This window comes from Ascaphus truei, chromosome 13 (genome assembly GCF_040206685.1).
Source record: "Ascaphus truei isolate aAscTru1 chromosome 13, aAscTru1.hap1, whole genome shotgun sequence".
In the NCBI taxonomy this organism is placed as follows: Eukaryota; Metazoa; Chordata; class Amphibia; order Anura; family Ascaphidae; genus Ascaphus; species Ascaphus truei.
Genome location: NC_134495.1, coordinates 11,153,495 through 11,225,373, shown reverse-complemented (window position 1 = coordinate 11,225,373; position 71,879 = coordinate 11,153,495). Strand labels below are relative to the sequence as shown.

The following is a 71,879-nucleotide window of genomic DNA, read 5'->3' as shown; positions in this document are numbered from 1 at the left end:
AGGCATTTAAATTAAATGCCGGGGGATCGCGTGAGGCCCCTGCAACTGTTGACTTACCGGGATTCAGCCATCTGTGTTGTGTCGCCATGGCAACGCGGCATCAATAGACGCCGGGGCACCATGTGACCTGACGTCACACGCTCACACAGCGTCATCTGACGCGGCTGAAGGAAGGCAGGGGGCGCAAGAGCCGGGGGCAGAGAGACAGGGGGGCGCAGCACAAAAGGTTTGCGCTCCCCTGAGTTAGAGAACTGATTAACTGACCATAACTGATTAATTAATTGTAACCTTTAACCAACAACTGCTTGAGCCTAACTAACCGGTTAGCCGCTAAGGTAATGAAGAGGCCTGTAAATGCATTTTTATTGCATGGGATTCATGCCGGGGGTCTCCGGTGCTGGTATTAATGGATATCGGCACCGGAGTCCCCCGGCATCAATCCCATGCAGGAAACATGCATTTTATTTTCTAAGTGCCGTCTCGCAGCTTCTCCCCACCTTCTTGCCAACTTTTTGTGGCGAGCCGATTTGGAGAGGAAATCTCCATGCTAGAGCGGCGGTCAGCCTCGATAAGCTGATCGGGGCTACTAGAATTGAGCGAGTTTGAAAAACTGGCGATAAGTGGCTTTTCGCCGCGCGTTTGGCGTTTTTTTTCTCTTCCAAAAAAAAACGGTGATTTTTGCTCTTATCGCCAGTTTATCGGGGCTTACTGAGTTGCTGTAGGCTTTTTTGGCGATAAGGGGCTTATCGCTGCTTATAGTTTGAGGCCCACAGTGTGTGGTGTCTGAACGTGCCCCTCGGTGACACAATGATGACAGATTTGTAACTTTTTATTATGCACAGGATCTGACATCACAGGATATTCTCATCTTTAATAAAGTCACTCTCATGTTCAATACTTTCGCAGCCGCGCCCCCTGAGCCTTGCAAAACCCTCCAGAGAATGCCTTTGAAATCCCTTTTGTAAACAAAACAAAAAAATGATTATATATATATATATATATATATATAAAATGTGGTTGGTGTTGGAGTTAGAGCTAGCTGGGAATGTGTGTGTCCCTTTTGATTATGTCCGAATCTCTGTCTGGCAGAACATGTGTTATTATCTGAGGAAAATATCAGTTTTTATCACTAGGACTGCAAAAGGTGATCTAATACCATAAAAACCTCTCTTTGTACTTTTCGCATTCCAACTTCAATCAAGCCCCTTTGAGGCTCCCACAGATTCCTGACAAGCCAGACCCCAAATGTTGTATTTTCAAACTGTAGCTCATTAACCCCTTGAACACCAGAGGGATTAAAATACCTAATATCTCATGATATTATCATGACAACGGGGATCCCAGTGAAGTATATAGTGTGTAAGAAGGGGATCCCTGTGAGGTATATAGTATGTAAGAAGGGGGTCCCAGTGAGGTGTATGGTGTGTAAGTCGGGGGTCACAGTGAGGTGTATGGTGTGTAAGGCGGGGGTCACAGTGAGGTGTATGGTGTGTAAGTCGGGGGTCACAGTGAGGTGTATGTTGTGTAAGACGGGGGTCCCAGTGAGGTGTATGGTGTGTAAGACGGGGGTCCCAGTGAGGTGTATGGTGTGTAAGACAGGGTCCCAGTGAGGTGTATGGTGTGTAAGACGGCGTCACAGTGAGGTGTATGGTGTGTAAGACGGGGGTCACAGTGAGGGATATGGTGTGTAAGAAGGGGTCACAGTGAGGGATATGGTGTGTAAGACGGGGGTCCCAGTGAGGTGTATGGTGTGTAAGACGGGGGTCACAGTGAGGTGTATGGTGTGTAAGACGGGGGTCCCAGTGAGGTGTATGGTGTGTAAGACGGGGGTCACAGTGAGGTGTATGGTGTGTAAGACGGGGGTCCCAGTGAGGTGTATGGTGTGTAAGACGGGGGTCACAGTGAGGTGTATGGTGTGTAAGACGGGGGTCCCAGTGAGGTGTATGGTGTGTAAGAAGGGGTCACAGTGAGGTGTATGGTGTGTAAGAAGGGGTCACAGTGAGGTGTATGGTGTGTAAGACGGGGGTCACAGTGAGGTGTATGGTGTGTAAGACGGGGGTCACAGTGAGGTGTATGGTGTGTAAGACGGCGTCACAGTGAGGTGTATGGTGTGTAAGAAAGGGTCACAGTAAGGTGTATGGTGTGTAAGACGGGGGTCACAGTGAGGTGTATGGTGTGTAAGAAGGGGTCACAGTGAGGTGTATGGTGTGTAAGACGGGGGTCACAGTGAGGTGTATGGTGTGTAAGACGGGGGTCACAGTGAGGGTGTGTGTAAGACGGGGGTCACTGTGTGGTGTATGGTGTGTAAGACGGGGGTCACAGTGAGGTGTATGGTGTGTAAGACGGGGTCACAGTGTGGTGTATGTTGTGTAAGACGGGGGTCCCAGTGAGGTGTATGTTGTGTTAGACGGGGGTCACAGTATGGTGTATGTTGTGTTAGACGGGGGTCCCAGTGAGGTGTATGGTGTGTAAGATGGGGATCCCAGTGAGGTGTATGGTGTGTAAGACGGGGGTCACAGTGTGGTGTATGTTGTGTTAGACGGGGGTCCCAGTGAGGTGTATGGTGTGTAAGACGGGAGTCACAGTGAGGTGTATGGTGTGTAAGACGGGGGTCACAGTGAGGTGTATGGTGTGTAAGACGGGATCCCAGTGAGGTGTATGGTGTGTAAGACAGGGGTCACAGTGAGGTGTATGGTGTGTAAGACGGGGGTCACAGTGAGGTGTATGGTGTGTAAGACGGGGGTCACAGTGAGGTGTATGGTGTGTAAGACGGGGGTCACAGTGAGGTGTATGGTGTGTAAGACAGGGTCACAGTGAGGTGTATGGTGTTTAAGACAGGAGTCACAGTGAGGTGTATGGTGTGTAAGAAGGGGTTACAGTGAGGTGTATGTTGTGTAAGACGGGGGTCACAGTGAGGTGTATGGTGTGTAAGACGGGGATCCCAGTGAGGTGTATGGTGTGTAAGACGGGGGTCACAGTGAGGTGTATGGTGTGTAAGACGGGGGTCCCAGTGAGGTGTATGGTGTGTAAGACGGGGGTCACAGTGAGGTGTATGGTGTGTAAGACGGGGGTCACAGTGAGGTGTATGGTGTGTAAGACGGGGGTCACAGTGAGGTGTATGGTGTGTAAGACGGGGTCACAGTGAGGTGTATGGTGTGTAAGACGGGGGTCACAGTGAGGTGTATGGTGTGTAAGACAGGGGTCACAGTGAGGAGTATGGTGTGTAAGAAGGGGTCACAGTGAGGTGTATGGTGTGTAAGACGGGGGTCACAGTGAGGTGTATGGTGTGTAAGACGGGGTCCCAGTGAGGGATATGGTGTGTAAGACGGGAGTCACAGTGAGGTGTATGGTGTGTAAGAAGGGGTCACAGTGAGGTGTGTGGTGTGTAAGACGGGGTCACAGTGAGGTGTATGGTGTGTAAGACGGGGGTCCCAGTGAGGTGTATGGTGTGTAAGACGGGGGTTACAGTGAGGTGTATGGTGTGTAAGAAGGGGTCACAGTGAGGTGTATGGTGTGTAAGACGGGGGTCACAGTGAGGTGTATGATGTGTAAGACGGGAGTCACAGTGAGGTGTATGGTGTGTAAGAAGGGGTCACAGTGAGGTGTATGGTGTGTAAGACGGGAGTCACAGTGAGGTGTATGGTGTGTAAGAAGGGGTCACAGTGAGGTGTATGGTGTGTAAGATGGGGGTCACAGTGAGGTGTATGGTGTGTAAGACGGGAGTCACAGTGAGGTGTATGGTGTGTAAGAAGGGGTCACAGTGAGGTGTATGGTGTGTAAGACGAAAGTCACAGTGAGGTGTATGGTGTGTAAGACGGGAGTCACAGTGAGGTGTATGGTGTGTAAGAAGGGGTCACAGTGAGGTGTATGGTGTGTAAGACGGGAGTCACAGTGAGGTGTATGGTGTGTAAGACGGGGGTCACAGTGAGGTGTATGGTGTGTAAGACGGGAGTCACAGTGAGGTGTATGGTGTGTAAGACGGGAGTCACAGTGAGGTGTATGGTGTGTAAGAAGGGGTCACAGTGAGGTGTATGGTGTGTAAGACGGGAGTCACAGTGAGGTGTATGGTGTGTAAGACGGGGGTCACAGTGAGGTGTATGGTGTGTAAGACGGGGGTCCCAGTGAGGTGTATGGTGTGTAAGACGGGGGTCACAGTGAGGTGTATGGTGTGTAAGACGGGGGTCCCAGTGAGGGATATGGTGTGTAAGACGGCGTCACAGTGAGGTGTATGGTGTGTAAGAAGGGGTCACAGTGAGGTGTATGGTGTGTAAGACGGGGGTCACAGTGAGGTGTATGGTGTGTAAGACGGGGGTCACAGTGAGGTGTATGGTGTGTAAGACGGCGTCACAGTGAGGTGTATGGTGTGTAAGAAAGGGTCACAGTAAGGTGTATGGTGTGTAAGACGGGGGTCACAGTGAGGTGTATGGTGTGTAAGAAGGGGTCACAGTGAGGTGTATGGTGTGTAAGACGGGGGTCACAGTGAGGTGTATGGTGTGTAAGACGGGGGTCACAGTGAGGGTGTGTGTAAGACGGGGGTCACAGTGTGGTGTATGGTGTGTAAGACGGGGGTCACAGTGAGGTGTATGGTGTGTAAGACGGGGTCACAGTGTGGTGTATGTTGTGTAAGACGGGGGTCCCAGTGAGGTGTATGTTGTGTTAGACGGGGGTCACAGTATGGTGTATGTTGTGTTAGACGGGGGTCCCAGTGAGGTGTATGGTGTGTAAGATGGGGATCCCAGTGAGGTGTATGGTGTGTAAGACGGGGGTCACAGTGTGGTGTATGTTGTGTTAGACGGGGGTCCCAGTGAGGTGTATGGTGTGTAAGACGGGAGTCACAGTGAGGTGTATGGTGTGTAAGACGGGGGTCACAGTGAGGTGTATGGTGTGTAAGACGGGATCCCAGTGAGGTGTATGGTGTGTAAGACAGGGGTCACAGTGAGGTGTATGGTGTGTAAGACGGGGGTCCCAGTGAGGTGTATGGTGTGTAAGACGGGGGTTACAGTGAGGTGTATGGTGTGTAAGAAGGGGTCACAGTGAGGTGTATGGTGTGTAAGACGGGGGTCACAGTGAGGTGTATGATGTGTAAGACGGGGGTCACAGTGAGGGGTATGGTGTGTAAGACGGGGGTCACAGTGAGGTGTATGGTGTGTAAGATGGGGGTCACAGTGAGGTGTATGGTGTGTAAGACGGGAGTCACAGTGAGGTGTATGGTGTGTAAGAAGGGGTCACAGTGAGGTGTATGGTGTGTAAGACGGGAGTCACAGTGAGGTGTATGGTGTGTAAGACGGGAGTCACAGTGAGGTGTATGGTGTGTAAGAAGGGGTCACAGTGAGGTGTATGGTGTGTAAGACGGGAGTCACAGTGAGGGGTATGGTGTGTAAGACGGGGGTCACAGTGAGGTGTATGGTGTGTAAGACGGGAGTCACAGTGAGGTGTATGGTGTGTAAGACGGGGGTCACAGTGAGGTGTATGGTGTGTAAGACGGGAGTCACAGTGAGGTGTATGGTGTGTAAGAAGGGGTCACAGTGAGGTGTATGGTGTGTAAGACGGGAGTCACAGTGAGGTGTATGGTGTGTAAGAAGGGGTCACAGTGAGGTGTATGGTGTGTAAGACGGGAGTCACAGTGAGGTGTATGGTGTGTAAGACGGGGGTCACAGTGAGGTGTATGGTGTGTAAGAAGGGGTCACAGTGAGGTGTATGGTGTGTAAGACGGGAGTCACAGTGAGGTGTATGGTGTGTAAGAAGGGGTCACAGTGAGGTGTATGGTGTGTAAGACGGGGGTCACAGTGAGGTGTATGGTGTGTAAGACGGGGATCCCAGTGAGGTGTATGGTGTGTAAGACGGGGGTCACAGTGAGGTGTATGGTGTGTAAGACGGGGGTCCCAGTGAGGTGTATGGTGTGTAAGACGGGGGTCACAGTGAGGTGTATGGTGTGTAAGACGGGGGTCACAGTGAGGTGTATGGTGTGTAAGACGGGGGTCACAGTGAGGTGTATGGTGTGTAAGACGGGGGTCACAGTGAGGTGTATGGTGTGTAAGACGGGGGTCACAGTGAGGTGTATGGTGTGTAAGACGGGGGTCACAGTGAGGTGTATGGTGTGTAAGACGGGGGTCACAGTGAGGTGTATGGCGTGTAAGACGGGGGTCACAGTGAGGTGTATGGTGTGTAAGACGGGGGTCACAGTGAGGAGTATGGTGTGTAAGAAGGGGTCACAGTGAGGTGTATGGTGTGTAAGACGGGGGTCACAGTGAGGTGTATGGTGTGTAAGACGGGGTCCCAGTGAGGGATATGGTGTGTAAGACGGGAGTCACAGTGAGGTGTATGGTGTGTAAGAAGGGGTCACAGTGAGGTGTGTGGTGTGTAAGACGGGGTCACAGTGAGGTGTATGGTGTGTAAGACGGGAGTCACAGTGAGATGTATGGTGTGTAAGACGGGGGTCACAGTGAGGTGTATGGTGTGTAAGACAGGGGTCCCAGTGAGGTGTATGGTGTGTAAGACGGGGGTTACAGTGAGGTGTATGGTGTGTAAGAAGGGGTCACAGTGAGGTGTATGGTGTGTAAGACGGGGGTCACAGTGAGGTGTATGATGTGTAAGACGGGGGTCACAGTGAGGGGTATGGTGTGTAAGACGGGGGTCACAGTGAGGTGTATGGTGTGTAAGACGGGGGTCACAGTGAGGTGTATGGTGTGTAAGAAGGGGTCACAGTGAGGTGTATGGTGTGTAAGACGGGAGTCACAGTGAGGTGTATGGTGTGTAAGAAGGGGTCACAGTGAGGTGTATGGTGTGTAAGATGGGGGTCACAGTGAGGTGTATGGTGTGTAAGACGGGAGTCACAGTGAGGTGTATGGTGTGTAAGAAGGGGTCACAGTGAGGTGTATGGTGTGTAAGACGGGAGTCACAGTGAGGTGTATAGTGTGTAAGACGGGAGTCACAGTGAGGTGTATGGTGTGTAAGAAGGGGTCACAGTGAGGTGTATGGTGTGTAAGACGGGAGTCACAGTGAGGTGTATGGTGTGTAAGACGGGGGTCACAGTGAGGTGTATGGTGTGTAAGACGGGAGTCACAGTGAGGTGTATGGTGTGTAAGAAGGGGTCACAGTGAGGTGTATGGTGTGTTAGACGGGAGTCACAGTGAGGTGTATGGTGTGTAAGAAGGGGTCACAGTGAGGTGTATGGTGTGTAAGACGGGAGTCACAGTGAGGTGTATGGTGTGTAAGACGGGGGTCACAGTGAGGTGTATGGTGTGTAAGAAGGGGTCACAGTGAGGTGTATGGTGTGTAAGACGGGAGTCACAGTGAGGTGTATGGTGTGTAAGAAGGGGTCACAGTGAGGTGTATGGTGTGTAAGACGGGGGTCACAGTGAGGTGTATGGTGTGTAAGAAGGGGTCACAGTGAGGTGTATGGTGTGTAAGACGGGGGTCACAGTGAGGTGTATGGTGTGTAAGACGGGGGTCAAAGTGAGGTATATGGTGTGTAAGACGGGGTCACAGTGAGGTGTATGGTGTGTAAGACGGGGGTCACAGTGAGGTGTATGGTGTGTAAGACGGGGTCACAGTGAGGTGTATGGTGTGTAAGACGGGGGTCACAGTGAGGTGTATGGTGTGTAAGACGGGGTCACAGTGAGGTGTATGATGTGTAAGACGGGGGTCACAGTGAGGTGTATGGTGTGTAAGAAGGGGTCACAGTGAGGTGTATGGTGTGTAAGACGGGAGTCACAGTGAGGTGTATGGTGTGTAAGACGGGGGTCACAGTGAGGTGTATGGTGTGTAAGACGGGGGTCACAGTGAGGTGTATGGTGTGTAAGAAGGGGGTCACAGTGAGGTGTATGGTGTGTAAGACGGGGGTCACAGTGAGGTGTATGGTGTGTAAGACGGGGGTCACAGTGAGGTGTATGGTGTGTAAGACGGGAGTCACAGTGAGGTGTATGGTGTGTAAGAAGGGGTCACAGTGAGGTGTATGGTGTGTAAGACGGGAGTCACAGTGAGGTGTATGGTGTGTAAGACGGGGGTCACAGTGAGGTGTATGGTGTGTAAGAAGGGGTCACAGTGAGGTGTATGGTGTGTAAGACGGGAGTCACAGTGAGGTGTATGGTGTGTAAGAAGGGGTCACAGTGAGGTGTATGATGTGTAAGACGGGGGTCCCAGTGAGGTGTATGGTGTGTAAGACGGGAGTCACAGTGAGGTGTATGGTGTGTAAGACGGGGGTCACAGTGAGGTGTATGGTGTGTAAGACGGGGGTCACAGTGAGGTGTATGGTGTGTAAGAATGGGATCACAGTGAGGTGTATGGTGTGTAAGACGGGGGCCACAGTGAGGTGTATGGTGTGTAAGTCGGATGTCACAGTGAGGTGTATGGTGTGTAAGACGGGGGCCACAGTGAGGTGTATTGTGTGTAAGACGGGGGTCCCAGTGAGGTGTATGGTGTGTAAGACGGGGGTCACAGTGAGGTGTATGGTGTGTAAGATGGGGGTCACAGTGAGGTGTATGGTGTCTAAGACGGGGGTCACAGTGAGGTGTATGGTGTGTAAGACGGGGGTCACAGTGAGGTGTATGGTGTGTAAGACGGGGGTCACAGTGAGGTGTATGGTGTGTAAGACGGGGGTCCCAGTGAGGTGTGTAGTGTGTAAGAGGTGGGTTACAGTGAGGTGTATGGTGTGTAAGACGGGGGTCACAGTGAGGAGTATGGTGTGTAAGACGGGGGTCCCAGTGAGGTGTATGGTGTGTAAGACGGGGGTCCCAGTGAGGTGTGTGGTGTGTAAGACAGGGTCCCAGTGAGGTGTATGTTGTGTTAGAGGTCTGCTTAGTCATGTTGATGTGGTGGAAATTGGAAGTTACTCATTAGGAATCCTGGCTGCTTCCTCACACCTTTCCCCTAGTCCCTCCTCATAGAATCAGGGATCTTTCAAGTATTAACAAGGAGTCCGGGGCAGGGGGACATCTCTTGCACTGGCAATCTTTCTCCGAAATGCTCTAAAGGGGACACGAGGGCTGTCAGTGACAGCCCCAACGTTCTTGTGCAGCTGGGCGTTTTCTTATAACGAATGAGCAGAGCCTGCGCTAAGCAGCACTCGCGTGCAAAACAGGCCCAAGAATGAGTGGAGGAAAGTAATCAGTGCCCTAAAATGTGCATAATTTGTGGGATTTTCAGCACTGACATATATGCCCAGGTGTGTGCCCAGGTGTGTGCCCAGGTGTGTGTATGTAAATTTGTGTGTGTGGGCAGATGTATATATATTTTTTGAGTGCCCACCAGTTACTCGGCACTTAACAACTACTTTTGACAAACATTACAATACAGAGAGTATTGTAATACCGACGGGATACATGCATCAATACTTCAATGTTACTTTGGGAGCCGAAGAGCTCACAATCTAATCGACATGTGGGGCGAATGTGTATACGCGCATACTGCAGTCAGTAAGCAATGGTCATCCAGGACTAATTAAACACTTCGCTGAACTGATTGTAAGCTCTTCAGGCCAGGGCCTTCCTTGGCCTTATATTGTCATTCACTTGCTGCTCTTACCCCCTGTACGCCTACTTTATTTCCCCTGTATTGTAATTTTGTAGAGCGCCGAGTTCCACTGTTGGCGCTATATAAATAAAATGATTTGTCCGGCTGGGTTTTTGACATTAGAGAGTGACGGTGCTCGCGGGACATAGAGAGGGAGGGAGATCCCAGCGGTACAGTAGGGCGCCGCATGTGAGAAGGGTTGTAGGTGTGAGAGAGCCGTAGCGGGGTAGAGAGAAGGCAGGCATGGGCAGTTTGGGTGGAGTTTCTGTAGCAGTGTTACGTTGCTAAGGGTGGAGTTTCTGTAGCAGTGTTACGTTGCTTACGTCCACGCATGCACGGAGGAACAGGGGAGCTTGAGCGGTGACATCATCGGTGTGAGACGAGGCGCTCCGAATCGAGGCCACGAAGCGGGGACGCACGCTGAATCTTACCCCTACCTGCAGCAACCCAGCATCCTGCCACGCAAGCGGACGGCACATTGTACCACGTATATAGGGACTATAAGCATGTGAGTGCACTGATTTATAGTCTTGTTTTTATTGTATTAAAATTGTGACGGTATCATACCATTGGCCCTATCCCCTTATTTTCCGGTATCACGCTGGAGAGAGGCCTCCCTCTTATCAGAGGAGTCATCCCACCTGGCAACACAGCAGAATTAAGGTGACGGGGAAGAAGTGAAAGATACCTTTTGAGGCCCTTTTATAATCATTTTTATGTAAGTAGCTGGCAACGGTGGGGGAGTAGAAGTTTGACCAGAAGTACTGCGCAATGGTTGTTCTGTCTTTTATATTAATACAGATTTGATTCAACTACCTCCAAGGGCCTCCAGGAAAGATTGGATTCCGGATTTAATATCCCTATCATCAAGGACCAATTGGACTTCATTAACTGTCAGGTTATTCACCAGACAATGCGCCAAGGACATTTATGTTTATTGTATGTTTTGTAGTGTTTGTTCGGTACAGTAGGGCGCCGCATGTGAGAAGGGTTGTAGGTGTGAGAGAGCCGTAGCGGGGTAGAGAGAAGGCAGGCATGGGCAGAGCGAAGAGAGCGAGCAAGGGTACAACAAGAGATTGAATCCGGGAAATAAGGAGGGGCAGAGGAGAGCCGTGAATAAGAGAAGAGTTTTCAGGAAGAGAGAACCGAGACCGATTGAGAGGAGAATCAGGTTACCCCCTGCGGTAGCATTTTGAATAAATTGCAGGGTAGGAAGCTGGGAGGCCAGGCAGGACATGGTTGCAGTAGTCCAGGTGGGAGAGAAGAAGGGCCGGCATTAACATTTTAGTAGCAAACGGTTGTATTTGAGAAATGTTCCGGAGGAAATAAAAGCAGCAACATTTATCATGAAGGTGAGGGGAGAAAGAAAAGTCAAATAAGACACCTAAACACTGGGCTTGGGGAACTGGAGGGGTTGTAGCGTTACTGGCTGTGCTGGTAAAAGGCACGCGGGGCGCTGGATTTAGGTGGGATTATGAGGAGCTCAGTCTGTGACATGTTGAGTTTGAGGTGTCCGGTTGCTATGCAGGATGAGATTGCTGTGAGACGGAGACTTGGGACCGGGCTGCAGGTGGGAGGTTCGGTGAGACGGATGCAGTTGGGTCAGATTCAGCATACAGGGGATACACGAGGCCAAAGACATTAATAAGGTCACCAAGGGAGAGTGTATGGAGAGAAAAGAGGAGAGGTCCCAGATCCGGACTTTGAGGTACACCAACATATAGATCAACAGAAGTGTATGTATGTACAGTATATCTGTCTATATGTATATACTGTATATATGTATGAATATATGTCTATATGTATGTACAAATGTCTATATGTATGTTGAAATGTCTATATGTATGTATGTATGTCTATATGTATGTTCGAATGTCTATATGTATGTATGTATGTCTATATGTATGTATGTCTATATGTATGTTCGAATGTCTATATGTTTGTATATACTGTATGTATGTATGTCTATATGTATGTTCGAATGTCTATATGTATGTACTGTATGTATATATATATATATGTAGCAACTGTAAATATTCCTGTATATTCATTTGCATGTCTTAGACAGGTCTGCAACCCTGTCTTTCACCATTATCACCCAGCAAACAGCATTTCCACTGCAGCAAGGGATTCTATATATGTATGTATGTATTTGTCTATATGTATATTCGAATGTCTATATGTATGAATTTGTCTATATGTATGTACTGTATGTATATATATATATATATATATGTATGTTCGAATGCCTATATGTATGTATTTGTCTATATGTATGTACTGTATGTAGCACCAGTTGTGTATGCCGAGTTTTCCAGAACCCGTAAATAAGTCACAATATAATATGATATGCAGGAAAGTGAATGTGACGTCCTTAATTCTGACCCATTCTCTTTATAAACAGCCGGGGTAAAATCTCGCTCATTTCTGTGGCCATCTGCGGACATTCTGTAAAAGATCACGTCCACCTCAATAACCTTTCCCCTATCTCGGCTATTTATCCTATTTATTCGCGCTGCGTCACTGGCCGTAACAAGGCGAAATAACCCGAACGAGTCCCTGGACAGTGGTGACGCCCACACAGTGACCTGCGGTTGGGCCCTGGGGGTGGCTGCACACACTGTATCCTGGCATCGCTGCTTGTGCTTTGCAGAGTTCTGCTTGACCGGTCACCTGACCCTTCCTGTATTGTGACCGTTAATATTTTTCGTGCGTCCAGCCTCTCCTCCCCTCGCCAGCCGGAGGCCAGCACTTACATAAAACACGGGCACCCGCCTGACCTCGGCTCTCAGGGGCAGATGCTGCAGGGAGCGGGGCCCCGTAGTCCAGGTGGTCACTGGGTCCCTCGGGGTGTCATTGCCACGGAGCGGTGACCCTCAGGAAAGGAGAGAAGCAGCATGTTCACTAACCTGGTGAGTTTATAGGCATTAATATTATTATGGACACCTGCGGTTCTTATTCGTTGTGTGGTGAAGGTGTCTTCTCCGTGCCAAGGAAGGTTTTAGACCCATTCATTTGAATAGAGCTGAACTGTTCTCCAGCACGGGGAACCGACTTCACTGCATATTAAATATGAGATAGAGAGGGAGGTACCATGTTTTAGTTTCACCTGATAAAAGATGTGATTGTGTTTACTGTTTGATTGCTGTGTGCGATCATTGTGTTGTTCTGAATCTGTGAAGTTAGGTTGTATCATTGTGTTGCACTGTGTAATTTGTGTCGCACTGTATTGTTGTGCTGTATCATTTTGTCCCACTATGCAGTTGTCTCATACTGTGTGGTTGTGCTGTATCATTGTGTCACACTGTGTAGTTGTGTTGTATCATTATATTACACGCTGTAGTTGTATAATTCTGTTGCAGTATGTAATTATATGCTGTGCAATTATTTCACACTGTGTGGTTGTGCTGTATCATTGTGTCACACTGTTTAATTGTGTTGTATCATTATATTGCACGCTGTAGTTGTATAATTCTGTTGCAGTGTGTAATTGTGGGCTGTGTGATTATTTCACTGTGTTGTTGTTTTGTATCATTGTGTCACACTGTGTAGTTGTGCTGCATCATTGTCACACTGTAGTTGTGCTGCGTCATTGTGTCACACTGTGTAGTTGTGTTGCATCATTGTGTCACACTGTGTAGTTGTGTTTCATCATTGTGTCACACTGTGTAGTTGTGTTTCATCATTGTGTCACACTGTGTAGTTGTGTTGCATCATTGTGTCACACTGTGTAATTGTGTTTCATCATTGTGTCACACTGTGTAGTTGTGTTTCATCATTGTGTCACACTGTGTAGTTGTGTTTCATCATTGTGTCACACTGTGTAATTGTGTTTCATCATTGTGTCACACTGTGTAATTGTGTTGTATCATTGTGTTGCTCAGGCGCAGTACCGCGGCCTGTTCCTGATGACCTTTGTGTTGGGTATCGGGGGTACCTTTCAGCATGGGTTCCACATCTCCGTCCTGAACTCGCCCTCCCCGGTGAGTGTCACCTCCATCAGCGCACACACACACTGCTCCATTCTGCTGCTGCCTGCTCCTGACAACTCATGTCACCTTTTGTGTCAGACAGGGTCAAAGTTAGGCGCGGGCCACATAAAGGCGTAATACTCCACCCTTCCATTGTAACGCTAACCAATAATGGAGACCACACATAACCCGTCTCTCCCGGTAGCCACGGAGATCGCGGGGGAGGTGAGTAGTGGCAGCGGGGAGCCATGCAGGAGAGCGCCATTGCCTGCGCGCGTGGGGACCAGCTCTCCCCGTAATCGTAGTGATCCGGGGGGGGGGGGGGGAGTGCGGTCTGGCGGTGGGGGGCCTTGAGGGACACTCACCGGGCCGTAGCGGAGGAGGCAGGGAGCTGGCGTGCGGGAGAGCGCGGCGTGATTTGGTGGGGGGCTCGTGCAGGGATGTGGCCAGACGGAGGTAGGCATGAGGCTGCGAGCAGGGGACAAGCGGAGGCACCGCGTTGGGCTGCCGTGACGCACTTGCGCTTAGCGGGGGAGCTGTCTTGGCTGGAGGAAGGGGCATGGGGGTTCCTACCTGCACTTCGGCGCTGGGATCTGCGTGGGGCAGGGACACTACCGGATCCTCCGGTGCGGTAGCAGCGTCAGGATGATGAGCTTCATTACACCGCACCTTTCACCATTGTGTCCAGTATTTTTGGAGAAGCCCCCTGGTAACCCTACTAGCAACGTAGTCAGTGGCCAGTGAAGTATTTCCCTCTTGCCCCCCTCTCCTCGTGAGGCGCCTGTCCCTTCCCAGACTGTTATTAGGGTCAGTGACCAGCGCAGAAGGCACGCGGGACGGCCACAGACACCGCCGCTCATCACTTCGCTTCCTTTGCAGTTCATCAAAAGATTCATCAACCAGACCTGGAGCGAGAGGCACGGATCCCCGATCACAGAGGACTCCCTCACCCTGATCTGGTCCTTATTGGTGTCTGTGTTCAGCATCGGGGGGATTCTTGGGTCCGTAGCCTCAGGATACCTGGCGGGGAGATTTGGGAAGTGAGTATAACGGACGGTAGAGGCGACTGAAAGCTGCAGTCACTGGTATTCCTGTATATACTCAGTACCCATCTACGCCCTGTGCCAGTTCTAACCCTGCCACTGCCAAAAAGGAAACGCAGTGCAGAGCAACCCATACATATTATAGTGAATTAATATGGTTATTAATACGCTGAGCACTTTGCTGCAGCCTCCTCTGACAGGGATTAAGTCAAAGCGCAGAATCCATTTGGGAATTTAAAGAACGCTTTTTTTCCCTGGGAGCCACAATTAAATTGGCTGCTTACATGAAATGCTCCATTCTCTCTGTCCTAAATAATCAATTTAAAATGATGAATTTATGTAAAGATTGGCGTTGTTGACACTGAAAGCCCTACATGCCCGGGTCCCAGCTATCTGTGAGAGCTTCCAGCTTCCTACACCCCCCTTCGCTCACTCCCATCTGCAGGTGAAGGACTCCCGACAGTTCCCAGAATCCCCTTGACTTTGGCGCCCGAGCTTTTAGCCGCGCTGCTCCCACTCTCTGGAACAGTCTGCCCCGTACAGCCCGAGAGGCCCCTCTCTGGGAATCTGTAACCGGCTCAGGACCTCCCTGCTAACCCAGGCATTTAATTACTGACCCACAGCCGGTCCGGTATTTAATAGCGACAGCCCCGACCCGTCCTGTTCTGTATCTTTCCCTGTGTTCCGTCTCTTATAACCTTAAATGTTTTCTTCTTTTTCCCTTTCTGTAACTGTGAGGCGCTTTGTGTCCCACTGGGAGAAAAGCGCTATATAAATATCCCTTAATCCCCACCAACCCACCACTGCTAGACCGTGTCTATGCGTCAGTGAGTCCCCAGGCCGCACACCCTCCACTGCGCTCATAACGTTCCCTTGTGTGCGTTGCAGGAAGAAGTGTCAGCTCTGCAGCTGCTTCCTGCCGATGACCAGCGCTCTGCTCATGGGCCTGAGCCGGGCAACGGGCCTCTTGGAGATGATTCTGATTGGACGTTTCCTCGCCGGGTTTCATTCAGGTGACTCTGGGTCAAAAACCTTCTCCCCTATCCCGACATCCAGACAAAAACTGGGGGAGCGGGGAGGGTGACCGTGTACGAATTACACGAAACAACAATAAAAAAGGGTGGGAGTTCCCCTCACCAGCTTGTGGGCTCACCGCATCAACAGGTGCTCTGATCCTGCGTCCGTACCGCCGGGTGCGTGTAATGACGCGGTACCTCGCCGGGTCAGCTCTCAGTAACAAAAAATAGAATAGAGAGAACAATACTCGCACGTGTTCCTGAACAATACCCGCGCGTGTTCCTGAACAATACCCTCACGTGTTCCTTTGGCATCAACCAGATTTCTTCTTTAATGTGCAGAAAAGTAGAAACACCAGGAGGGGTTAGACTGTTACCCCGGCATCATGGGCAACGTTACCCCGGCACCATGAGCAACGTTACCCCGGCATCATGGGCAACGTTACCCCGGCACCATGAGCAACGTTACCCCGGCACCATGAACAACGTTACCCCGGCATCATGGGCAACGTTACCCCGGCACCATGAGCAACGTTACCCCGGCACCATGAACAACGTTACCCCGGCATCATGGGCAACGTTACCCCGGCACCATGAGCAACGTTACCCCGGCACCATGAGCAACGTTACCCCGGCACCATGAGCAACGTTACCCCGGCACCATGAGCAACGTTACCCCGGCACCATGAGCAACGTTACCCCGGCACCATGAACAACGTTACCCCGGCACCATGAGCAACGTTACCCCGGCACCAGGAGCAACGTTACCCCGGCACCATGAGCAATGTTACCCCGGCACCATGAGCAACGTTACCCCGGCACCATGAACAACGTTACCCCGGCACCATGAGCAACGTTACCCCGGCACCATGAGCAACGTTACCCCGGCACCATGAGCAACGTTACCCCGGCACCATGAGCAACGTTACCCCGGCACCATGAGCAACGTTACCCCGGCACCATGAGCAACGTTACCCCGGCACCATGAGCAACGTTACCCCGGCACCATGAGCAACGTTACCCCGGCACCATGAGCAACGTTACCCCGGCACCATGAGCAACGTTACCCCGGCACCATGAGCAACGTTACCCCGGCACCATGAACAACGTTACCCCGGCACCATGAGCAACGTTACCCCGGCACCATGAGCAACGTTACCCCGGCACCATGAGCAACGTTACCCCGGCACCATGAGCAACGTTACCCCGGCACCATGAGCAACGTTACCCCGGCACCATGAGCAATGTTACCCTGGCACCATGGGCAACGTTACCCCGGCACCATGAGCAACGTTACCCCGGCACCATGAGCAACGTTACTCCGGCACCATGAGCAATGTTACTCCGGCACCATGAGCTACGTTACCCCGGCACCATGAGCAACGTTACCCCGGCACCATGAGCAACGTTACCCCGGCACCATGAGCAACGTTACCCCGGCACCATGGGCAATGTTACCCAGGCACCATGAGCAACGTTACCCCAACACCATGAGCAACGTTACCCCGGCACCATGAGCAACGTTACCCCGGCACCATGAGCAACGTTACTCCGGCACCATGAGCAACGTTACCCCGGCACCATGAGCAACGTTACCCCGGCACCATGAGCAACGTTACCCCGGCACTATGAGCAACGTTACCCCGGCACCATGAGCAACGTTACCCCGGCACCATGAGCAACGTTACTCCGGCACCATGAGCAATGTTACTCCGGCACCATGAGCTACGTTACCCCGGCACCATGAGCAACGTTACTCCGGCACCATGAGCAACGTTACCCCGGCACCATGAGCAACGTTACCCCGGCACCATGAGCAACGTTACCCCGGCACCATGAGCAACGTTACCCCGGCACCATGAGCAATGTTACCCTGGCACCATGGGCAACGTTACCCCGGCACCATGAGCAACGTTACCCCGGCACCATGAGCAACGTTACTCCGGCACCATGAGCAATGTTACTCCGGCACCATGAGCTACGTTACCCCGGCACCATGAGCAACGTTACCCCGGCACCATGAGCAACGTTACCCCGGCACCATGAGCAACGTTACCCCGGCACCATGGGCAATGTTACCCAGGCACCATGAGCAACGTTACCCCAACACCATGAGCAACGTTACCCCGGCACCATGAGCAACGTTACCCCGGCACCATGAGCAACGTTACTCCGGCACCATGAGCAACGTTACCCCGGCACCATGAGCAACGTTACCCCGGCACCATGAGCAACGTTACCCCGGCACCATGAGCAACGTTACCCCGGCACCATGAGCAACGTTACCCCGGCACCATGAGCAACGTTACTCCGGCACCATGAGCAATGTTACTCCGGCACCATGAGCTACGTTACCCCGGCACCATGAGCAACGTTACTCCGGCACCATGAGCAACATTACTCCGGCACCATGAGCAACGTTACCCCGGCACCATGAGCAACGTTACCCCGGCACCATGAGCAACGTTACCTCGGCACCATGAGCAACGTTACCCCGGCACCATGAGCAACGTTACCCCGGCACCATGAGCAACGTTACCCCGGCACCATGGGCAACGTTACCCCGGCACCATGAGCAACGTTACCCCGGCACCATGAGCAACGTTACCCCGGCACCATGAGCAAAATTACCCCGGCACCATGAGCAACGTTACCCCGGCACCATGAGAAATGTTACCCCGGCACCATGAGCAACGTTACCCCGGCACCATGAGAAATGTTACCCCGGCACCATGAGCAAAATTACCCCGGCACCATGAGCAACGTTACCCCGGCACCATGAGAAATGTTACCTCGGCACCATGAGCAACGTTACCCCGGCACCATGAGCAACGTTACCCCGGCACCATGAGAAATGTTACTCCGGCACCATGAGCAACGTTACCCCGGCACCATGAGAAATGTTACTCCGGCACCATGAGCAACGTTACCCCGGCACCATGAGCAACGTTACCCCGGCACCATGAACAACGTTACCCCGGCACCATGAGCAACGTTACCCCGGCACCATGAGCAACGTTACCCCGGCACCATGAGCAACGTTACCCCGGCACCATGAGCAAAATTACCCTGGTACAATCGGCAACGTTACTCCGGCACCATGAGCAACGTTACCCCGGCACCATGAGCAAAATTACCCCGGCACCATGAGCAACGTTACCCCGGCACCATGGGCAACATTACCCCGGCACCATGAGCAAAATTACCCCGGCACCATGAGCAACGTTACCCCGGCACCATGAGCAACGTTACCCCGGCACCATGAGCAACGTTACCCCGGCACCATGAGCAACGTTACCCCGGCACCATGAGCAAAATTACCTTGGTACAATCGGCAACGTTACCCCGGCACCATGAGCAAAATTACCCTGGTACAATCGGCAACGTTACCCGTCACAACGCGCAACGTTTCAAGGCCCCTCCCCTGTACTTTGTACTTTTCTGTACATTAAAGAAAAAATCTAGTTGGTACCAAAAGGAACACGTGAGTATTTCTCTCTATTCTTTATTTCTGTTACCGAGAGCTGATCCAACCAGGTATCAACACTAACCAGCAGACAATCCCCCACACTATTCCGGCATCTTCCTCGTCTCCACCCACGCCCCCTCTCACCCCGACTCTGCACCCCTTACTCCTATCCCTCTGTATAGTAATCCTCTTGTGTTATAGCCTCTCATTTATGGGGGATAAACATTTTCTGACCGTTTGTACAATTCCACCCCGGATTTCTCCTTCGTCCCAGAAATGACCCCCCCCCCGGTCAGTTTCTCTTCCCCGCTGGTTGCCCTCGTGGCTTGTGAAGTTGATGGTTTTTACTGTGTTTCAGGTCTGGGGTTAAACATCCACGCTCAGTATGTGGGAGAGAGCGCGCCCCGGAAACTGCGCGGCTTCATCAACTCCACTGGCCCGCTCTTCGTAACCCTGGGCAAGCTGTGTGGGCAGGTGGTCGGGCTCAGGTACCCACCGGGGATAATCTCCCCCTTCCCCTCCAGGGGGCAGCTATGTGCCCCATTCGGGGAGAAAGAATAACCTTGAAAATTAGACACTGACCTCTGAAGTGGGAAACTGTTTCAAATCTATTGCCGGCCCCATGCAACCTTGGGCAAGTCAAATTATTTCCTCGTGCCTTAAATATAAAGCAAGTAAGCTTTATAGGCAATTCATTGCATTGTGTGTGTGGCATGTTACTTTGTACAGCGCTGCAGACAGTGTCAGCACTATTCTTGCGAAATGTTCCTGCTGGTAATAAAACGCTTATTAAAATTGCTGTTCAGAGACTTGTTTAAAGTGCTCTTCAATCAGGCACAGTAACACTACTTATTAATGGCAGTGTGAGCACCCTCTGACCCTGCGTCCCTGCATTTCCCTGACCCCCTGTGGTTCCATAACCCTCTGACCCTGCATCCCTGTATTTACCTGACCCCACGCCCCTGTGTTTCCCTGACCCCACGTCCCTGTGTTTCCCTGACCCCACATCCCTGTGTTTCCCTGACCCCACGTCCCTGTGTTTCCCTGACCCCACGTCCCTGTTTCCCTGACCCCACGTCCCTGTTTTTCCCTGACCCCACGTCCCTGTTTCCCTGACCCCACGTCCCTGTGCTTCCCTGACCTCATGTCCCTGACTCTGTGCCTGCTCCCCAGGGAATTATTCGGGACCGAGTCCCTGTGGCCTCAGCTTCTGCTGTTCAGTGGGATCGTGTCCTTCGTCCAGCTGGTCACCTTGCCCTTCTTCCCAGAGTCCCCCAGCTACCTCCTCCTGGTTAAAGCTGACAAGGACGGCTGTGTGAGAGGTAACCTGCTGCCTGCCCTTTTTCTGTCTTATTCTGACATTTCTAAGGATTTATTCTATACTAACTGAAAAAACCCGCTGTGGCTCGGAAATTCTAAGAAACCAATCTCATCCCTTCCCTACTCCTCTCACCCCCCTACCCTCTTCTCTCCCTCCCCCCCTTCTCTTCCCCCTCCCTCATCTCTCTCCCCCATCACTTTCCCCCCTCATCTCTCTCCCCCATCACTTCCCCGCCCCCCATCACTTTCCTTTAATACCTTATGATGTCCCCAATTCTCTCCACCTCTCGCCCCTTCTCCAGCATTCTTACTTTCTCCTCACGGCGTCGACTGAATTCCTCTCTTTCTTTGTCTGCTTTCTGTGTAACCTTTGTAGCTATCTGACTCTCCTTATCTGCCACCAGGCTATGTGCATTATGATGTTACCAGCATGATGTCACGTACGAGATATATAGCCTTCCAGGCACCACACCCAGTGGCTGACTTGTTTAGAGAAATTTTAATAACTCGTAGAATTAGACAAAAACCCTGATCTCAGGAACCATCGTGCACAATGTGGTTACGATATCTTAAGACAGTGATTCCCAACCTTTTTTGTTTGGAGGAACCCTTTAAGTATTTCGTAACATTTCGGGGGACCCCTATCTGGATGACACATGTTCGACAGGGGTAAATCGCAAAATAGACGTGTAAAGCAGTAGGGGTAATAAATAATAATTAACTCATACTTTTGAATACACAATGTATATATTTTGTAATGATTTTGGTTTAAACATCACCCCCCCCCCCCCACCTGCATCTCCCATCACACCCCCCACCTGCATCTCCCATCACACACCCCCCCCCCTGCATCTCACATCACCTCCCCCCCCTTGCATCTGACATCACCCCCCACGGATCGATGGATCTCTCTCCCCCTCCTCTCCCTCCTCTCTCCCCACCCTCCTTCTCTCTCCCCTCCCTCCTTCTGTCCTCCCTCTCCCCTCACCCCTCTCCTCTGCCTCTCCCTCCTTCTCTCTCTTCCTCTCTCCCACACACAGTGTCACACACACACACACACACACACACACACACACACACACACACACACACACACACACACACACACACACACACACACACACACACACACACACACACACACACACACACACTGTCACAGTCACACACACTGTCACAGTCACACACACACACACACAAAGTTTGCAGCAAAAAAAGCCTCACTCGTCAGCTCACATGTAAGCAGAAGCAGCAGCCTCCTTCCCCCCCCCCCCCCCCAGTGCAGGGCTGCTAGATCGCGCTCTGAGGAGAGCGGAGGGGGGAGAGCCAGGGGCAGCAGCGAGTGCGGGCGGCCAAGCGGAACCCCTGCGACTACTCCACGAGCCCCAGGGTTCCGCGGAGCCCCGGCTGAGAATCACTGCCTTAAGAGGTGCCCAAATGCCTAGCGAGTAGAGAAACAACTTAACCAAAATATACAGTAGAGTAGATTAGCCAAATCCTGTAAATATATCTCCTTATGTTTTGGGGTTGGTGTTTTGGGGAGTCCTGTGCACTAATGAGCCTTTTAATTCCTTCTCGTATCCTTTAAAGATAAAATCATTTGAATTCATTGTGTATTTACTGGACAATTTCAGGGAACACTAACTTGTGAGCAGCTATAATGGGGGAACGGTGTCGTAGATAGCAGGATTAGAGCCAGACTCCGCCTATCTCCTAAATCCCGATTTACATAGTTACACAGTTACATAGTTACATTGTTACACAGTTACATAGTTACACAGTTACATCGTTACACAGTTACATCGTTACACAGTTACATAGTTACACAGTTACATAGTTACACAGTTACATAGTAGATGGTGTTGAAAAAAGACATACGTCCATCAAGTTCAACCTACAGTATGCTAAATTTAGACGACAGATACTTTATCCTATATCCATACTTACAGTATATTGATCCAGAGGAAGCAAACACACAGCCCCAGTGACACATCATCCAATGATATCTCATAAGGGGGAAAATGAATTCCTTCCTGACTTCCTGATTGATATAACTGCAGTGCAATATGCAGTCCTGTGCGTGTCTGGGGCGATACAAATATCTCGTTGCATGTGGAGTTGGCTTTAGTTCTGCTCCCCCTGGAGTTAAATGCCAAACGGTTCTGTGAACGGAGCCGGGATCCGGATGGGGAGAGAGAAAGAAGGGGGGGTGAACAGAAGCGCATGTGAGAGGAAGCTGAGGTCATTATAGGGGGGATACGACTAAGGGCTAACTAAGCCCGTTAAACCAGGGATATCCCTGCTTCAGCACAGGTGGCTCAATCAGTGGCTCAATCAGAATGACTAACCAACCCGTGCTGAAGCAGGGATATCCTGAAAACCTGACCGGTGGGGGGCCCTTGACGACCGGAGTCGGCCTCCCCTGCCTTATACCAACTAGTTATAACTGGGGCCTCCTGCTCAGCTTCAGTGGAATACCCACCAATGTGTCAGCACCCAAGACTATCTGTGCAATTCATTGGTCTGTTGTGGGCTAACCCTCCCAAATGGGAAAGCAGCGAGGTCGGGGTCACGGTCTGGGGTCAGCAACAGGGGAATGAAAACAGACAAAAAGGGGTAACACGTGACTGCAAAGACCAACAAGAGCTGCAAACGTTAGAACTTTGCTCGGCGACTCCCTCCCTTAGGCCAGGTCCCCGCTGGCTACTGCAGCACCCGCTGTGGCGGACGCTGCAGGGACAAGATCCGCCCCACAATGGGGCCCGCTGTGCGGGGGGGGGGCACTGCGCCAACAGAAACTTGTGCTCTCAAGAAAATTGAGCAGGAGTCGCGACGGAGCGCTAGGCCACGCCCCCTGGTGGTTCAGCCAATGAGGGCGAACCTGCCGGGTGACATCACAGCCGCGCCCCCATCACGCCCCCCGTCTTTCACCCTTTAGCTCTCTGCAGACTTGGGGACATAATATAGCAGGCTGCCAGTACCCAAAATGGCTACAGTTAGCAGAAAGGGCAGGTGACTTGGAAAACCTGAACCGCAGCAAAACCCGGCACGGATCGAGCAGAATCCTTACACAATTACACTGAGGAGTGCTGGCAGTCTCAGAAGAAAAAAACCATACAATCTGGTTCCAGGATACCTATTAAAGTCAATAGCCGTTAACTAGTGTCGTACCGGGCCCTGCATTTTCTGAAAACCGGGCGACGGGTACCCGGGCAAAATGAGCCATTTTGCCTGGCCGGTTACCCGGGTGGTACTTACCTACAGGGTGAGGAATACCGCTGCGGGGGGTGAGGAGGACCACGGCGACATCTGGGAGCAGCAGGAATACCGCACACAGCTGATTCCGGTGGGAGCCGGGGGAACCATGTGACCGGAGCAGGAGCATTCCAATTGGACAGCCAGGGAAGAGCCGGCTGTCCAATAGGAACGCTCCTGCTCCGGTCACATGGTTCCCCGGCATCAGCTGTGTGCTGTATTCCTGCTGCTCCCGCCAGCTGAGCACGGACTTCTGCTGCCGCCAACGCCACCAGGACATCTGCTGCTGCTCCCACATGTCGCCGCGGTCTTCCTCACTGGTCTTCCTCGCCTTCCGTCGCCGGCTGCAGGTAAGTGTTGAAGTATTTTCAGCTACTCTGAAATTACCCGGCGCCGGTTTTCGACCCGGCGCCGGTCCTAGCCCACTGCTGTCGGGTCTGGCTAAGTTCCGGGTAGCTGAAAAAGCGCTGGGTACTGGGTAATTTCCGGGTACTCGTTACATCACTACCGTTAACGCCTGTCCGTGGGCGACAACCTACAACAGACCCTCTGCCCCAGATCCATGCTTTCTCCTCTCTCCAGCCCTGAAGCAGCTGTGGGGCGAGGGAGACATCCAGGCAGACATTGATGAGATGATGGAAGAACAGGCCGCCCGTGGGAAGGGCAGGAACATGACTGTCCTGGAGCTTCTGCGGGACCCGTCTCAGCGCTGGCAGCTCTGTGTGCTGATAGGCCTGATCCTCACTATGCAGCTCAGCGGTGCCAATGCAGTTGAGTATCTTCCCCCCCCTTGGGTATTGCACAGGGGGTATTCCGCCCAGGACTGGCCTACGACCCCTGTAATACAGAAGGTTGCCTTTAGTTGTGTTATGTTATGTTCACTCCATACACTGCTGCACAGACGGGCAGGATTGTGTCACTTTGTACCTCAGCCCCCCTACCTCACCCAATGTATCTCACTGTATGTATACATTGTATCACTTTATTTATATTACGCCTACAACGTACGCTGCGCTTTACACGATGACAATACAAGGTCAATAAAGTACAAATAATGGGGGTACGTGCACCAGGTAAATAACAGCATAAGGCAAGGGGAGACCCTGCCCCGAAGAGCTTACAATCTAAGTGACTATTGTGACTGTTTCGGACAGCCGTATCTGGGTCTTTCTTGTGATCCTGTAGATTTACTTCTACTCGTATGACGTGTTCAGAGACGCTGGCGCCCCTCCTGAGCGGATCCCGTATATTTCCTTGGGAGTTGGGACTTTTGAACTTGTCTCCTCCGTGTTCTGCGTAAGTTTTCCCATGAAATCGTAATAGACGTTGATCAAGATAACAGCTATAACCCTATATAACTGCTCCTTATAACGCTACCTACTGCCCTATATAACTGCTCCTTATAACGCTACCTACTGCCCTATATAACTGCTCCTTATAACGCTACCTACTGCCCTATATAACTGCTCTATATAACTCTACCTACTGCCCTATATAACTGCTCCTTATAACTCTACCTACTGCCCTATATAACTGCTCCCTATCACACTACCTACTGCCCTATATAACTGCTCCTTATAACTCTACCTACTGCCCTATATAACTGCTCCTTATAACACTGCCTACTGCCCTATATAACTGCTCTTTATAACTCTACCTACTGCCCTATATAACTGCTCCCTATAACTCTACCTATTGCCCTATATAACTGCTCCTTATAACTCTACCTATTGCCCTATATAACTGCTCCCTATCACACTACCTAATGCTCCATATAACTGCTCCCTATAACTCTACCTACTGCTCCTTATAACTCTACCTACTGCCCTATATAACTGCTCCCTATAACTCTACCTGCTGCCCTATATAACTGCTCCCTATAACTCTCCCTACTGCCCTATATAACTGCTCCCTATAACACTATCTACTGTCCTACTGTATATAACTGCTCCCTATAGCTCTTCCTACTACCCTATATAACTGCTCCCTATAGCTCTTCCTACTGCCCTATATAACTGCTCCCTATAACTCTCCCTACTGCCCTATATAACTGCTCCCTATAACACTACCTACTGCCCTATATAACTGCTCCCTATAACTCTACCTACTGCCCTATATAACTGCTCCCTATAACTCTACCTACTGCCCTATATAACTGCTCCCTATCACACTATCTACTGCCCTATATAACTGCTCCTTATAACTCTACCTACTGCCCTATATAACTGCTCCCTATCACACTACCTACTGCCCTATATAACTGCTCCCTATAATGCTACCTACTACCCTATATAACTGCTCCCTATAATGCTACCTACTGCCCTATATAACTGCTCCCTATAACGCTACCTACTGCCCTATATAACTGCTCCCTATAACGCTACCTACTGCCCTATATAACTGCTCCCTATAACGCTACCTACTGCCCTATATAACTGCTCCCTATAACACTACCTACTGCCCTATATAACTGCTCCCTATAACACTACCTAATGCTCCATATAACTGCTCCCTATAACTCTACCTACTGCTCCCTATAACTCTACCTACTGCCCTATATAACTGCTCCCTATAACTCTACCTGCTGCCCTATATAACTGCTCCCTATAACTCTCCCTACTGCCCTATATAACTGCTCCCTATAACACTACCTACTGTCCTACTGTATATAACTGCTCCCTATAGCTCTTCCTACTACCCTATATAACTGCTCCCTATAGCTCTTCCTACTGCCCTATATAACTGCTCCCTATAACTCTCCCTACTGCCCTATATAACTGCTCCCTATAACACTACCTACTGCCCTATATAACTGCTCCCTATAACTCTACCTACTGCCCTATATAACTGCTCCCTATAACACTACCTACAGTACTGCTCCACATAGTTGCACCCTATATCTCTTGGGTGTGCCCTGTACATGCTTGGAAGTGCCTGTGTGTGTGCCCTGTACATGCCTGCTGTGCCTGTGTGTGCCCCGTACATGCCTGGCAGTGCCAGTGTGTGGTCGCTGGAGTTGTCTGTTCTCTCTCCTCAGAGTCTGCTCATTAATCGCTTCGCCCGTAAGTTTCTGATACTGGGAGGTTACAGCCTCATGGTTCTGACTCTGGGGCTCCTCACTGTGACTCTCTCCCTACAGGTAAGGGGAGGCTCACACTCTCACTACACTTGTTGTGAGTTGTGCACAAGCATCACACGGACCCACTCTAGTAGCTCCGAGTTGCACAAACAGAGCCCTTTCCGATGGGATTGGCACGCTTTGCTATTCCGTCCGTGGGTTTACGTCTCTCCTCTCCTCCCCTAGCACTCTTACACCTGGATGCCCCACTGCAGCGTCGCTCTCGTCTTCACGTTCATTTTCCTGTACGGGGCTGGGCCAGGTAAGCGCAGCTCATCTAAAAGACACGAAATAAACCACTGACCGTCCTGTTCCGGACAACACAACGACCTTCAGCTGGAAATAATAGTGAACAGGAATGATGGTAACATTGTATAGAACCGACTGTGCACAGTAAGGAGCTGTGGCTGCTGTTGTCTGTAACATTGTGTCTTCACTTGTTCTCCAGCGGGCGCCACCATATGTATGTGTGTTGAGATCTTCATGCAGGCTCCTCGGGTCCCGGCCTTCGTCATTTCTGGCTCTTTCAGCTGGATGGGAATGTACTTGCTGGGAATGGTCTTCCCCTATATGGTGGTGAGTAACAGGACCCAAGCAGAGCCCGTATGCATAGGACGTCTTCTGGTGCCCGTGACACATCACCCCTTTCCTGCCGGTCTGACCTCCTGGGGCTTCTTCTCCTCCTGCCCTAAACTCGCAGGTGTCGTACCCTTTTTTGGCAGCAAGCTTCGGTGTCCGTGTGACATTGTCCCAAACAGGCAGCAGGTTGTTAGGCCTGGATTATAGTGCATGCTCGCACGCACGCACAAACATCACGCAAAAAATATTTGTCTTTCCAAAACGCCGGCGCGCGCCTCCATTGATTTTTGGTATATGTCGCGTGCGTGCCGGCACTATAATCTTGGCCTTCGGTTCCTAATCCAGGCTATGACTATCACTCTCTGAGTGAGCAGAGTTTCCCGGTCACTATGTTCCCACTGGAAGTATCTCCCCCACCACTGACAGAAACCCAACGTTGGTGCTGGGTTAACTGACCAGTCTTCACTGACCCGTCACTGCAGCTCCTCACAACCTTCATTGTATGGAGCAACTGAGATTTCATTCCAATGTTGATCATTTAGAATGTTTTTATTGAGACTTATGTATACTAATTATTTATTTGGTAGGATTGCTTGCAGTCAACAGAGCTTGGTCTTCCTGTGTAGCCAAATCAGAGACTTCTTATTAACATATGCAATCAAGAACAAGTTTAAGAGCCAAACCAGGTCAAAGGCCAGTAGGGAATTTTTTAAACAGTGGGCATAACTTTTGACTTTATCATGATTAACAGAGGAGAGTTATGTGCTAGCAAATCAAGCAAAAACCCCCAGCAAATAATGGGACAGCAAGTTGCAAGTTTCTATACAAGATGCCCCTTTCCTTGCTGATAATTGTCCCTCCGTCCTCCTCTCTGTGTTCCAGGGAAGACTCCAGCACTACAGCTTTCTCCTGTTCATGGCGGTTATCATCACTTCAGTGACTTTAATATTCCTGCTCGTTCCCGAAACTAAAGGTAAATCCACAGCGGAAATCTCCAGGGAATTCAACAAGCTGAACTTCAGAAAGCAGCAGAGAGCCAGCAGGCCGGTCAGGCCGGAGTGTGTCCTCAGCACCAAACTGTGACCACCACACAAAGCCCAGGGGTCTCACGGCACGGACACCTTGTATAAGGACTTCCATTCCACAGGCTGACAAATACCAATGAGTTGTCACGCAAAGGGATCTGTGTATTAGGGACATGTTATAGATGACTTGGCACACGGCGCTTTTTCATCTTGTTTTAAAGGGACTTTGCTCTAATATTTCCCCTATAATTTGGGGGGTCCATACCAGGAGTTAGGAAGAGTCACACGACACACTTGTTATCAGGTGGGTTGCAGGGCTGTTGCTAGGGGGCTGGGTAATGCAGCCAATCAGGAAGTAGTGTCAGGAGCCTGGGGGAGGGGCCAAGGAGAGGAGCAAACAGCATGGAGAGGTGAGACGGGTGTGTGGGTGTGGGTGTCTCTCGAGCGCGTCGTACCTTTCACCATTGTGTCCAGTATTTTTGGAGAAGTCGCCTGGCAAACCCTAATTACGTGATTCCTGCTACCCAGCCGGAGCGGCTGCCGGCATCCCCTACGGAGGTCTATATCTCCGGAAGCAGGGGGTCCCCAACGCTGAAATTAATGGGGTTCATCTCCGGAGACCCAACTGCTACAATTCTATGTTCAAACTAAAACACATTTGCCAAAAAACACACCCACTTGGGTTGCTGCATTAGGGGAGCACTGTGGGTCTCGGCCTTCATGTTTACATCTCCCTGTTTTGTCACTTCCTCTTGGTTATTATTATGACATCACTAGTACAAGTGCACTAAGCAGGAAGTGTCCGTTATTGTGTAACTTGATCAATCTGCCATTGAGTTGTTGTTGAATAATTACTTTGCCGACAGAAGAGTTATTGAAGTGACTGGCTGTGGGAGTCAATGAGAGAAGCTGTTGACAGCAGCATGAGTATATAGGCCCAGGCTTTCTAAACTCCGATTGCGCATGCGTGGCCTGCAAGCTCTCACCGTGCATGCGTGGCCAGCAAACTCGGATCGCGCATGCGTGGCCGGCAAACAGATCACGCATGCGCGCGCTCGCCTTTCGCACATGGGCTGGCCAAATCCAGTTCTCTAGGGTCACCAGCAGATCAGGCATTAAGGATATCCCTGCTTCACCCACAGCTCAATCAGTGGGTCAGTCTATAACTGCACTACCTGTGCTGAAGCAGGGTTATCCTTAATGCCTAATCTGTTGGTGGCCCTTGAGGACAGGCGTTTGTCACCCTCGCCCTATCGCATGGAAACTCCCATTGACTACAATCCTCACTGTCACAGTTTAAACGCACCGTCTCGTTTCATTTGTACCCCACTCCTTTTTGAAAACCTGTTTAGGGAGCAGTGGGGGGTCCCCTGAGCTAAGCCGTGTTTATTTCAGCTCCGGGGACCCCCTGGTTTCTGAGATACGTACCGGGAGAAGGTGCTACTGGCAGCGTCCCCTCCTATTGGCTGCGAGATGCGTGGGATTTAAATAACCTGACAATACTGATGGTACTTTCCCCATTATGTATCTCGGGAAGCAAGGGGGGGCGGGAGGGTGGGGGTCTCTCGAGCAGAAATTAACGCGGTTTCGCTCTGGACACGGGAGGGCGAGTGGGACCGGGGAAGGGGACCGGCACCAGAAAAGGGGGGAGTGTGACCGGGAAGAGGGGAGTGGGACCGGGGTGTGGGACCGGGAAAGGGGGGCGTGGGACTGGGGGAGAGGGGAGTGGGACCCTCCGGGGGAGAGGGGAGGGAGACTACCCCGCTCCTTTAATAAATGAACTCCAAAATCCTAATTATATGTTTTTCCACATTGGTGTTTTAAAATATAATTTCTGAGAGTTGTATTAAAGATATAAATTATGTGCTTGTATTTATTTTGTTTGCATAATAGATAATATTTGTAAAAAAAAAAATAACTTCATACTCACAGTATAACTGTCAGTTTCGAACATTTGTATCCTGGTATGTTTGCTGCTTATGTCTGAATGTAAAAGAAATGTAATTATCGCCTCCTAATACGCAGACATCAGGAACACGTACCTCTCACCCCCTCCTAATACACAGGCATCAGGGACATGTACCTCTCACCCCCCCCGCCTAATACACAGGCATCAGGGACATGTACCTCTCACCCCCTCCTAATGCACAGACATCAGGGACATGTAACCCTCATCATCTGGTCTATTATGGCAGGTATATAGACGATATCCTAATTATATGGTCTGGGCCGTTGTAGTTATTGGAAAAATTCATTGTATTTCTTAATGGGAATGACCAAAATATAGTTTTAAGTGGGGAGATCAACCCTGTAGAAATTAATTTTTTGGACTTGAATTTAAAAGCAGTGGATCATCGTATTGTTACTAAAACCGTTTTTAAAAAGGTGGATGCTAATTCCTACCTAGATTACACAAGTAATCACTCTGCTAAATGTCTCAATAATATACCCTACGGGCAATTCCCGAGGATTCGCAGGAATTGCTCTGAGCCAAAGGACTGTGACGATCAATCTGAGGTTCTGAGGCAGAGATTTTTAGAAAAAGGTTACAATACAGACGTGATACAGAATTCCTTTATTAGAAGTCAGCATAGACCTAGGAATACTTTGTTGATACCAAAAAATAAAATTGTAACCACTGATGACAATCAAACACCAATGTTTATTGTTGATTTCTGTAAACAGGAATCCAAGATACGAAAAATAATTCAAAAGCATTGGGATGTGCTACTAATGGACCCCATTCTTCAGAATTAATTAACCGATAGACCGAAGGTAGTTTTTAGAAAGGCAAAAACATCTAAAAAAAAAAACATTTTGGTCCCTAGTGCTTTAAAGGGGTCTAATATTTCGGTTGCAAGTAGTGGGAATTTGTTAAGCAAACCCATTGGGAATCACCGTTGTGGCAAATGTGTTATGTGCCAATATATGTCACAGGACAAGAGTTTTGTAGACCATCAAACAGGGCTACAGCATATATTGAGGCAATTTATCACACGTCAAACCAATTTTATAGTATACGTTATTGATTGCCCATGCAAGAAGTGTTACGTTGGGAAGACCATCCGACCTTTAAAGGTCCGAATCGGTGAACATGTGAATGGCGTCAAAAATGCCAAACGCCATGTAGAAAAGGGGCAAAAAATACACAATTTAGCACAGCATTTTTTGGAACACTACAACGGGGTACCGGACGGGTTACGTTTTAGAGGCCTTGAGGTGATACTAAGGGATATTAGGAAGGGTGATCGGGAACTCAAACTGCTTCAGGGAGAACAGTATTGGATTTACACACTAAGGAGTAAAATAGCAGTCGGATTAAATGATTTGATAGAGCTCAATCCCTTTCTCAGATAATTGTACCCCTTGGGAGTTTAAAATAAATTGAATAATATAAAATGTAAAGTAGTATTAATATTTGGTTCAATAAGGTATCGATGGGTTACCAAAGAAAATTGTAATTGTTAATATTATTTAATTTTTCTTTCCTTTATTCTGTAATAGTTTTTAAATAGTGTATGATGAATATGGTAAGTTAAGGAGGAACTTTTGAGGACAATCAATGGATAAGATGATCATGAGTAGAAGGGATAGTAAGGATAGCTAGTTCTAATGAGTGGTAGGTGTGTTTCACTAGAACCATATATACTATGAGGTTTTTAATGTTTTATGTTTTTTTTAATAATGTACATGTTTTTAAATGTTTTAGAGTGTTTGCATTGGTATGTTTTCATGTGGTTTTGTTTATTACCATCAGAGTATGCTTTAAATATGGTTACACATGTTTTTAGCATTAGGGGTAATTAGGGGGTGGCAGCCTTTATAAGGCTACATCCCGACATGCCCCATCTTCTCCTGATGAAGCGCTAATTAGCGCGAAACGCGTAGAGGGTTCTGTAAGGTCTTCATGTCCAGTTTATGGCGAATACCTGTCCGGTAGAGGAGTCCCTAACCTAGACGGTCCCTGTAAATGCCATTCATTGAGCGCGCAGCCACAGCATAGCTGTGCACGCTCGCGAGATAGCCCGCCCTTCCTCCGGTCACTCATTGAGGTCACTTCCGGTTCCTGTACCCGGCGGTGATCCGCGGTGTATCGTGAGGAGGTCTGTCTAGCGGCAGTGTCGGGCGGGTGTGGGGTCCTCATCGTACATGTAGCAGCACTTGATTGTAAGTCTGTAAGTGCTAAGTGTGTTATTAAAATGTGAATATTACCTAACATCTTGTCCTCTCTGCGCTCCTACCCTTCTCTGTGTTTTTTGGATGTATTTGCCCGGCTGATCAACAGAGAGGGGAGAAGCTGTGGGAGGAAGAAGCTAATCGGAAGAGAACAGATGAGCGCAGCCTCATCATTTGTGGACATGTAACCCTCACCCCCTCCTAATACACAGACATCAGGGACACATACTTCTCACCCCCTCCTAATACACAGACATCAGGGACACATACTTCTCACCCCCTCCTAATACACAGACATCAGGGACACATACTTCTCACCCCCTCCTAATACACAGACATCAGGGACACATACTTCTCACCCCCTCCTAACACACAGACATCAGGGACACATACTTCTCACCCCCTCCTAATACACAGGCATCAGGGACACATACTTCTCACCCCCTCCTAATAAACAGACGTCAGGGACACATACTTCTCACCCCCTCCTAATACACAGGCATCAGGGACACATACTTCTCACCTCCTCCTAATACACAGACATCAGGGACACATACTTCTCACCCCCTCCTAATACACAGATATCAGGGACACATACTTCTCACCCCCTCCTAATACACAGATATCAGGGACACGTACCGCTTACCCCCTCCTGATACACAGACATCAGGGAGATATACCTCTCACCCCCTCAGGTACTGATCAGAGGCCCCCCTCAGCCTTCTGTTTGAAGCTGGGGCAGTGCTGGGATTGGAAGGATTCTGCGATTTACTACTTACCCTTCCACATTCGGCTCCTTCCTACATTCTAGCGCTCCCACGTGCAAAAGTGCAAACTCGTCCCCACCAGGTGTGCAATCCCAGCACTCTAATGTTTGATGGGTTCATGTAACAAAATAATGTGACAGTGCGGAGGGCAGCAGGGTGTCGGGGTGTATAGGGATGGGTATAACAGGGCAGTGAGGGGGACAGTAGGATGTGGGGTGTATAGGGAGGGGTATAACAGGGCAGTGAGGGGGACAGTAGGATGTCGGGGTGTATAGGGAGGGGTATAACAGGGCAGTGAGGGGGACAGTAGGATGTCGGGGTGTATAGAGAGGGGTATAACAGGGCAGTGAGGAGGGCAGCAGGGTGTTGGGGTGTATAGGGAGGGGTATAACAGGGCAGTGAGGGGGCAGCAGGGTGTTGGGGTGTATAGGGAGGGCTATAACAGGGCAGTGAGGAGGGCAGCAGGATGTTGGGGTGTATAGGGAGGGGTATAACAGGGCAGTGAGGAGGGCAGCAGGATGTTGGGGTGTATAGGGAGGGGTATAACAGGGCAGTGAGGGGGCAGCAGGGTGTTGGGGTGTATAGGGAGGGCTATAACAGGGCAGTGAGGAGGGCAGCAGGATGTTGGGGTGTATAGGGAGGGGTATAACAGGGCAGTGAGGGGGCAGCATGGTGTTGGGGTGTATAGGGAGGGGTATAATGGCAGTGAGGGGACAGCAGGATGTCGGGGTGTATAGGGATGGCTATAACAGGGCAGTGAGGGGGACAGTAGGATGCCTGTGTGTATAGGGAGGGGTATAACAGGGCAGTGAGGGGGACAGTAGGATGTCGGGGTGTATAGGGAGGGATATAACAGGGCAGTGAGGGGACAGCAGGGTGTTGGGGTGTATAGAGAGAGGTATAACAGGGCAGTGACAGGACAGCAGGGTGTTGGGGTGTATAGAGAGGGGTATAACAGGGCAGTGACAGGACAGCAGGGTGTTGGGGTGTATAGAGAGGGGTATAACAGGGCAGTGAGGGGGACAGTAGGATGTCGGGGTGTATAGGGAGGGGTATAACAGGGCAGTGAGGGGGACAGTAGGATATCGGGGTGTATAGGGAGGGGTATAACAGGGCAGTGAGGGGGACAGTAGGATGTTGGGGTGTATAGGGAGGGGTATAACAGGGCAGTAGGATATCGGGGTGTATAGGGAGGGGTATAACAGGGCAGTGAGGGGGACAGTAGGATGTCGGGGTGTATAGGGAGGGGTATAACAGGGCAGTGAGGGGGACAGGATGTCAGGGTGTATAAGGAGGGTTTACCTGCAGTGGTGAAGCATCAGGGACACATACTTCTCACCTCCTCCTAATACACAGACATCAGGGACACATACTTCTCACCCCCTCCTAATACACAGATATCAGGGACACATACTTCTCACCCCCTCCTAATACACAGATATCAGGGACACGTACCGCTTACCCCCTCCTGATACACAGACATCAGGGAGATATACCTCTCACCCCCTCAGGTACTGATCAGAGGCCCCCCTCAGCCTTCTGTTTGAAGCTGGGGCAGTGCTGGGATTGGAAGGATTCTGCGATTTACTACTTACCCTTCCACATTCGGCTCCTTCCTACATTCTAGCGCTCCCACGTGCAAAAGTGCACACTCGTCCCCACCAGGTGTGCAATCCCAGCACTCTAATGTTTCATGGGTTCATGTAACAAAATAATGTGACAGTGCGGAGGGCAGCAGGGTGTCGGGGTGTATAGGGTGGGGTATAACAGGGCAGTGAGGGGGACAGTAGGATGTCGGTGTGTATAGGGAGGGGTATAACAGGGCAGTGAGGGGGACAGTAGGATGTGGGGTGTATAGGGAGGGGTATAACAGGGCAGTGAGGGGGACAGTAGGATGTCGGGGTGTATAGGGAGGGGTATAACAGGGCAGTGAGGGGGACAGTAGGATGTCGGGGTGTATAGGGAGGGGTATAACAGGGCAGTGAGGGGACAGCAGGATGTCGGGGTGTATAGGGAGGGGTATAACAGGGCAGCAGGATATTGGGGTGTATAGGGATGGGTATAACAGGGCAGTGAGGGGGACAGTAGGATGTGGGGTGTATAGGGAGGGGTATAACAGGGCAGCAGGGTGTTGGGGTGTATAGGGATGGGTATAACAGGGCAGTGAGGGGGCAGCAGGATGTTGGGGTGTATAGGGAGGGGTATAACAGGGCAGTGAGGGGGCAGCATGGTGTTGGGGTGTATAGGGAGGGGTATAACAGGGCAGTGAGGGGGACAGTAGGATATCGGGGTGTATAGGGAGGGGTATAACAGGGCAGCAGGATATTGGGGTGTATAGGGATGGGTATAACAGGGCAGTGAGGGGGGCAGTAGGATGTCGGGGTGTATAGGGAGGGGTATAACAGGGCAGTGAGGAGGGCAGCAGGATGTTGGGGTGTATAGGGAGGGGTATAACAGGGCAGTGAGGGGACAGCAGGGTGTTGGGGTGTATAGGGAGGGGTATAACAGGGCAGTGAGGGGGACAGTAGGATGTCGGGGTGTATAGGGAGGGGTATAACAGGGCAGTGAGGAGGGCAGCAGGATGTTGGGGTGTATAGGGAGGGGTATAACAGGGCAGTGAGGGGGACAGTAGGATGTCGGGGTGTATAGGGAGGGGTATAACAGGGCAGTGAGGAGGGCAGCAGGATGTTGGGGTGTATAGGGAGGGGTATAACAGGGCAGTGAGGGGACAGCAGGGTGTTGGGGTGTATAGGGAGGGGTATAACAGGGCAGTGAGGGGACAGCAGGGTGTCGGGGTGTATAGGGATGGGTATAACAGGGCAGTGAGGGGGACAGTAGGATGTCGGGGTGTATAGGGAGGGGTATAACAGGGCAGTGAGGGGGACAGTAGGATGTCGGGGTGTATAGGGAGGGGTATAACAGGGCAGTGAGGGGGACAGTAGGATGTTGGGGTGTATAGGGAGGGGTATAACAGGGCAGCAGGATATTGGGGTGTATAGGGATGGGTATAACAGGGCAGTGAGGGGGACAGTAGGATGTCGGGGTGTATAGGGAGGGGTATAACAGGGCAGTGAGGGGGACAGTAGGATGTCGGGGTGTATAGGGAGGGGTATAACAGGGCAGTGAGGGGGACAGTAGGATGTTGGGGTGTATAGGGAGGGGTATAACAGGGCAGTGAGGGGGACAGTAGGATGTCGGGGTGTATAGGGAGGGGTATAACAGGGCAGTGAGGGGGACAGTAGGATGTTGGGGTGTATAGGGAGGGGTATAACAGGGCAGTGAGGGGGACAGTAGGATGTCGGGGTGTATAGGGAGGGGTATAACAGGGCAGTGAGGGGGACAGTAGGATGTCGGGGTGTATAGGGAGGGGTATAATGGCAGTGAGGGGGACAGTAGGATGTCAGGGTGTATAGAGAGGGGTATAACAGGGCAGTGAGGGGGACAGTAGGATGTCGGGGTGTATAGGGAGGGGTATAACAGGGCAGTGAGGGGGACAGTAGGATGTCGGGGTGTATAGGGTGGGGTATAACAGGGCAGTGAGGGGGACAGTAGGATGTCGGGGTGTATAGGGAGGGGTATAACAGGGCAGTGAGGGGGACAGTAGGATATCGGGGTGTATAGGGAGGGGTATAACAGGGCAGTGAGGGGGACAGTAGGATGTCGGGGTGTATAGGGATGGGTATAACAGGGCAGTGAGGGGGACAGTAGGATGTCGGTGTGTATAGGGATGGGTATAACTGGGCAGTGAGGGGGACAGTAGGATGTCGGGGTGTATAGGGAGGGGTATAACAGGGCAGTGAGGGGGACAGTAGGATGTCGGGGTGTATAGGGATGGGTATAACTGGGCAGTGAGGGGGACAGTAGGATGTCGGGGTGTATAGGGAGGGGTATAACAGGGCAGTGAGGGGGACAGTAGGATGTCGGGGTGTATAGGGATGGGTATAACGGCAGTGAGGGGGACAGGATGTCAGGGTGTATAAGGAGGGTTTACCTGCAGTGGTGAAGCTCTTTTACATGTGTGATACAATATTGGTATCAGGTCACCTCGAATTCTTTGTCCAGCTGTGGAAGATCACACCGCCAGACTGCAGGTATCTAAAATGAGACGGTTAAGGATTTAGGTAAAAAAAAAACCTGCAAAGAACTGTCCTGTTCTGGACACGGGAGATCTTCAAATTAGGAACCCCAGAGCAGAGCAGTTTTTCAGATCAAATCTTTAAAACAAGTCATACACTGACCGGGGGCGCATGGTAAAATCCTGAAATAGTACGAGGCAAGCCTGGGCATATAATGACATCTATTGCCCCAAAGGGAGAGGCAGAGGCCCAGCATGGGGCCGCCACCACCACCACAAGGGCAGTAACGGACTGGGAAGTAAACCATTTGTCACCTTCCCCCCTTGCCCCTTAACCCCCAAATGTGGTGGACGGCCCAGAGAGGGGTATTTAGCAGGGCTCCACGATGCTGTGGGCAGTTTTTAACAACTTCCCTCCCACCCTTCCCCAAGTTAAGGTTAAGCAGGACCTACATATTCAGTACCAACAGAGGCGACACCGCGCTGCTCGTCACAGCAACGGCGCAACTGCAGCGCCAGCCAGGTGGGGGATGCTAACAACGTACAAAGAACTGGGCGCCTACATTCGGGTCGGCCCCGGGTAGAGTCCCAAGTATAGACTGGCAGGCTGAAGCCGCTGATTGCGATAGGACCGGCTCTGTAACAAAGAACGAGGTGGAAAGCTGGGCGCCAACTGTACGGGACGGCCCAATCCTCCAGTGGGGGGGGGGGGAGAGTGGTTAAGTGGGCCGGGGGAGGTCAGCCAGTAGGACTTGCCGGTCCTCTCCCCCCACAGTCATATCGCGCTAAGGGCGGGCAGTTAGGGGTATAACAAGTGTAGTTAATATAAAGCTGTGACTTTTTTCTTCCCCTTAACAAGGTGTGGTCTCGTTCATTTTAGGTGGTTTTAATTAAATTAAGGGAAAGATCGGGGGAATATATCTTTAAGGTTGAGGACAGAGTGGCCAGGGAACTTGAGAAGGTGTTATGGGTTGGGGTGGAGAAGCAGCGTTATGCCATTAATAAGCGGAGGGCAGTGTGACACTATGACACCGCGGTTCTGGTTCCTCTCTCTGCACACCCAGGGCTCGGAGCACGCGTCACACTGTGAATACTTAATCCTGCAATTTATTAAAATCCAAACTAAACAGAGCAGGTAAACATTTATCTTGACTCACTTTATGTCTCCAGTGCCAGAGATCAGACAGCAGGACTGCTGTCAGACACTGGAAACCCTCCAGAGATGGCCGCGTCACCCAATGACCTGGTGAGTGCCCGGGGGGCAAGCCCCACAGAGCAGGCTGCCCACGCGCCATACACAGACGCATACACCACACACACACACACATGCCATGCACTATACAATGAGAAAGCTCCATTCACAGACGCATACACCACACACACACACACACACACACATGCCATGCACTATACAATGAGAAAGCTCCATACACAGACGCATACACCACACACACATGCCATGCACTATACAATGAGAAAGCTCCATACACAGATGCATACACCACACACACACACATGCCATGCACTATACAATGAGAAAGCTCCATACACAGACGCATACACCACACACACATGCCATGCACTATACAATGAGAAAGCTCCATACACAGACGCATACACCACACACACACACACACACACACACAATGCACTATACAATGAGAAAGCTCCATACAAAGACGCATACACCACACACACACACACACACACACCATGCACTATACAATGAGAAAGCTCCATACACAGACGCATACACCACACACACACCATGCACTATACAATGAGAAAGCTCCATACACAGACGCATACACCACACACACACAATGCACTATACAATGAGAAAGCTCCATACAAAAGCACAATTAACACACACCACATATACTGTATTTGTACACCAGGGATGGGAATTTCTCGGATGTGTGTGCCTAAAATGTTGTCCCTGGCGCCTGTGTTTGGCCGAGGGGCCATGGCGACCCCAAAACATCACACGGTTGTTTTCATTTTGTATTTTAAGGGCTTGAATAAAAGGTCTTCTTTTTAATACTCCATAGTGCTGTCAACAACCCCAATTTTTTTGGGGTGTATATGTATATATATATATATATATATAATCAAAGGCTCCTTACCAGGCAGACCAGAGAATCCAGGGAATCCAAAGCAGGCACAGCAAGGAAGAGACAGCACACTTGTTAGCAAAAAGAATTGTATTAGTGAAGCAGGCACAAAACACCAACGTTTCGGTCCTAAAAACAGGACCTTTATCAAGGGAGCACTCCCTTGATAAAGGTCCTGTTTTTAGGACCGAAACGTTGGTGTTTTGTGCCTGCTTCACTAATACAATTCTTTTTGCTAACAAGTGTGCTGTCTCTTCCTTGCTGTGCCTGCTTTGGATTCCCTGGATTCTCTGGTCTGCCTGGTAAGGAGCCTTTGATTGTATTCATTCATATGGGACTAAGCACCTGTCCTCATCTGTATTTGTGTGCCATCTGCTCTGTTACCTATATATATATATTGTGACATAGTCCAAAGATGTTAGGCAGCTTTCTGCCCCATTTTAGAGCAGAAAGTGCAGGAATAGCTAAAAATGATCCGTTCCACAGCTTCCCATTAACTCAGGCAGCTGGATGGAAAATCCAGAGCACAGATTACAATGGCTCTAGTTCTCCCTCACCTGCTCTTCTAATCACAAGCACAGGTATTTAGAGCAGAGAGGTTTTGCATTTCACTCTCTCTCCTTGGAGCCTGGGGGCTGGGGGTGTCGCTACTCTCCTGCATCCAGTATCGAGGTTGACGGCCTCTCCACGTATCACAGTACCAGAGGATTTGCCTGGACACCCCAAACAGATAAGACAAACAAATGGTTACTGCTGTTGCTAAAAGACTGTGCTGTATCTTGTGACCCTAAATGAGAGAGCATTGTTTTAAGCTGGGGAACCAGTTTAGTTGGCCAGCAGCTGTTAGAGAGACTGATTTTGATGTGTAGTTAGATCCCTGAAAGGGATAGGATTTTGTTTATATAGTTTGGTTTCTTTTTACTTGAAATAACAGTGTGGGAAATACTGTAACAATGAAATGAGTGAACTGCTGAATGAAAGTATCTGAGTACCTCTAACCTACACATGTTAAAGCTGCAGTACCTTACTTGGATGAAAATAAAGCAGGCAGAAGCCTGAGTTAAGCAGCTTAATACTTTGTACGATCCTGTTTTTGTATTAAATAACCCTAGAAGACTGTGTCGGGAAGAACCCAGACAGACGTCAGCACTACAAAAGAGGGGCGTTTGTCACAATATATATATATATATACATACATACCTATATAGTGAGTGGGTTCCATGTAAAATGGATTTCAGGCAAAAGGTGACACGCTGTGCTCATTTGCATGTCATTTCCCAGAATCCCTTGCTGCAGTGGAAGCACTGTATGCTAGGTGATAATGGTGAAAGGCAGGGTGCAGACCTGTCTGTAATTGCGCTCATAAGTGATCTTTTTATTTGCTATATATAAATATATATACCTAAGACATTATTTATATATACATACCGTAAATATATACACACCATAAATACCATCCATCATATATATAAATACACTCCATCCATACATAGTGTTGCCAGGTTGCTTCTCCAAAAATACTGGACACAATATACACTCGAGACACATGCACGTGCGAGACACACACATCTCACCTCTCCACTCCATGCTGTTTCCTCCTCTCCTTGGCCCCACCCTGAGACTCCTGACACCTCCTCCTGATTGGCTGCTGTTGGGTAATGCAGCCAATCAGGATGGAGGAAGCTGCCCAGCCCTCTAGCAACAGCCCTGATCTCTCCCTGCTCGAGGAAATCCCACGACCACCAAACCCGTTAGGTCACTATGTCCAGAGAAGTAATACCGGTATCCACATACACGCCCAGAGAGGTAATACCGGTATACACATACACGCCCAGAGAGGTATACACATACACGCCCAGAGAGGTAATACCGGTATACACATACACGCCCAGAGAGGTAATACCGGTATACACATACACGCCCAGAGAGGTAATACCGATATACACATACACGCCCAGAGAGGTAATACCGGTATATACATACACGCCCAGAGAGGTAATACCGGTAGACACATACACACCCAGAGAGGTAATACCACTATACACATACACGCCCAGAGTGGTAATACCGGTATACACATACACGCCCAGAGTGGTAATACCGGTATACACATACACGCCCAGAGAGGTAATACCGGTATACACATACATGCCCAGAGAGGTAATACCGGTATACACATACACACCCAGAGAGATAATACCGGTATACACATACACGCCCAGAGACGTAATACCGGTATACACATACACGCCCAGAGAGGTAATACCGGTATACACATACACACCCAGAGACGTAATACCGGTATACACATACACACCCAGAGAGATAATACCGGTATACACATACACGCCCAGAGAGGTAATACCGGTATACACATACACGCCCAGAGAGGTAGTACCGGTATACACATACACGCCCAGAGAGGTAATACCGGTATACACACACACGCCCAGAGAGGTAATACCGGTATACACATACACGCCCAAAGAGGTAATACCGGTATACACATATACGCCCAGAGTGGTAATACCGGTATACACATACACGCCCAGAGAGGTAATACCGGTATACACGTACACGCCCAGAGAGGTAATACCGGTATACACATACACGCCCAGAGAGGTAATACCGGTATACACATACACGTCCAGAGAGGTAATACCGGTATACACATACACGTCCAGAGAGGCAATACCGGTATACACATACACGTCCAGAGAGGTAATACCGGTATACACATACACGCCCAGAGAGGCAATACCGGTATACACATACATGTCCAGAGAGGTAATACCGGTATACACATACACGTCCAGAGAGGTAATACCGGTATACACATACACGCCCAGAGAGGTAATGCCGGTATACACATACACGCCCAGAGAGGTAATACCGGTATACACATACACGTCCAGAGAGGTAATACCGGTATACACATACACGCCCAGAGAGGTAATGCCGGTATACACATACACGCCCAGAGAGGTAATACCGGTATACACATACATGCCCAGAGAGGTAATACCGGTATACACATACACGCCCAGAGAGGCAATACCGGTATACACATATACGCCCAGAGAGGCAATACCGGTATACACATATACGCCCAGAGAGGCAATACCGGTATACACATATACGCCCAGAGAGGTAATACCGGTATACACATACACGTTCAGAGAGGTAATACCGGTATACACATACACGCCCAGAGAGGTAATACCGGTATACACATATACGCCCAGAGAGGTAATACCGGTATACACATACACGCCCAGAGAGGTAATACCGGTATACACATACACGCCCAGAGAGGTAATACCGGTATACACATATACGCCCAGAGAGGTAATACCGGTATACACATATACGCCCAGAGAGGTAATACCGGTATACGTATACACGCCCAGAGAGGTAATACCGGTATACACATACACGCCCAGAGAGGTAATACCGGTATACGTATACACGCCCAGAGAGGTAATACCGGTATACGTATACACGCCCAGAGAGGTAATACCGGTATACACATACACGCCCAGAGAGGTAATACCGGTATACGTATACACGCCCAGAGAGGTAATACCGGAATACACATACACGCCCAGAGAGGTAATACCGGTATACGTATACACGCCCAGAGAGGTAATACCGGTATACGTATACACGCCCAGAGAGGTAATACCGGTATACACATACACGCCCAGAGAGGTAATACCGGTATACGTATACACGCCCAGAGAGGTAATACCGGAATACACATACACGCCCAGAGAGGTAATACCGGTATACACATACACGCCCAGAGAGGTAATACCGGTATACGTATACACGCCCAGAGAGGTAATACCGGAATACACATACACGCCCAGAGAGGTAATACCGGTATACACATACATGTCCAGAGAGGTAATACCGGTATACACATATACGCCCAGAGAGGTAATACCGGTATACACATATACGCCCAGAGAGGTAATACCGGTATACGTATACACGTCCAGAGAGGCAATACCGGTATACACATACACGCCCAGAGAGGTAATACCGGTATACACATACACACCCAGAGAGGTAATACCGGTATACACATACACGCCCAGAGAGGTAATACCGGTATACACATACACGCCCAGAGAGGTAATACCGGTATACATATACACGCCCAGAGAGGTAATACCGGTATACACATACACGCCCAGAGAGGTAATACCGGTATACGTATACACGCCCAGAGAGGTAATACCGGAATACACATACACGCCCAGAGAGGTAATACCGGTATACACATACACGCCCAGAGAGGTAATACCGGTATACGTATACACGCCCAGAGAGGTAATACCGGAATACACATACACGCCCAGAGAGGTAATACCGGTATACACATACATGTCCAGAGAGGTAATACCGGTATACACATACACGCCCAGAGAGGTAATACCGGTATACACATACATGTCCAGAGAGGTAATACCGGTAAACACATACACGCCCAGAGAGGTAATACCAGTATACACATACACGCCCAGAGAGGTAATACCGGTATACACATACACGCCCAGAGAGGTAATACCGGTATACACATACACGCCCAGAGAGGTAATACCGGTATACACATACACGCCCAGAGAGGTAATACCGGTATACACGCCCAGAGAGGTAATACCGGTATACACATACACGCCGAGAGAGGTAATACCGGTATACACATACACGCCCAGAGAGGTAATACCGGTATCCACATACACGCCCAGAGAGGTAATACCGGTATACGTATACACGCCCAGAGAGGTAATACCGGAATACACATACACGCCCAGAGAGGTAATACCGGTATACGTATACACGCCCAGAGAGGTAATACCGGAATACACATACACGCCCAGAGAGGTAATACCGGTATACACATACACGCCCAGAGAGGTAATACCGGTATACGTATACACGCCCAGAGAGGTAATACCGGAATACACATACACGCCCAGAGAGGTAATACCGGTATACACATACATGTCCAGAGAGGTAATACCGGTATACACATACACGCCCAGAGAGGTAATACCGGTATACACATACATGTCCAGAGAGGTAATACCGGTATACACATACACGCCCAGAAAGGTAATACCAGTATACACATACACGCCCAGAGAGGTAATACCGGTATACACATACACGCCCAGAGAGGTAATACCGGTATACACGCCCAGAGAGGTAATACCGGTATACACATACACACCCAGAGAGGTAATACCGGTATACACATACACGCCCAGAGAGGTAATACCGGTATACACATACACGCCCAGAGAGGTAATACCGGTATACACATACATGCCCAGAGAGGTAATACCGGTATACACATACACGCCCAGAGAGGTAATACCGGTATACACATACACGCCCAGAGAGGTAATACCGGTATACACGCCCAGAGAGGTAATACCGGTATACACATACACGCCGAGAGAGGTAATACCGGTATACACATACACGCCCAGAGAGGTAATACCGGTATACACATACACGCCCAGAGAGGTAATACCGGTATACACATACACGCCCAGAGAGGTAATACCGGTATACACTTAAATGTCCAGTATTACCTCTAATGTTTTACTGGACAGTGTCCAAATACAGGACAGTCTGGTTCAATACTGGACACCTGGTAACCATAGCCATACATCATATATACGCACATACAAACCATCCATACATCATATACACGCACATACATTAGATAGATACATAATTAGATTGTAAGCTCTTCGGAGCAGGGACTCCTTTTCCTAAATGTTACTTTTATGTCTGAAGCACTTCTCCCCATTATGTGTTATCTGTATTATTTGTTATTTACAGTATATGATTGTCACGTGTATTACTGCTGTGAAGCGCTATGTATATTAATGGTGCCTCACACACACGCGCGCATGCGCAATCGGCACTTTCCGGCTGCTCTTGCGCATGCGCAACCGTCAAGTTTCGATCGTGCATGCCCATGAGCGACTGGCAAACGCATTTCGCGCATGCGCAGTCAGCAAATGCCGATCGCGCATGCGTGACATTTGTCCTGGTTTTCCCCGGGACAAATCTGCATACATACATACATGATACACCCCCCCCCCCCCTCCCCAAAATATTATCCACGAGAGAAGTGGAGCTGATGGGCTCTGCAGCACCACCAGCTGGCTGGAGCCGCACACAGCTTATCACTGCTGCCCAATTTTGTTTAGATCTGACCAGCGCCCCCCCCCCTCCCCCCTGTGAGGGGCAGAGAAACATTGTGCAAACCGGGAGTAATTACACTCTCATTCTGCACCTGTGTCATATCTTTGTGTTTCTTTCATTCTGTACTTGTTGAGTATATTATATTATTCTGTTGTGCCTCACCATGTAATTGTGCTGCATCATTGTGCCCCACTGTGTAATTGTGTTGTATCATTGTCTCACACTTTGTAGTTGTGTTGTTTCATTGTGTCACACTGTAGTTGTGCTGAATCATTGTGTAGTTGTGCTGTATGATTGCATTGCACTGTGTAGTTGTCCTGTATGAATGCGTTGCACTGTGTAATTGTGCTGTATCGTTGTGTCGCACTGTGTAATTCTGTTGCATCATTGTGCCCCACTGTGTAATTGTCTTGTATCATTGTCTCACACTTTGTAGTTGTGTTGTTTCATTGTCACACTGTAGTTGTGCTTAATGATTGTGTAGTTATGCTGTATGATTGCATTGCACTGTGTAATTGTGCTGTATCATTGTGTCGCACGGTGTAATTGTGCTGTACCATTGTGTCGCACGGTGTAATTGTCTTGCATCATTGTCTCACACTTTGTAGTTGTGTTGTTTCATTGTGTCACACTGTAGTTGTGCTGAATCATTGTGTAGTTGTGCTGTATGATTGCATTGCACTGTGTAGTTGTCCTGTATGAATGCGTTGAAATGTGTAATTGTGCTGTATCGTTGTGTCGCACTGTGTAATTCTGTTGCATCATTGTGCCCCAATGTGTAATTGTCTTGTATCATTGTCTCACACTTTGTAGTTGTGTTGTTTCATTGTGTCACACTGTAGTTGTGCTGAATGATTGTGTAGATGTCCTGTATGATTGCGTTGCACTGTGTAATTGTGCTGTATCATTGTGTCGCACGGTGTAATTGTGCTGTACCATTGTGTCGCACGGTGTAATTGTGCTGCACCATTGTGTCGCACGGTGTAATTGTGCTGTACCATTGTGTCGCACGGTGTAATTGTGCTGCACCATTGTGTCGCACGGTGTAATTGTGCTGCACCATTGTGTCGCACGGTGTAATTGTGCTGCACCATTGTGTCGCACGGTGTAATTGTGCTGTACCATTGTGTCGCACGGTGTAATTGTGCTGCACCATTGTGTCGCACGGTGTAATTGTGCTGTACCATTGTGTCGCACGGTGTAATTGTGCTGCACCATTGTGTCGCACGGTGTAATTGTGCTGCACCATTGTGTCGCACGGTGTAATTGTGCTGTACCATTGTGTCGCACGGTGTAATTGTGCTGTACCATTGTGTCGCACGGTGTAATTGTGCTGTACCATTGTGTCGCACGGTGTAATTGTGCTGTACCATTGTGTCGCACGGTGTAATTGTGCTGTACCATTGTGTCGCACGGTGTAATTGTGCTGTACCATTGTGTCGCACGGTGTAATTGTGCTGTACCATTGTGTCGCACGGTGTAATTGTGCTGCACCATTGTGTCGCACTGTGTCATTGTGTTGCTCAGGTTCAGTACCGCGGCCTGTTCCTGATGATCCTTGTGTTGGGTATCGGGGGTACCTTTCAGTATGGGTTCCACATCTCCGTCCTGAACGCCCCCTCCCCGGTGAGTATACTGTGCAGCCGCCACTGGGGTGGAACCTGTGACCAAAATAGCAATATTCCAAGAAGGGTTTAAGTGAATTGAAATGCGCTGCTTAAGGGCAGGTAAAAACCAGTGGCAGAGCAGAGGTCCTAACTGTATTGTGGACACACATTTGGGCCATTGAGTGTCCCGCAGTCACTCGATAAGACAGGCTGCCCTGTATCCCGGCATATAATGTCCCTGGAATGTATCTACCCTGGGGATGTGAGCGAGCGATGTGTGTTCTTCTGCGCCTCTTCCAGTACATGAAAGCGTTCATCAACAGCACGTGGATACATCGTTACAGCTCACCCATCAGTGACAATACCCTGAGGATACTCTGGTCATTCATTGTGTCCAGTTACTGCATTGGAGGTATTGTGGGAGTCATGGGATCAGGATACCTACCGGACAAATACGGAAAGTAAGTGCATGTCAAGTGGCATACCTGTGTGGGGCGGAAATCCTCGGAAATATATGGGGGTTGTTGATTAAACACTGATTGAATCAGAGTGGAGAAGGGGCAGCTCAGTGAGTGAAGACACTGACTGGCACTGAATTTGCAGCAGGGGAACCTGGTTCAATTCCCGGTGTCGGCTCCCTGTGACCTTGGGCAAGTCACTTTATCTCCCTGTGCCTCAGGCACCAAAAATATAGATTGTAAGCTCTGTGGGGCAGGGGCCTGTGCCTGCAAAATGTCTTCTAAAGTGCTACGTAAAACTAGCAGCGCTATACAAGAACAAACAATTATAATCACTTTAGATTTAGAATGGAAAATCCGATTGACTTCATGTATAACCCCAAAGTACAGTACTGCCCTCTCCTGTGCTGATATATACAGTACTGCCCGCTCCTCTCCTGTGCTGATACATACAGTACTGCCCGCTCCTCTCCTGCGCTGATACATACAGTACTGCCCGCTCCTCTCCTGCGCTGATACATACAGTACTGCCCGCTCCTCTCCTGCACTGATAAATACAGTACTGCCCGCTCCTCTCCTGCACTGATAAATACAGTACTGCCCGCTCCTGCACTGATAAATACAGTACTGCCCGCTCCTCTCCTGCGCTGATACATACAGTACTGCCCGCTCCTGCACTGATAAATACAGTACTGCCCGCTCCTCTCCTGCGCTGATACATACAGTACTGCCCGCTCCTCTCCTGCGCTGATAAATACAGTACTGCCCACTCCTCTCCTGCGCTGATATATACAGTACTGCCCGCTCCTCCACTGCGCTGATATATACAGTACTGCCCGCTCCTCTCCTGCGCTGATAATTACAGTACTGCCCGCTCCTCTCCTGCGCTAATAAATACAGTACTGCCTGCTCCTCTCCTGTGCTGATAAATACAGTACTGGCCGCTCCTCTCCTGTGCTGATAAATACAGTACTGCCCGCTCCTGTGCTGATAAATACAGTACTGCTCCTCTCCTGCGCTGATACATACAGTACTGCCCGCTCCTCTCCTGCGCTGATACATACAGTACTGCCCGCTCCTCTCCTGCGCTGATAAATACAGTACTGCCCGATCCTCTTCTGTACTGATAAATACAGTACTGCCCGCTCCTCTCCTGCGCTGATAAATAAAGTACTGCCCGCTCCTCTCCTGCGCTGATACATACAGTACTGCCCGCTCCTCTCCTGCGCTGATACATACAGTACTGCCCGCTCCTCTCCTGCGCTGATAAATACAGTACTGCCCGCTCCTCTCCTGCGCTGATAAATACAGTACTGCCCGCTCCTCTCCTGCGCTGATACATACAGTACTTACTGCCCGCTCCTCTCCTGCGCTGATACATACAGTACTGCCCGCTCCTGTGCTGATATATACAGTACTGCCCGCTCCTGTGCTGATATATACAGTACTGCCCGCTCCTCTCCTGTGCGTATATATACTGTACTGCCCTCTCCTCACTTGGTCACTATTTCCCAATGTAAGGGGAGGAGCGGGACAGTATTTATCAGTGCACCGGCATTAGGAAGCTGACTGGAGGGGGGAAGCTCCCAGCTGCGGCTGCAACGTCCCTTCTGCTTGTTCACCGTATGTATATACAGCTCAACCCCATTATAACGCTGTGCTTGGGAATCGCATCGCGTTAGAAATAATGTACAATTGTATGCATTGTACAAAACAGTATTTCCGACACCAATAATCATGTTGTCAAGTATTCATAAATACGAAAATTGGGGGCCGCGCTCGCATCGCGTTATAAGCGGATTCGCGCTGTAACGGATCGCGTTATAACGGGGTTGAGCTGTATGTAGGTAATGTGCGGACCTTTTAATGGCTCGAGGGCTAAATATGCGGGGCCGTTTACGTATATCACATTTCCCAACACTGTGCTATAGAATGAGAATAATAAAACAGCTGTGGGATTGTCTCACAGACGCCTTCTCTCCTGTCCCTGTCCTTGTGTCTGTGTCACATGACGACACCATGTTCTGGACACACCAGGAGAGTCTGAGACATAAGTGATTAACTATTTCCTGGCCTGTGCCACATTGCAGAAAAAGAAGCCAGCTCTGCAGTGACCTGATACCCTTGGTAGCGGCTCTGCTAATTGGCTGCAGTGAGGTGTCCAAGTCCTTTGAGATGATTCTGATTGGCCGACTCCTTTTTGGCATCAACGCAGGTAAGCCCCTTTAAGCTCACCAGATCCTCACCCTTGCTCCATACGGAGGGCTGCACATTGCAGGCCCCCTTTTGCAGCTGCAGGCTGCTAAGTTTCGTGGTTGTTCTGTGACCTTTAACCCTTCAGATTAGGTTCCATCCTGCAGGGTTCGGCCTCAACCTCCACGCTCAGTACGCCAGTGAAATCGCACCTAAGAGCCTGCGCGGTTTCACCAACACCAGCGTCGCCATCTTTGTGGTAGCCGGAAAACTGTTTGGTCAGATATTCGGGCTCAGGTGGGTGAGCAACGAATTATCAATATCACTGTCATGTCATGAACATGTCTTGTCATAGAACCCTGTCACATCATCCTATCGCTGTCAGATCATCATCAAGTCACTGTCATATCATTATCATATTGGCATATCACTGTCATATTATTATATTATTGTCATATTATCATATCATTATCATATCACTGTCACATTATCCTATCACTGTCAGATCATTATCATATTGGCATATCAGTCATATTATCATATCATTATCATATCATTGTCATATTATCATATCATTATCATATCATTGTCATATTATCATATCATTATCATATAATTGTCATGTAGCCAGGTCCCCTCTGGCTCCCCGGTCATTCCGGTCCCTCTCGCTTACCTCCACCAGGGTGGGGGCTGCTGCGGGGGCGCCCGGCGGCGTCCGAAGCAGGGCGTCGCCATCGTCTTTTGGCTCACGCATGCGCAGACGCGATGCGGCGGCCATTTTGGTGTGGGAGAACTAGCACAAGAGGCACTCCGTAGTGCATGGACCCCTAGAAATCGCGCATGCGCAGTTAGGGCGATGCGGCGGCCATTACAGTGTTGCACAGGCTCCATGGAGAGTAGCGGCGGCCATTGCACAGCGCGCACGCGGCCCCAATGTTAAAGAGGGCCATAACGGACTACAACTCCCAGCAGCCTCTGGGGACTGCCCTTTAACCCAGTTCACATGCAGCCAGACAGCAAATAGTGTTTGCAGCTTCTCCTGCTGGAGAAGGATACATTGTATGGGCAATGTGCTGGAAGTCAGTCAGACTGAGGAGACAGTGGGGGAAGGAAGGGGGGCAGAGAGCAGCGAGCTTCTGCCCTCGGCCAGAAGTACCCCGGGCGAGAGTTGAAGCCCTGATTCCCCACTTGTGATGGTGGGTGTTCATAGGGACAGGCCCTTAGGTAAGGACCCTGTGCCCCTTCAACTGTGTGCTAGGCAGGGACTTAGTGATAGGCCCTGCTGCAGTTCCTTAGTGCAGGGACCCAGTGATAGTGCCTGCTGCATGTTCCTGTATGCTGTGTTGCTGATCCAGAGACTGTCCTTACGGTGGGACGTCCGGCTGGACCCCATCCCACGCGGAGGTACAGATCAGCGCTGGACCAAGTGGATCCGTTAGGCCCTTTGCGAAGGCACCCAGGTGCAGGGGCACCTGGGCAGGTATTTACACCCTTCCAAACGTGCACCAACTTTACCTCGCTCCTCACATGTGACAGGCCTGTTCACACACTTGGGTGGGCTTGGACTCTCTGGACACTGGGTTGGGAAGGGGGTGCAAGGGTATAGCCACCATCTAAAGGCAGAAGGTGGCCGCCATATATTGTTGTGTATTGTTTTATGTTTGATTCTTCATATAGTAAACTGTTATACTTATACTCCTGTGTATGTGGTTACTATATGTGGGTCCTGTATAGGGAACCTTCTACACTCCTAGAATCCTACACAGGTGGAGGCGCTGTAAGTAAGATCGTTCCAGAGGATTCACCCCAGGCTCTCACTGGCGGAGGCTCAGACCAGCTGTGAGCCTAACAGGTATATTGCACCACACCTGGTAACATATAGGTTCTCCCTCATATGCACTCTATCTGCGATTGGGGCTGGGGGAATACCCTTTACAGTCATATCAGTCATATTATCATATCATTGTCATATTATCATATCATCTCATCATATCAGTCATATTATCATATCATTATCATATTATCATATCATTATCATATCATTGTCATATTATCATATCATTATCATATTATCATATCATTGTCATATTATCATATCATTATCATATCAGTCATATTATCATATCAGTCATATTATCATATAATTATCATATTATCATATCAGTCATATTATCATATCATTATCATATCAGTCATATTATCATATCACTGTCATATTATTATATCTGCCATATTATCATATCATAGTGTCATATTATCATATCTCTGTCATATTATCATATCACTGTCACATCACAGGACACCCCCAGAGTCCCCTGTGTTTTGTGCCCTGTCACAGACATGACTGATGCCCTTGCTCTCACACAGTGAGGTCTTGGGGACGGTGTCCTGCTGGCCCGTGCTCCTGGCTATGAGCGGGATCTGGGCACTGGCCCAGCTGGTTACCCTGCCTTTCTTCCCAGAGTCCCCACCCTACCTCCTGATGCAGCGTGGGGACAAGGATGGATACATGAGAGGTACTGTACAGATGACTGCTGCAGCTCTGCGCTCCTCCACTGACTTGTGCTCTTACACTGCCAGAGTGTGTGTGTCAAAAGGAAATGATATATATATATATATATTGTAACAAACGGCTCCCATACATAGCACTACCGTCTGTCCGGGCTCTTTATGACACCGTCTTCTTGGGTTAACAAAGAGAACACTTAGCACAATATTGGATCATTCAGGCTTCTGCCTGTTTTTATTCCGTCCCAGTATGGGGACTGCAACTTAAACGGATATATATATTTGAGGATCTCCGTCCTTAACCTTCAGTGGGTTATGCTTCATAACAATGACAGACAATATAATTCAGGCACACTGTCACTTTAAGTGAAAACCAAAGCAGAAAATGAAAGCCTACTCCATGATGTCTAACTCACACACTTGCTGGCTATCTCCAGTTACCAGTTTTAAACAGCTCATTGTAATGTACAATACTAATAATAATAATAGCATGTTCTTATATAGCACTGCTAGTTTTACGTAGCGCTTTACAGAGACATTTTGCAGGCACATGTTCCTGCCCCGTGGAGCTTACAATCGATGTTTGTGGTGCCTGAGGCACAGGGAGATAAAGTGACACCAGGAATCGAACCAGGTTCCCCTGCTTCAAACTCAGTGCCAGTCAGTGTCTTTACTCACTGAGCCGCCCCTTCTCCTTACAATAGGAATAACAAGGGATACTTGAAGGGGACTTCCTCCCCTGGATGCAGTACAATATATCCATAGCAGGCAAAGTGCCACATTGGAGTTTCTGCTAGAGAAGGAAGACCCCCTGATCCAGGAAAGAAACCTCTTTACTTTACGCAGTGCCGCTGCTTATTCTTCTTCCCATCCCTCTCCAGCCCTGAATCAGCTGTGGGGGGAGAGAGACCACCAGGCACACACCGAGGAGATGATGGGGGAACACGCCGCCCGCAGGGGTGGCCGGAGTCAGGGTGTCCTGGGGCTGCTGCGGGACCGTACCCTGCGCTGGCAGCTTTACACGCTCGTCTCCATGGGGATCGCTCTGCAGCTGTGCGGGATCAACGCGGTGAGAGACCCCCTCCACCTGCGAACCTCCAGGGAGAGAGTGTACACCCCCCCCCCCTCCCCTCACTTTATAATGTCTGGGGTCACTATATGCCTGATTGCGGTCAGACAATGGCCCAGTGGCAGAGCAGCGCATGGTATAGATTAATAATGACTCTGATTTGTATATATATAGCCCTGCATGTTAGATGTATACTGCTCCACATGCTGTGTATATATATATATATATATATATATATATATATATATATATATATATATACACACATATATATATATATATACATATATATATATATATATACACATATATTTGTATATGTGTATATATATTTTTGTGTGCAGAGCCATGTTCGGTTATTAATCTTCTCCTCCTCCGTTACAGATTTATTTCTATGCCTCCGATGTGTTTGAAGCTGCCGGCTTCCACCTCACACAAATTCCATATATAACGGTGGGGGTGGGCGTCTGTGAGACCCTCGCTGCGATTCTGTGTGTAAGTCTCTGTCCAGGAAAAGGCCGAATTCTGTCACTGTCACTTCTGTCTCTTCAATGGTGTTCCAGCTCTCTCCCCATTTCCTGCTGCAAAGAGCACAACAACTGAACCTGGTTTATCTAGGAAAAGCAACGTCCTGCAAAGCCACGGGACTGTCTTCTATGATAGTATTGCCCCAAACAATGTATGTATGAAATGTTTTACCAGGAAGTAATACACTGAGAGTTACCTCCCGTTTTCAGGTATGTCCTGGCCACAGCGTTATGATAACAATACATGATCAATATACTGTAAATAGAAATATAGGAAAAATTTAGCAGAGACTCTCACATCCACCACCAGTTTAAGTTCTTTCAAATCTAAGGCTGTCTCACATTTTAACCTGGTCTGTAACTGTTTCATACGCTCATAATATATATTTTCTTTAACTGTGCACGCAATGTCTTGTATATAATGCTCATTTATGTAACTGTACTTGTAACCATGTATTATTTGTTTTACTCTGTGCCCAGGACATACTTGAAAACGAGAGGTAACTCTCAATGTATTACTTCCTGGTAAAATATTTTATAAATCTACTATATATTTCTGAAAGCACTGTATGTCTGCGTCCCTAGCGGCAATCTCATTGGTCCCTTGGCCCGCCCGCCCCCGCACACCTCTCATTGGCCTGAGGCGGAGTGACGGGCCAAAGGACACACAGGGACACACACACACACACGTAGGGGGGGTGTTACCTACATTAGCGGGGCTCACAGTGTTAGCAGCACCCGCGCGCACCTCCTTTCCCCGTGTCTCCCGCGCTTTCACCCCGCCCCCCTCCCCCGGCGCCACTACAGTCAGCGGGACACACACACACTATTATTACCCCTTCAGCGCCCCCCCCCCACCCAGTGTCAGCGGCCGTGCGAGACCCCCCTTCTATATCTCCCACCTCTCCCCCCCCACACATATACATGCCCCCCCTCCCCTTTTTTACTCACCATAACTTAACTCAGTATTATGGTTTAGCCTATCCCATAGCCTTTCTTGCATTCCCAGTAAAATCAACCCCACACTGATGAGACCCATCAAGGTCGAAACGGCTGTCTGTGGGTGTTTTTCTGGGTATGCACCTTAACCCTGGCTGTGCTCAAAGCTGTGACCATGTAGCAAGCTTAAGCTTATAGGGAACCATGTTAAAAATGGTTATTGAGGCAAAAAGTGACACTGTGTGCTCATTTGCATGTCATTTCCCAGAATCCCTTGCTGCAGTGGAAGTGCTGTATGCTGGGTGATAATGGGGAAAGGCGGGGTTGCAGACCTGCCTAAGACATGCAGATGAGCATACAGTTATATTTGCATATATATATATATATATATATATATATATATATATATATACATACATACATACATACATACATACATACATACCCATGAACAAACACAGTCCAGGTAAAACGTAATTAATGAGGATTTATTTGCAGGATCGACGTTACTATCCCAAATTGGACCTTTTTCAAGATCCTGTAAAAGGTCCCGTTGGGAATCGTAATAATGCTGATCCTTCAAATAAATCCTCATTAATTACATTTTACTTGATGTCAACTGTTCATGTAACTACCACTTTATTTAACCGCTGCACCTTATTTCAACAATGGTTAAGGTGTGAGATGCTCTGCAGAGTGTGTGCGTGTGTATCTGTGTGTGTGTACACATACACACAATTCCCCTCCTTGTCCGCAGAGCCTGATCGTCGATCACTTCGGGAGACGGCTCCTGCTGCTGGCAGGATACGGGTTCATGGTTCTGGTGCTGGGCCTCCTCACTGTCACCGTCTCCCTGCAGGTAACGGTCACTCCGTGTACTAAACGCCGGTCACTTTGCAGACGATCTTTGCAGCTCCTTGTCGGGCCAGGTCCGTGTCACCGCGAGCAGAGACGCGGGAGCTGACGCTTCCTTCCGGGAGACTCTCCAGTCGGAGCGGGGAGCTGTCGCTTTGCATCATTACCCAGAACAACCTGAGGCTCTAATGCAGAAGCCTAAATCCGGCATTTTCACCGCCGTTTCTTTTATCACCTGCAAGTGTGAAAGACGGAGACAAAGTACAGAGTTTTATGAGGGGGAGACTGATTTGACCTAGCTTGACCCTTACCTCCTGTCCTGGAACAAGTGCTGGAGAAGGAGGAGGGGAGGGAGACTTTATTTCTTTTTTTTAATTTGCAAGGAGAAACAGGGCAGGAAGGAAAAGGGGTTACATAGTGCGGGGGAGCCGGCGCAATCCCACCGTGAGATGCACCAGGATAGACATGGACAGAGAACCCCAATAACCCCCCCCCGAGATGTCCATCCCCAGCCGTACGTCTGGCCAGGTCTCGCTCACATTACCCTCCCTCCCCAGGACAGGTACACCTGGATGCCTCACTGCAGCGTCCTGCTCATCTTCCTGTTTTCTCTATCTTTTGGGACTGGACCAGGTGAGCGATCGGTGACCTGCCGGATGTGAGCGTGCTTCTCTGCCAGCTTCACCTTCCGTGCTAGAGGGACCAGTGACACATCCCCGTATGGACTAGTACACTGTCCCCTCTCCCTGCGCAGGGTGTCACATTGTCCCCTCTCCCAGGGCAGGGTGTCACATTGTCACCTCTCCCGGCACAGGGTGTCACATTGTCCCCTCTCCCAGGGCAGGGTGTCACATTGTCACCTCTCCCTGCGCAGGGCGTCACATTGTCACCTCCCTGCGCAGCGTGTCACAGTGTCCCCTCTCTCTGCACAGGGTGTCACAGTGTCCCCTCTCCCTGCACAGTGTGTCACAGTGTCCCCTCTCCCTGCACAGGGTGTCACATTGTCCCCTCTCCCTGCGCAGGGTGTCACATTGTCCCCTCTCCCTGCACAGGGTGTCACAGTGTCCCCTCTCCCAGGGCAGGGTGTCACAGTGTCCCCTCTCCCTGCACAGGGTGTCACAGTGTCCCCTCTCCCTGCACAGTGTGTCACAGTGTCCCCTCTCCCTGCGCAGGGTGTCACATTGTCACCTCCCTGCGCAGCGTGTCACAGTTTCCCCTCTCCCTGCACAGGGTGTCACAGTGTCCCCTCTCCCTGCACAGTGTGTCACAGTGTCCCCTCTCCCTGCACAGGGTGTCACAGTGTCCCCTCTCCCTGCGCAGGGTGTCACATTGTCCCCTCTCCCTGCACAGGGTGTCACATTGTGTTAGATCAGACCAAGCGTCTGCAGAGTATCTGTCTCCGTCCAAATTGTTTCCTATGTAGGTAGTGCATGCACGAGAAGAATCACACTGACACTAAGTTCAGAATGATAATGCTTCCTTTATTGTTACAGCCCGCGTTTTCTTATATAGGGGCTCAGGGGAGAGATTGTATGCAAAAAGTGGCTATCTTATCTAAGGGTTGTGTGCAAATACATGTCAGTGTCTCATTGGTTCTTGTTAGGTCATGTCCTTGTATGGTCTTGTTATTGTTTAGTGGACACATCAGCTTTGGGTGTAGTTCCGGGTTGGGCGCCATCTTCCATACTCGATGGGAGGAGGAGCTGCGGTAGCCATTTTGAGTAAGGATCATAGGCATAGCGACGTACACATTACAGATGAAGAAATAGGCATTTTATCCAATCCATCACAGCCCCCCCTTGAAATAACTATTTCTGAGTCTGTCCCTATAGGTATACTAACTCATCTGTCCAGATGTGCCTGGGAACTCTTTTGTGCTGTACGTTAGACGAGTCATGGCTTGTCCATGACCCCCCTTGCCACAGACTTTGCACATAAGGAAGTCAGATGCTGTCCCTATGGGTTTATACTATTGTACTTAACTGGGAGGGACTGTAACGGAGTATATGGACCATCTTCCAAGGATGGAGTATTATTGTCTGACTGCAGAAGAAAGGTAGGAGTGCTATTGTCAACAGCTTTGGTCATGAGCTTTTTAAAACATGGGAGAACACAGCAGACAATAATCCCAAGCAAGACAAAAATAATAACTATTGCGATGCCTATTTGGGCAAGAATCTTTTGCCACCCCGTTAGCCAACCAAAATACTGGTCCCATGGGTCAGTAATCCCGGAATTCCTCTTGAGTTCAACTGACAGTTCTTCTAATTTCTTAATGGCTAATGTGACTTTACCATTGGGGCCGGTGTTATCGGGACTGTAGGTGCAACAGGTTCCCGTACCCTCAATCATCTTGCAAACACCTCCCTTCTCGGCTAGAATCATATCTAAAGCCATTCTATTCTGGAAGGTCATATAAGATGTTGGAGCTCATTGGTCCGCAATACCTTGTAATGCATCTCTGGTGTAATTGACAAACCGTTGTTGGTTGTAATACACATAATTAATCCAATCAACGTTTTTATTGATGGTAACTATGGGAATCAGAGATTCAAATCCCGCTTTAACCTGGTCCCTGGCTTTAAATCTACCTTTATGGCCGTGGTTAGCATAACAGGTGTAGTTCCCCTGGTATATTGTAATACCTTCCCCAGGCCTCTGTGATTATAGCGTATTCTTTTTTCCAAACTTCACAGGAGGTGTGGTCCGTGGAGGTGTTGGTGAATAAACTGAGGAAACAGTCTTCATTGTCCTCTGGGATATATTGAGGGGCACTGTGCCCAAATGGGGTCTAGCACTATCACAGACATAACAATTGGATCTATTATGACTGTTTGCACTATATCGCATCCATTCAAGCCACAAATTGGTGTCAGAGAATCCAGTTTCCGTGGCCATAGTATCCTCAAATGTGGGGTTAGCTATTGCCACCATGTTTTCCAATGTATGGAAATGTGGTTTAAGGGGGGTTTTCTCTGGCTCTGGGGTTTTTGGGTTTGACATCTGCCAATCTTTGGAATTATACAAGTCCTGTATTTTGAACTTCCCGTAAGCCCCCCTTGTACCTCCTTTTATCCAGGTCCCTAGAACATATACACCAGCGTCCCCGGGGCTAGGGTTTTCTAAAGTTAGTGTGAGTTTCATTATTTTACCCGTCTTACCACTGACTAGACATGTACCGGTTTTTAGCAAGGCCATCCGACTAATTAGAGACTTGCCATTCTTGTCTTTCCTTGCTAGGCCATTTTGTGGTCGGTATCCCCAATCTGTTCCCGTGTTCCATCCTACTGCTTCCCAGTAATCACATTCCTGTCCCCAGTAGGAATCCGTTACACATACATAAGTGGACGTGCCGTATATAGTACATTGCCAAGGAGTTGAGGGGCAGCTGACTATATTACAATAATGAAAGGAGAAGGTAGCTACATGAGTATTGGATGAATTATACCAAAACGTGACTGCCCCTTCATGTTGGGTGATAGCAACCTCTTGTGCCCCTCCCAAACCCAACAAGCAAAGGGCATATAGAATCATATAGAATCATTTTCCTTCTGAGGTGTCCTCTTTGGGAGCTGGAACCTTCTTGCAATGAGAGGCGTGTATCCAGGTGTTCTTGCCAGCTATTTTGACTGATGTGGCTGTGGTCAACAGAACTTGGAAAGGACCATCATATCTGGGCTCTAGGGAGTGTTCCCTTACAAATTTCTTCACGAGTACCCAGTCTCCGGGCACGAGTCTATGAGTCCCGGTATCTAGATCTGGATCTGGAATAGAAGAAAACACTCGGCCATGTATATTGGTTAGTTCTTGCGCTAGGGCAGTTACATATCTGGTCAAAACATCAGACTGCATTTGTAACTGCTGTGGGTAGTAACAACCAAGTTTGGGGGCAGTACCAAACAGTATCTCAAATGGGGATAGAGCATGTTCCCCTCGTGGGGTGTATCGAACACTGAACAAAGCAATGGGTAGACTATCTGGCCAGGGCATATTTGTTTCCTGGGCCATTTTTAACATTCTAGTTTTCAGTGTGCCATTCATTCTTTCTACCTTTCCGCTACTCTGGGGATGGTATGGGGTGTGGAAAGCAAGGGTGGTCCCTAGCGCGGACCAAATTTCTTTAGCTAACGTAGCAGTGAAAGCGGGGCCTTGGTCGCTTTCTATTACTTCAGGTACCCCATATCTACAAACCACCTCTGTCAGGAGTTTTTTTGCTGTTGTTTTTGCAGTGAGATTGGTGACAGGATAGGCTTCTGGCCATCCTGAAAACATCTACAATTACTAAAGCATATTCAAAACGGCCCAACTATGGCATCTGAATATGGTCAATCTTTATACGCTGGAAAGGGTATAAGGGCCTTGCAAGGTGTTTCTGCGGTGGTTTTTCCACACGTCCTGGGTTACACTTTGCACAAATTGTACATGATTTGCAGAAATTACTAGTCATTGGGGTAATTCCACATAGTATTTGTCGATCAGTGCATTCATAACAGTCTTCGAGAGATGTGCTGCTCCATGTGCCCATTGTACCACAGCAGGATACAGTGCCCGTGGCAGACAAAGTTTCTTTTTGTACTCGTAAATTCCTTCTTGGGGTGATGCACCTCTTTTCTTCCAGCTTTCCTTTTCTTCCTTTGTTGCAGATTCTTGCAACTTCTTCAGATATTCTCGATTCACTGGGAGGTTCTGCATTAACGGAACCATCCTTGTCGTGTCCACTCGATCTCCCACTTCTCGTATCCCGCTGGCAGCTTGTTTTGCCGCGGCATCCGCCAGATGGTTTCCTCTGGCTTCTTCTGTGTTCAGTTTCCCATGGGCTTTTACCTTTAGGATGGCCACATGGCTTGGAGGGAGTAGGGTGTCCATCAGAGCTTATATGGCTGAGCTGTGTTTCACTGGTGTTCCTGCTGCTGTCAGAAATCCCCTGGTTTGCCAAATGACGCCAAAATTGTGTGCTACACCAAAGGCATATCTAGAGTCAGTGTAGATATTCGCCGTGTGTCCTTCTGCCAGTTTACACGCTGCAGTGAGAGCTTGTAGTTCGGCCTCTTGTGCAGATGCTGTTGATGGTAGTGTGCTTGCCAGTAGGACCACAGAGTCTGTGGTGACAGCATAACCCGTATGGTAGGTGCCTTGTTGATCAGCATATCGAGAACCATCCACAAACAGGATTAGATCTGGGTTCTGTATCGGCGTTTCACTCACCGTGGGCAGATGAGCTGTTTCTAGCTTCATGAGTTCGAAGCAATCATGGGGTGGGTCGGCTCCAGCTGTGCTTTGTTCTTGTTCATGTCCCTGCACATCTCCCCCCTCGCGAAGTGGAAGAAGAGTGGAGGGGTTAAGCACTTGGCACAGGAGAAGTGTGACATTATCTGGAATGAGAAGCGAGCATTGTAACCTGAGGTGTCTGGCAGTGGACAGATGTTTTGGCTGTGTCTGATTGAGAATAGCAGCAATGTCATGTGGTGCCAGGAGAATGAGGTCATGCCCTAGAACGATATCCGAAGTTTTATCCAGCAGTGCTTGAGCAGCAAAGACAGCACGAAGACAGGACGGTCCACCACGAGCCACAGCGTCGAGACGGCTGGAGTAATAACCAATAGGTCGACATCAGCCAGCGTGTGGCTGTGTTAACACTCCAGTTGCATGTCCAATTCGTTCTGATACGAAAAGCTTGAAGGGTAAATCATAGTCTGGGAGGCCCAAGGCAGGGGCCTAGGATATTACCTGTTTGAGAACAGTGAAATTCTTGGAAGCCTCTGGGGTCATCTGGAAGGGATTTGTTGTTAAGACATCGTACAATGGTTGCATCAACAGCGAGGCTTCTGGAACACAGGAGCGACAGTACGAAATAAGCTAGCAGCACATATAGCCATGTGCTCTGGTCTAGGGCAGGCAGCTACTGCCAGTAACAACATCATCTTATACCTTGCTGCTTCTCAGGGGTCAGCTTACATCCTGATTACCTAGCTTCCACCTGAGTTAACCCTTATGAGTGCTGGATGAAGCACTCAGACATATGTCTCCCAGGCATAACTGATAGGGGTTGACTTCACACTGTCACATACCTCCCCTGTTTGTGTGTGTCTAGTGTCCCACACGGCTGAAGCCCGACCCTCCACTCCTTCTCTTGACAAAAAATCAGCATTTCCATGGTCCTTTCCAGGTCTATGCTGAATATCAAAAGAGAAGGGTTGGAGGGCCATGTACCACCTGATCAACCTTGAGTTTGTGTCCTTCATGGTGTTTAACCACTTCAAGGGCGCATTGTCAGTGACCAGGGTGAAGTGTACTCCGGTGACATAATGTCTCAAGGCCTCAATTGCCCATTTTACAGCGAAGCACTCCTTCTCAATGACGGAATACCTCACTTCTCTTGGGAACAGCTTCCGGCTGATGAACAGTATGGGGTGTTCAACCCCATCAAATTGCTGGGATAGCACTGCTCCCAGTCCTACCTCTGAGGCATCCGTCTGGATGATGAAGGGCTCTTTAAAATCTGGGCTCCGAAGAGCGGGGCCCTCTGACAGGCACTTTTTTAGCATGTCAAAGGCGTCTTGGCACTCCCAACTCGGGGCACTCTTTTTTGTCAGATCTGTTAGGGGTGCAGAAATTTCTGAAAAATTGGGGATAAACCGCCTGTAATACCCTGCTAACCCCAAAAGGGAGCGGACCTGTGTCTTTGTCTGTGGTGTGGGGATTTCCGTTATGGCGGCCACCTTGCTAGCTAGTGGCCTTACTATCCCTCCCCCAACGGCATAGCCCAAGTATTTTGTAGTGGATTTACCCAGGGCACATTTTTTGGGATTTGCAGTGACCCCTGCTTCTCTTAAGGACGTTAGGACTGCCCTTAACCTTTTTATATGAGGCTGCCAGTGTCTGCTATAGATGACAATGTCATCCAAGTAGGCCACAGCATATGCCCTATGGGGACGTAGTACCTTGTCCATTAATCTTTGGAACGTGGCTGGAGCCCCATGTAACCCAAATGGCATAGTGACGAATTGGTATAAACCGAGAGGGGTGGCGAAGGCAGTTTTGCATTTGGATTCTTCCGCTAGAGGTATCTGCCAATATCCTTTCGTGAGATCTAGGGTGGAGATATACTCTGCTTTACCAAGCGAGTCAAGCAATTCATCCACCCTAGGCATTGGATATGCATCAAATCTGGATACAGCATTTACCTTTCGCAGATCCACGCAAAACCTCACCTTCCCATCTGGTTTAGGGACCAACACTATAGGGCTACACCATTCGCTGTGGGACTCCTCGACAACGCCCAATTCCAACATGTCTATTATCTCCCTCTGTACCAGGTCTTTTCGGCCCTCTGGCAATCTATAGGGACGGGACCGTACTTTTACGCCAGGTTCTGTCTCAATCCTATGGGACACTAAATCAGTCTGCCCTGGCAGTTCAGAAAAAACATCTGGGAACTGGTCACATACATCAAGTAGGTCTGACCTTTGTTCCGTTGTTAACTGCCCTCCCATGGGAACCTGATGGTCATTGTACGTACTACCCTTTGGAAGCTGTGGACCCAAATCCGTCTCTCCTTCCCTAGGGTGGATGAACAGCGATCTCATCGTTTTCCAGGGTTTCAGGAGGTTTACGTGGTAGATTTGTTTACCCTTCCTGGACCCTGGTTGAGAGATCTCATAGTTCACCTCCCCGGTGCGGCGGAGAACTTGGAAAGGACCCTGCCACTTCGCAAGGAGTTTACTCTCTAATGTCGGTAGTAGTAGCATCACTTGGTCCCCAGGTTGGAAGACCCTCAAGCGAGCATTTTGGTTGTACTGCCTTTCTTGATGTTCTTGAGCAGATTGGAGGTTTTCCTGAGCAAACCGACCTATCATGTCTAGGCGGTTTCTAAGGTCCATGACATACTGAAGGGTATTCTTGGAGGGGGAGGACTCCTCCTCCCAGGATTCCTTCAGTAGGTCGAGAATACCCCGAGGTTGGCGTCCATATAGGAGCTCAAACGGGGAGAAGCCTGTGGATGATTGGGGAACTTCTCGTACCGCAAACAACAGGAAAGGGAGAAGTTCATCCCAAGCTCGCTTTTCAGTGTCCACAAACTTTCTAAGCATGGTTTTTAAAGTACGGTTAAACCTCTCTACCAATCCATCAGTCTGAGGATGGTAGACTGAGGTCCTGACGGATTTTACCTCCAATAACTTCAGGACATCCTGCATTAACTTTGCCATGAAATTTGTTCCCTGGTCAGTTAACATTACTTGGGGCAGTCCTACCCTAGAGAACAGTTCTAACAGCCTGTTAGCAACCTGTTTAGCAGTGGCTGATCTCAGAGGGAAGGCCTCAGGATATCTGGTGGCATAATCTACAACGAGTATAAATTTATGTCCCTTCGCAGAGGGTTCTAAAGGTCCGACCAGATCTACCCCAATTTTCTCGAATGGGACGGCTACCAAGGGCAGAGGGACCAAGGGAGCCGGCTTCTGTCCTTTTTGGCTAGTTAACTGGCATTCAGGACATGTCTCACATAGTTTCATGATGTCACCATGTATGCCTGGCCAGTAAAACCGGGACGAGATGCGGTCCGTGGTCTTATCTCTGCCCAAATGACCACCCCATGGGAGAGTATGGGCTAGGGTAAACACTGTTTTAATCAACCCTTTAGGGACTAGCATCTGTCGAATGACCTCCCCTGATTGTGTAACCTTATTCACACGATATAGAATGTCTTTTAACAGTTCAAAATGTGGAAACACTCTTACACCTTGTTCATCCATTATCTTGTTGTTGACCTGTACCACCTTCTCATATTGTCTAGCCAGAGCTGGGTCTTCCCTCTGCCTCTGACGGAAGTCAGGAAGATCCAGGTCTGGCAAAATTCCCGTATCTATCTGTTCCCCACCCTGGTCATCTCCGGCCATGACCTGCAGTCTTTTGGGCTGACTAATGTTACCAAGAGTCCCAGCCTTTCTTAACCAGTCCTCTTTTTCCGCACGTCTCTGTTTACGTGTCTTTGGGACGTGGTGTCTACGGGGAAAAATCTCTGGGGGAAAAGGAAACAAGTCTCCGGGCTTCTCCGGAACCAGAGAAGTAGGCTCCGTAGGAGTAGGGGCCAACAATGTTTCGAAGTAGGGCCAGTCTCGGCCAAGTAGAACAGGAGCAGGTATTCAGAGAGCAACTCCCACTGGTAGGCTAGCCTCTTGATCCTTGATACGCAGTAGAACGTTCGCGGTCGGGTATCTCTTTGTATCCCCATGGATACATTCGATATTCCAAGGAGAGTCATAGGATAGTCTGTTGCTTGGAATTAGGCCCTCTAGGATCAGGGTTTTTCCAGATCCCGAGTCCAGCATGGCTTTTACTATTTTCCCCTCCAAAGATGCTGGGACTAACCATGGATTGTGGTCCCCTCGGAGAGAAGCTGTGGCAGGGGTTTTGCCATATGAACAGTCCATCTCATCATCTCCTGAGTCCGCAAACTCGGTCGTCAGTGGAAGCTCTCGACGGGGCTCGGTGTTTGGACCTCTCCGCTGTTGGATGGGATCCTCCTTTCTGGTTGGTGGAGGTATCCTCTCCACCGGCTGGGTGACGGAAGTCCAGGTTCTCGGGAAATACTGTGGGTGGCGGGCTCCCTTGAGTGATCCAATGGCCACGGACCCGGGACGGGCGTCTCTGTGGGAGTTTGTACCAGGAACCCTCCGAGAGGGGAAAGGGTCTTCCGATCAGGTAAACTGGACCTCCCGAGCTGGCGGGTTGTAGACCCCTCGATTGTCTGCTCGCCTGCCTCTGGCATCACCGGAAGCAACTGGTGTTTGCACGGACCGTTCCCAGCTATCCTGTTGGGTGTCGTCGCCAAGGAAGTTTTCCACCAAGCGGACCGCTGAATCCAGGGAAAATGCAGCGTGTCTTTTTACCCAGGAGCGGGAGGAGGGGGGCAGTATCTGTATGAACTGCTCGAGCACAAACTGTTCAAAGATCTCTGCCTTGGTATGCTTCTCCGGTTGTATCCACCTGGTACATAAGTCTACTTAGCGGTGGGCTACGACCCGGGGTCTGTCTCTGTTTGTATATTTGACTGTCCGGAACCGCTGATGGTAGGTCTCTGGAGTAAGGCCTAGGCGATCCAGAATAGCAGCCTTTAGTTGCTGATAGTCCATGGCCTCGTCTGCTGGAAGAGCTTGATAGGCTGCCTGAGCTTCTCCTATGAGGAGTGGAGCCAGAGTCGTTACCCAGCGTTCAACTGTCCAGCCGTGGCTACCCATTCAAAAGTGAGGACAAAATGCCTCTGGGTCGTCAGTTGGCTTCATTTTAGGCAGCATCATCGGTGGGTTATTTGGAATCCCTGGTCTGACTGGGGCTGGGCCTTCGGCCAGCAGTTGGAGTAGCTTTTCCTCTCGCCGGGCCTGTTGCTCATCTTGCTGAGCTTGATGTTCAGCTTGCTTCTCTGCTAGCTGGAGCTGTTGCTCAAGAAACTGAGAAAAAATTGTCTCCATTTTCTTTCTTTCTGTATGGCCCTTCAGATACAGGGGCCGTCCGACATCCCACTTCTGACACCACCTGTGGCAGGACGGCCTGTAGCCGAGGTCAGGGAACAGTCCACGCGTATAGTTTCAGGATAATGAAAACGTTCAGTGGCTTTATTTCTCCACAGCATACATAACATGCAGGTACACTGTCCCTTTAAACAAAACAAATCCTACTCCACATTGGGAGGACTGACTAACACACCAGGCCTATCTAGCAGGCTGGCTGGCTAAACCATAACCAAACCGTGAGTGTCTTTTAAGCAGTCAGGAAAAACAAATGAACAAGTCTCTTACTTTGGTTGCAGTAGTTAGCTTGATGTATCCGTCTGGCTAGCAGCACATATAGCCATGTGCTCTGGTCTAGGGCAGGCAGCTACTGCCAGTAACAACATCATTTTATACCTTGCTGCTTCTCAGGGGTCAGCTTACATCCTGATTACCTAGCTTCCACCTGAGTTAACCCTTATGAGTGCTGGATGAAGCACTCAGACATATGTCTCCCAGGCATAACTGATAGGGGTTGACTTCACCCTGTCACAGTCCCCTCTCCTGCACAGGGTGTCACATTGTCCCCTCTCCCTGCACAGTGTGTCACAGTGTCCCCTCTCCCTGCACAGGGTGTCACATTGTCCCCTCTCCCTGCACAGGGTGTCACATTGTCCCCTCTCCCTGCACAGGGTGTCACATTGTCCCCTCTCCCTGCACAGGGTGTCACATTGTCCCCTCTCCCTGCACAGGGTGTCATATTGTCCCCTCTCCCTGCACAGGGTGTCACATTGTCCCCTCTCCCTGCACAGGGTGTCACATTGTCCCCTCTCCCTGCAAAGGGTGTCACATTGTCCCCTCTCCCTGCGCTTGGTGTCACATTGTCCCCTCTCCCAGGGCAGGGTGTCACATTTTCCCCTCTCCCTGCGCAGGGTGTCACATTGTCCCCTCTCCCTGTAGATGCTGTCACATTGTCCCCTCTCCCTGCGCAGGGTGTCACATTGTCCCCTCTCCCTGCGCAGGGTGTCACATTGTCCCCTCTCCCTGCGCAGGGTGTCACATTGTCCCCTCTCCCTGTGCAGGGTGTCACATTGTCCCCTCTCCCTGCGCAGGGTGTCACATTGTCCCCTGTCCCTGTAGGTGCTGTGGGCAAAGGAATGGAAGCAGGCACACGGTCTTACTAAAGGTGCAGTTTATTGTGCCACCAAAGGTCCAACGTTTCGGCAAATAGATTGCCTTTATCAAGGAGAGGGCCTGTAGGTGCTGTCACATTGTCCCCTCTCCCAGCGCAGGGTGTCACATTGTCCCCTCTCCCTGCACAGGGTGTCACATTGTCCCCTCTCCCTGCACAGGGTGTCACATTGTCCCCTCTCTCTGCACAGATTGTCACATTGTCCCCTCTCCCTGCAAAGGGTGTCACATTGTCCCCTCTCCCTGCGCTTGGTGTCACATTGTCCCCTCTCCCAGGGCAGGGTGTCACATTGTCCCCTCTCCCTGCGCAGGGTGTCACATTGTCCCCTCTCCCTGTAGATGCTGTCACATTGTCCCATCTCCCTGCGCAGGGTGTCACATTGTCCCCTCTCCCTGCGCAGGGTGTCACATTGTCCCCTCTCCCTGCGCAGGGTGTCACATTGTCCCCTCTCCCTGCGCAGGGTGTCACATTGTCCCCTCTCCCTGCGCAGGGTGTCACATTGTCCCCTCTCCCTGCGCAGGGTGTCACATTGTCCCCTGTCCCTGTAGGTGCTTTCACATTGTCCCCTCTCCCTGCGCAGGGTGTTACATTGTCCCCTCTTCCTGCACAGGGTGTCACATTGTCCCTTCTCCCTGCGCAGGGTGTCGCATTGTCCCCTGTCCCTGTAGGTGCTGTCACATTGTCCCCTCTCCCTGCGCAGGGTGTCACATTGTCCCCTGTCCCTGTAGGTGCTGTCACATTGTCCCCTCTCCCTGCGCAGGGTGTCACATTGTCCCCTCTCCCTGCGCAGGGTGTCACATTGTCCCCTGTCTCTGTAGGTGCTGTCACATTGTCCCCTCTCCCTGCGCAGGGTGTCACATTGTCCCCTCTCCCTGCGCAGGGTGTCACATTGTCCCCTGTCCCTGTAGGTGCTGTCACCATAACTATCAGCCTGGAAATGTTTTCTCCGGAGACCCGAGCTGCAGCGTTCATCGTTGTGGGATTAATTAACTGGATCGGGCTGTTTATCATTGGCATGATCTTCCCCTACGTGGAGGTGAGAGATCGGGAGAGAGGTGTGTGTGTCGTGCGCGAGGATGCTATGCGTTTGGTGTGTTAAAGGTGTGTGTGTTGTGCATGAGGATTCTTTGTGTTCGGTGTGTTAGAGGTGTGTGTGTCGTGCGCGATGAAGTTGTGCGTTAGGTGTGTTAGAGGTTTATGTGGTGGGTGAGGATACTGTGCATTAGGTGTGTTAGTCGTGAGTGTGGTGGGTGAGGATGCTGTGCATTAGGTGTGTTTGAGGATGTTGTGTGTTGTGCGTGAGGATTGTGTGTTGTGCGTGAGGATGTTGTGTGTTGTGTGTGAGGATGCTGTGTGTTGTGCTTGAGGATTGTGTGTGAGGATGTTGTGTGTTGTGCGTGAGGATGCTGTGTGTTGTGCGTGAGGATGTTGTGTGTTGTGCGTGAGGATGCTGTGTGTTGTGCGTGAGGATGCTGTGTGTTGTGCGTGAGGATGCTGTGTGTTAGAGGTGAGTGTGGTGGGTGAGGATGATGTGCGTTAGGTGTGTGGTAGATGAGGATGCTGTGCGTTAGGTGTGTCTGGTGGATGAGGGTGCTGTATTTTAGGTGTGTCTGGTGGATGAGGGTGCTGTATGTTAGGTGTGTCTGGTGGATGAGGGTGCTGTGCGTTAGGTGTGTCTGGTGGATGAGGGTGCTGTATGTTAGGTGTGTCTGGTGGATGAGGGTGCTGTGCGTTAGGTGTGTCTGGTGGATGAGGGTGCTGTATGTTAGGTGTGTCTGGTGGATGAGGGTGCTCTGCGTTAGGTGTGTCTGGTGGATGAGGGTGCTGTATGTTAGGTGTGTCTGGTGGATGAGGGTGCTGTGCGTTAGGTGTGTCTGGTGGATGAGGGTGCTGTATGTTAGGTGTGTCTGGTGGATGAGGGTGCTGTATGTTAGGTGTGTGTGGTTGGTGTACTTATGGGTGCCTGCTGGGTGGGTGTGACTCTGCCAGGTGAGTGTGACTCTGCCGGGTGAGTGTGACTCTGCCGGGTGAGTGTGACTCTGCCGGGCGGGTGGGACTCTGCCGGGTGAGTGTGACTCTGCCGGGCGGGTGGGACTCTGCCGGGTGAGTGTGACTCTGCCGGGCGGGTGGGACTCTGCCGGGCGGGTGTGACTGCCGGGTGAGTGTGACTCTGCCGGGCGGGTGTGACTGCCGGGCAGGTGTGACTCTGCCGGGCGGGTGTGACTCTGCCGGGCGGGTGTGACTCTGCCGGGCGGGTGTGACTCTGCTGGGCGGGTGTGACTCTGCCGGGCGGGTGTGACTCTACCGGGCGGGTGTGGCTCTGCCGGGCGGGACTCTGCCGGGCGGGTGAGACTCTGCCGGGCGGGTGTGACTCTGCCGGGCGGGTGAGACTCTGCTGGGCGGGTGTGACTGCCGGGCGGGTCTGACTCTGCCGGGCGGGTCTGACTGCCGGGCGGGTGTGACTCTGCCCTGTGTCTCTCTAGGCCAGTCTGGGTCCCTTCTGCTTCCTCGTCTTCATCGGTTTCATCGCTTCGTCTGGGATATTTCTGTTCTTCTTCCTCCCGGAGACGAAGGGAAAATCCTGGCTGGAGATCAGTGAAGAATTCAACAAGTTCGACTTCAGGGGGAGACACGGCCTGGTGACCTCAGGGAGCCCACCACAGAGACACGTGGCCTCCACCAAGCTCTGATCTCTGGACAATGACACCCCCCTGCAGGTTCTCAACCTGATCCAGGTCCCATATACAGAGCTCCCAGTCCAGGTTTTTCGGTTGGGACATTTAAACTCGCCCGCTGCATACTGAAAGAGAAGACTCAGCCAGATCTCAGGGCTGCTATTTCCCTGTCTCATTGCAACACCTACTGTAGTTGGGTTTCTTTCAGTTATTTCATATCATGTTGTAATCCTCCCCACAGCGCCCCATGTGCAATCCGTGACCCCTGACCCGAGGTTCTGCGGACAGCAGAGCCTTTCTTACACTGCGACTGTCCGCAACCTGCCCAGTATCAAATCAGGAACGCCTTCACCTTCCAGCTATTCCCACAACCAAATCTCTAACTCCGTGTGCCAAATAAATCACATCACAGGGAGAAAGCTGCTCTGCCTTAATGAATCGCCTTTGGGGGTTTGCAGATATGTGATGGTATATGATATACACCTGTGTCTGTCTGATATACATATGCTTCTGATATACACCTGTCTGTCTGATATACACCTGTCTGTCTGATAAACACCTGTGTCTGTCTGATATACACATGACTCTGATATACACCTGTGTCGTCTGATATACACCTGCCTCTGATATACACCTGTCTGTCTGATATACTGTCCCTGTATCCTATATATACACTTTTATTTGATGTACACTTGTAATGTAAATTGAATGTTTCTTTCTAGCGTACGTTGTGTATGTGACAAGCTTTACAATGAGTAACTTCACGATATGGGGATGGTCCCATAAAGAATATCACCCTAAGTCACTGTTTTTTCAACCAGGTTTCCTAAGAATCCGGTGGAATCCACTAAAGGGTTTCGTTCCATTTTCAGGTCATTTGAAAATTGTACCAAATACAGAAGAATTTACAATGCATCTGATCTCAGACGCGCTATTAGAGAGTGTTGGGGTTCCTTACAATGCATCTGATCTCAGACACGCTATTAGAGAGGGTTGGGGGGTTCCTTACAATGTATCTGATCTCAGACGCGCTATAGGAGAGGGTTGGGGTTCCTTACAATGCATCTGATCTCAGACGTGCTATTAGAGAGGGTTGGGGTTCCTTACAATGCAACTGATCTCAGACGCACTTTTAGAGAGGCTTGGGTTTCCTTACAATGCATCTGATCTCAGACGCGCTATTAGAGAGGGTTGGGGTTCCTTACAATGCATCTGATCTCAGACGCGCTATTAGAGAGGGTTGGGGTTCCTTACAATGCATCTGATCTCAGACGTGCTATTAGAGAGGGTTGGGGTTCCTCACAATGCATCTGAAATCAGACGCGTTATTAGTGAGTGTTGGGGTTCCTTACAATGCATCTGATCTCAGACGCTCTATTAGAGAGGATTGGGGTTCCTTACAATGCATCTGATCTCAGACGCACTTTTAGAGAGGCTTGGGTTTCCTTACAATGCATCTGATCTCAGACGCGCTATTAGAGAGGGTTGGGGTTCCTTACAATGCATCTGATCTCCCACGCGCTATTAGAGAGGGTTGGTTTACAACTATAATTACAGGCATACCCCAGTTTAAGGACACTCACTTTAAGTACACACGCCTGTCAGCACGTCCTGAACTGCTATACCAGCTCCCTACCTGTACCGAAGCTGTGAGCAAGCGGGGAGACTATAGAGCCTGTTACAAATGCGTTATTTACATC

The 71,879-nt window shown here is 49.8% G+C and overlaps 2 protein-coding genes and 1 long non-coding RNA gene across 7 annotated transcripts; 2 read left to right on the top strand and 1 right to left on the bottom strand.

Annotated features, from left to right (window-relative positions):
- The first annotated feature begins 12,235 nt into the window (after positions 1–12,235).
- Positions 12,236–29,846, top strand: LOC142464864 (solute carrier family 2, facilitated glucose transporter member 11-like). 2 transcript variants are annotated; one of them, XM_075568495.1, is made up of 13 exons: positions 12,236–12,422; positions 13,395–13,493; positions 13,581–13,706; positions 14,361–14,521; positions 15,413–15,537; positions 19,368–19,497; positions 20,183–20,331; positions 24,167–24,354; positions 24,770–24,880; positions 26,622–26,723; positions 26,889–26,964; positions 27,151–27,278; positions 28,164–29,846. In XM_075568495.1, the coding sequence occupies exons 3-13, from the start codon at positions 13,653–13,655 to the stop codon at positions 28,362–28,364; spliced, it is 1,425 nt and encodes a 474-aa protein (XP_075424610.1). In that variant the 5' UTR covers positions 12,236–12,422; positions 13,395–13,493; positions 13,581–13,652; the 3' UTR covers positions 28,365–29,846. The 2 variants fall into 2 exon arrangements, with proteins under 2 accessions (XP_075424610.1, XP_075424609.1); XM_075568494.1 differs by lacking the exon at positions 13,581–13,706 and having other exon boundaries at positions 12,241–12,422.
- Positions 24,048–48,071, bottom strand: LOC142464865 (uncharacterized). 2 transcript variants are annotated; one of them, XR_012787743.1, is made up of 4 exons: positions 47,530–48,071; positions 47,250–47,330; positions 37,241–37,344; positions 24,048–24,421 (listed from the first exon to the last, which is right to left on the bottom strand). It is a non-coding gene; the product is annotated as an uncharacterized LOC142464865 (long non-coding RNA). The 2 variants fall into 2 exon arrangements; XR_012787742.1 differs by having other exon boundaries at positions 24,049–24,421; positions 47,250–48,059.
- On the top strand, positions 38,465–71,308 carry LOC142464863 (solute carrier family 2, facilitated glucose transporter member 9-like). Of its 3 annotated transcripts, none has more exons than XM_075568491.1 (12): positions 38,465–38,570; positions 47,197–47,295; positions 47,577–47,737; positions 49,825–49,949; positions 50,095–50,224; positions 52,295–52,443; positions 53,317–53,504; positions 53,889–53,999; positions 55,728–55,829; positions 56,383–56,458; positions 68,413–68,540; positions 69,988–71,305. In XM_075568491.1, the coding sequence occupies exons 1-12, from the start codon at positions 38,547–38,549 to the stop codon at positions 70,192–70,194; spliced, it is 1,500 nt and encodes a 499-aa protein (XP_075424606.1). In that variant the 5' UTR covers positions 38,465–38,546; the 3' UTR covers positions 70,195–71,305. The 3 variants fall into 3 exon arrangements, with proteins under 3 accessions (XP_075424606.1, XP_075424607.1, XP_075424608.1); XM_075568493.1 differs by having other exon boundaries at positions 38,530–38,570; positions 47,621–47,737; positions 69,988–71,307; XM_075568492.1 differs by lacking the exon at positions 47,197–47,295 and having other exon boundaries at positions 38,495–38,570; positions 69,988–71,308.
- Positions 71,309–71,879: the final 571 nt, after the last annotated feature.

Coding starts and splice junctions, on each gene's coding strand:
- LOC142464864 (XM_075568494.1), top strand. Junction 13,494..14,360: donor TCCTGAACTCGCCCTCCCCG/GTGAGTGTCACC, acceptor CTTCCTTTGCAG/TTCATCAAAAGATTCATCAA. Junction 19,498..20,182: donor GGGCAGGTGGTCGGGCTCAG/GTACCCACCGGG, acceptor CCTGCTCCCCAG/GGAATTATTCGGGACCGAGT.
- LOC142464863 (XM_075568491.1), top strand. CDS start 38,547: ATGGCCGCGTCACCCAATGACCTG. Junction 49,950..50,094: donor CCTTTTTGGCATCAACGCAG/GTAAGCCCCTTT, acceptor TCCATCCTGCAG/GGTTCGGCCTCAACCTCCAC. Junction 55,830..56,382: donor CTGTCACCGTCTCCCTGCAG/GTAACGGTCACT, acceptor CTCCCTCCCCAG/GACAGGTACACCTGGATGCC.